Below are 59,718 nucleotides of genomic sequence, written 5' to 3'. Positions count from 1 at the left end.
TCCCGGTTCGCCCCGATTATGTTTCTAGGTTTGTCAGCACCATACCCGTGCTCGTGGGTTTCACCGAAGTGGTAAACGTCTGAGACCTGCATCACTTCGGGCTTTCCTCCCACATTAAGCTGGCACGCCATGATATAACTGGAATAATGTTAAAAGCGGCGTTAAACCCATCTCACTCACTCACAATTTGACACACAATATATGTAGATCAACAGGCTGTGTTCAAGGGAGGTAACTCTTCTTTCACTATGTTATTTTCAGGGGGAACTATTTTACCCTCCTTACCCCAAGTCGCTACTGAAGGTGATTGTTCAAGTCAAAGACAAATGACAACTGACACATGCTCATGTAAAATAGATTTTTATTTCTATTTAAATATAGACAGGCAACAACCATAGGAAACAGTCCTGCAGTACAGCAGTCAGTCATGTCAGACAATGTGTACATGGGGTGAGGATGTGGGGATGTGAAGACATGTACATGGCCACATTGTGAGGACATTCTCATTGGGAAGTGGTCATGAGGACGTGGATGTGAGGACAAGTACATGGGGACATGGAAATCAAATGTGGACATGGGGGATGACATGTATATGAGGCTGTCAACATCATCGTGTGGATGTTGAACAGGCTGTTCACATGGAAACTTCAATGGACAATAGATGTCCTAGACATTGGGACATTTACATGGGGCCATTAATGGACATGTGCATGACACTAGGATTTTGACATGGGGCCATTAATGGACATGTGCATGACACTAGGACTTTGACATGGGGCCATTAATGGACATGTGCATGACACTAGGACTTTGACATGGGGCCATTAATGGACATGTGCATGACACTAGGACTTTGACATGGGGCCATTAATGGACATGTGCATGACACTAGGACTTTGACATGGGGCCATTAATGGACATGTGCATGACACTAGGACTTTGACATGGGGCCATTAATGGACATGTGCATGACACTAGGACTTTGACATGGGGCCATTAATGGACATGTGCATGATACTAGGACTTTGACATGGGGCCATTAATGAACATGTGCATGACACTAGGACTTTGACATGGGGCCATTAATGGACATGTGCATGACACTAGGATGTTGACATGGGGACAGGTACACAAGGACCTTCACAAGAGGACACATCCATCGGACGTGTTCTCAACTTGATGTACCCTGGGAACCTGGAGGTGGCCTGTAAAAGTGGATCAATATGTACCGGTATACATAGGAGGCCATCAGCATAGGAATACAGCCGGGATTTGATGTTACCTACAACTCCTATGTCATTAAAGTTCAATGTACCAATATCTTACAATCAACAGCAACACAATAAGGTACAACACTTGACACATCCCAAAGAATATACAACCAGCTGTTAACTGAAACAAGTTCCTTGGCTTAGAAGTACAATTGCAGGACCACCTCGTAGGCATGTTCCGTGCTAAATATGTTGGGGCTCAAGGCATGATTTTTAGAAGATTTATATGTTATATGAACTATTATAGCTGAATTTACTAGACCAAACATAAATTTACTAGACTCGGGCTTCGGGCAAGTACTTAAGTTGCTGAATAATGTGTAAAAGCTATTAACACCCTGACCCATAGCTTCCTTTTGAGTATGATCCGAATAACACGCAATGAATAGCCTTCCAAACCTCCAAGTTCAGACAGTGGAGGACTTTTGTCACATCTTAATACACAGGAGCACATTCTTAATATTGGTGATCGATTTAAAACAATCTGAGAGATGTTCCAGACATGAGAGATGGAGATGACGGTGACACTACCCAAACAAATCAATGACAGCAAACAGGTCCAGGTTATTTATCAATATATAGAATGAAGGTATGATACACTGAAAAATCAAGGACGAGGTTGTAGGTGAACCAAAAAGGATCACAGTGTAAGTCCAACAAACAGAAGATCCTGGAAGCTAAGGGGACACAACTCCACACCTTTGGCTGTAACTGGTACTGACCATCCATCACCATGCAGGTTTTACTGGTTTGGCAGATGGGAAACAAAGATATTAAGCAAACAGCATGAACTATTTATCAAATACATTTTTATTGAATCCCCAAGGCACTGTGCAGTTTAGATACATCTACCAACGAATTATTTAAAGAGCACTAATATTTCAGGCGGTCTAGTCATGCAAGAATCAGTCATGTCTGTGAAGGTGCTACTGTTACGACCTCGCCATGGCAACCATCAAAACATGACAAGGCCCATACAAGAACATGACTGATTATTTGTTAGTGAGCCTTGTTTTGTCCCAATGGAGTAGCTGATGTTGTTTCATTTAACTGAAATGACAATTTCATCATAAAAATAAAATGTAATTAATTTTATTTGGTCCTTGTTTTGAATCTCAACATGGGACTCATTGTCTACCAACAGCCTCAGAATATTTTGACAATAAATGATTTAATGATAACACAGGTGATAACAGGTGAATATAATCTTCATGGGGATGCTTTGTCTTCAGCTAAACATAATCAAGCAAGAAGGTAACTACATCACTTACAAATAAATAATCAACTTGTCAGGCTTTGAGATACAGGTAAACATTAATAATACACATTTTTTTCAGTTCGGCAAAAATATTGAAGACTTGTCCATACAACAAACAAACACAATATAACACAAACACCATATCTGGTCTAGGCTTACATTAGAACTTCCATGCACCATATTTTGAACAGCTTCAATATTTCCAGCAAACACAACCTAGATTACCTGTTTGTATAAAAATCTTAAATATCAAACACAAATATCATAAACACATGCTGCAAAGTTTGAAAACATGCAAAGTAAATAATTAACAACCAATATTAACTGATATGACAATAATATGACAAATAATGTGTGAGATAAGGACATATATATCTGCTAACATTCAAGGAAGAAAGCATCGCACCACTTGTGGGAAACCATATTGTTGTTCCTGACAACATATTTTTGAATTTTTTAACACATTTTGTGAGAAATCTTTTCCTAATAACAGTTATTCCGTTTTATCTGTCAGCTCATCTTGGGTGCGTCTTCGATTATCCAGCATCCCCATTACAATGGAAAAATGGGATATAATAATAAGCTTGATAATTGAGGATGGTTGGGAAACATTATTTTCCCACATTTTCATGTGTAAGCTGTATACATGCTCTTGGGTCGAGTGAATGTTGTTTTAAGATTTCCCCACTCCTGCTGAGGCAGATTATTCCCCTTGATGCAATGATGTGGCCATCAGTGGTGTATGAATAATGGCTTCAGATCCTATTGCGGGCAGGGCGGTTGGGTAGCCTAGTGGTTAAAGCGTTTGCTCGTCACACCGAAGACACGAGTTTGAATCCTGACATGGGTACAATGTTTGAAGCCCATCTCTGGTGTCCCCCGCCGTGATATTGCTGGAATATTGCTAAAAGCAACGTAACACCAAACTCACTCACTCACTCACTCCTATTGCAGGCAGCGGAGATTACACCTCAAAATGCTTCACTGTTCACAAATTGCACATTCCATCCATATCCACATCAAACAAATCCGATAATCTATTGTAGGCTGCAACCAAGTAAACAAAATATGTTTCATATCAACTTTATGTTTACTAGTTGGGCAGAAGGAATTAACTGTATCATGTTCATATGTCCACAGATCTTATTAATTACAAGAAAAATTAACTTGGTTTCTTGAAAATAACAAAATAGCTTTTGGCACTAGGCTGTCTGAATTTTACCTACCCCGGTACGTTGTGATGTAAAACCCATAATTTCAGAACTGATATATAATCTATTTTGAATCATTGGGCAGCAGCAATTTGAGGTGAGCGAATCAAGACAGTTCCCTTATTTGGCCCTAAATAACTTGTGTGGAAGGATACCCTGTACTCAGCCGATGATGAGATTACAAACCATCTTCATCACTGATGTTTTTCACTTTGGACTGACGCTGATTTTATTGAGCCAGCACACTTAAGATACCATGCTACAAGTCAAGTCAAGTCTATTTCGTAATTCAGGCCACATGGCCCACAGTACAGTTGTAAGATAAATAAAATTTTAGGCTACAGTTTAACATGGATACCCGATTCAGATACACTATACCCTGAGCCAACCAGTCCTTGTATTATCCCCTAAATCCCAACAATAAGAACCATCTTTCAACGTCTTACGGTATGATGCAACTAATGAGACGCTCTATCCACTTCACAATGGAAGAAGTCTATTAATCATTAAAGGGGCAGTTCTAAAGTTGAATAACACTGTAACACATCTCTCAAGAATTAAATAATATCAGCACTGCATTATTATCCTCAGACATTTTACGATCAAGAAGCTTGCCCTGGGGGCATGGATACATAGTGATATAAATCTCCGTAGGTTTGCCATATTGGGTTTGCCTGCAACATCGATAAGTAAGTTTATAGGGTTCAGTCAGTGATCAATCTCATCATTATAAGATTTTTTAATTCTCGATTCGATCCCCCCTCTTGAAAATGAGTGAGTGGGTGAGTTGTTTTTCACTGTATAATGTCATAACACTGCATGTCAGTTTCATGTGGGAGGGGCGGTCGGGTAGCCTAGTGGTTGAAGCGTTTGCTCGTCGCGCCCAAGGCCCGAATTCAATTCCTCACATGGGTACAATGTGTGAAGCCCATTTCTGGTGTTGCTGGATTATTGCTAAAGGTGGCGTAAAATCATACTCACTCACTCATTGGGGGAGGAAAAGTCAGAAGAGTTGCAGGTCACAGACGTTTACTTGACAAACCAAAGACCAAGATCGGGCAAATATGGGATTCAAACCCCAGGTCAACAGACCCTGTACAATAGTTGAGGAAATTTAGACAACTGACCCCCATGAGCTGAATGATGTCACCAGTCCCGGGACCAGGAACAACAAACAATGTTGTTTGTTGCGATTATGTTTTTTGGTTTGTCAGCAACAAAGTCATTTTGTGGGTTTACCAAAGTGATTTCAGGATGTTTCCTACATCAAGCAGACACTCTGTGATCTTACTGAAAGTGTATTCACTGTAGCACTAAACTGAACACCTTGGCCAGAGACCATACACCGATATATGGTATCAGTCACTTGCATCTTGATAGTAAACTGCTATCCTGACAACTTGTTCTTGTCTTTAACTTAAAAGTTGTGTAATATTATATTAACATACTAAAGTGATTATTATAAATGTCGCAATTCACCGGTACTCTGGTGCATCATCAGCAAACGTTGCACGATACGATACCCCATACACTTAATTTGGCATCGATTCACATTTAACCCCATATTGATTGTCCATGCTGATCTCGCAATGATATCAATAACCGAGTACAAACTATTTATTAATTCCTCATAGCTTTCTTGGTCGTCTTTCGAATACGAAACTTGCCTGATAACAAGACTGACCAGCTTTTCCTTGCTGCCTATCATAATACAATGACTGTCCAATAACAAACTGTAGCACCATCTGTAGACAATACACAGGGCTACCGAGTCCAATAGCACAGTCTGTTCCTCCATCAATCGATCTTACACAGTACATTTGGGCTGTCACAAGCTAAACTTAGGGAGGTAGTAACCCCACTCCCCTAAATCTCAAGTACCATCTACATTTTCACCCCTGAATCCTGAAAACTACTTCACACAAATCTAAAAAGCATGTCAGAAAATGTATGTACACCAAAATGTTTTTTAAATTTTGAATCGGCGTACCAAAAACGATTTTATTTGTGTCCACTATACCCTCTATGTAGACCCCCCGCATACCAGAAGGGGGTTGGCAGCCTCCGTAGAAGGGTTAAAAGAAATTTTACAAGAGTTGAGTTTGGGACAGTCAGAAATTGTTGTATTGAAAACGTTTTGATTTAATGAATATTGAAATGTGAAGCTCTAGCATTTTGAAAACAACAAGGAAACTTGGAACTGTGGATTGTGCTGAGTGGGTGTTATATCACGACGGGGATGCAAGGAAGGGCTTCACACATTGCACACATGTGGAGATCTGAAACCCGACCTGTGTGACAAGCAAACGCTTTAACCACTAGCGCACTGTCACATCGCTTCTGATAGTTTTATGGACTTACAAGATTCATTTTGAGAGACAGGTAAATGATAAGTAAATCTTCCTAGAAGATATATCTATATATCACCCATTGTTATGTCTTGTATCAAAATACATGAGAGGTCAACTCCCCAGAAAAACTTCTTGAAGTCAAGTTATAGTTCTGATGATGTTATAGTATACACTACAGTGTAGGATGATAGACTTAATATGAGGTCAATACCTATTTATGGACCCATAAAAAGTAACATGGACCGAGGACAAATGTCAGTACATCACAAAGTCTGAGGTCGATATATTTTGGAGGGGTCCAAAAAAGCAGGTATTGACATGATGTAAAGTCTATAATTGTTTTATCATATAATATAGAGACAAAAGCAGGTCAACCTATCAAACTGTATTAGCTACAATAACATCAGGAGGTTCTAACAGACAGATACAGAATTGTCTCAGGTTTCGGCAATACCATTTCTGGGTAATTTTCAGTAACTCGAGTAAATGCCGTAAATTATCCATCCTTGAAAGGAGTCAACATGCATTTCTTTCTTCTAGGCCCCAAAACATGGCGGAAAGCTTTGCAGTATATAATAATACACATCAGTCCCCGCTGTATTCCACAGCCAAAAGAATATCAAAATTATGCAGACAATTTTTGTAAATTCTGCACAAAATTCTGGCAAATCTTTAGCTTAGTTTTTGTGAATTTGTTTTGCACCAGGTACTTTTGTGATACACTTATCCACAGCTAGTACAGCTTATTGAAGTGAATCTCGAGATCACTTGTATAAACATACAGACATACACTTTCGGTAGGCAATAACACAAAATTCAACTTCCCTTCAAAAAGAAAAAAATATCCGTTTACACATTTTAAAGCAGCTTTCCACTCACATGTTCAAATTCTGCAGTGTATTGAATTAATTCTGCAGCAGGTCAATGCAATATTCTGCACGAGTTTTGCAGAAAATTGTGATTTTCTGCAAAACAGATACATTTCTGCACAGAGTGCGCATTTCTGCAAAGTACTCAGCGACCTCGGAATCGCAGAATACAGAAGGGGGTGACATATTGCCATATTATATTGTTCTTAAGAATGTGTATTCTGACAATCCACTTTGAGAATTGCTAATATCAATGTGAAAATGTCACAAATATCATGCACTCCATATGGTAGCATTATTCATTTTATCAACTGTTTCAAGGAGACGGATTTGGGTTTGACCTGTTTTATGAAAACATAAAACATAAAACAAGCATGATCATCATGAAAATGAAAAGTTATCACATGGTATTCTGAGGTTTCAAATTGTCGCTGAATGTTAAACAATAACTTCATCATTAAGAAAATGAAAAGATCACATGTCCAAGTTTCATATGCGTTGTTTGACACTGACAATACCACATACACCGCATGGTGTCAAGAATACATCTTCAAGCTGAAGGTTTTATCGAATCGGAGTGGCAGGGCGCTGGAGAGTGCGGACACCTCCCAGTATAGGCTCCTGGAGAGGAAGAGTTTGTACAGGAGTGCCCCGGCCAGGGACTGGCTCAGCAACACCCCCATCAGCACCAGCTGCAACACAAGGGAGGAGTCATTTATAGACACACTGCCTTTTAGAAAGTGGTTAAGGCTTAAAAAAATAAAAGAGTTGGTTCTCTGGCAATAGTTTTTGAAAATAACGTGCGGGCTGGCGGTGTCTTTTTTAAATTTCTTTGGTTGTTCAAACTAGTATGTAACCAATAAAAAGTTGTGTAATCAATAAACAATTGTGTACAATCAACCTGGGAAAGGGCCTCCCTACATAAATGTATTCCTTGATGAGCAAAATCCTGGAATACAGTATTTGACTACCGTTGGACTTGGAATATTTAAGGATTAATTTTTTTTTATATAAAAAATGGAAATAAAAACAAAACATGCAGCGAACTTTATGATGATGCAGTCTGTGCCTGAGAACCAAGAGAATAATTTTTTTAGCCTACATGTAACATATGTAATATTTCAATTCTTAGTCATGTACAAATTCTGACGAAGGACCTTAAGTATTAATAACTTTAAGGTGGGGAGTATAAAAAATATTTCAAAACTCTGTTTTCAAAATAACAACAGGATTGCTGTATTCCTGGCGTAACAGGGTAGCAAGGAAAGTATTCATCTGTATAAACAATGTCAAGAGGTTTGTTTGTTTGTTTGTTGTTTAATGCCGCACTCAGCAATATTCCAGCTATATGACGGCGGTCTGTAAAATAATTGAGTCTGGACCAGACAATCCAGTAATTGACATCATGAGCATCGATCCACGAAATTGGGATCGATGACATGTATCAACCAAGTCAGTGAGCCTGACCACCCGATCCCATAAGTCACCTTTTACGACAAGCATAGTCGCCTTTTTACGGCAAGCATGGGTTGCTGAAGACCTATTCTACCCTGGAATTTTCACGGGTCATGTCAAGGGGTAATGATATCACTTCAAACTTACCTTTGAGCGGAGGTATTCAGGAAATATCCACGTTATAGTCACAGTGGCCGGATAGCACAGGAACCACAACATGCAAGCCTGAAGTAAACAGTGGGGTATACTGAGTGAACGAATGAGTTGAGTTTAATGTTACTTAACAGTATTCCAGTTATATCACAGCATGTCAGTTTAATGTGGGAGGAAAGCCCCAAGTTAAGCCGGTCTTACGTCGTTTACAACTAACACGGCTGTAGTGCTGACATACATAAAAACATTATCAGGGTAACCGGGATTTGAACTCATGATCATATGTTTCTGATATACCTAAGGGACACAACTCTGTATAGTAAAATGTAGCACCTAAGACAACTAGATTTTACAGGAAAAATATGGCAGCAATAGAACAGTGGCAGCTCTCTGTTCTCCATTATGTAATGACAGAGATCAACGATGTTATCGACAGGGATGATACTCAAAGTGATACATGAATGATACGATACGCATCACAACATGATAACATGAGAATAAGCAAGTGATTGGGTATGGTTTCGAATATATAGCAATATTCCAGCAATATCAGGTCACCAGCAATAGGCTTCCCTCATTGTACCTATGTGGGAAATCAAACCCAGGCCTTTGGCATGACAGCGAACACTTTAACCATAAGGCTACCCCACCGCCCATAAAGCTGATATTGAAACAGTAATATTGTTTAAGAGTTGGTGGAGATATACCAAAAATGATGACAAGCAGTACAGTCTGAAAAATTACACATGCACTGAAACTGTGTTTCTTGTAAACAATTGGAAGAAGATAAATTGTTTGATAGGCGTTACTTAGAAGTTGACAGATGACAAGGTAGACACAATTTTATGGATAACAACTCCTTTAATACTGTAAAAAGCGCCGTTTCAGAATAGATCCTTATACCATTGTCAAGCAAGACTGAATGAGGGTACTTACTTACTTACTTTGGAGATTTAACGTGCGCTTTCCGACTGATGCGTATTTTCGCACACAGGCCCGGCCAGGCCATCTAGTGTGTTTCCCAAAGGGGCGAAAGTGGTCTGTGCAACCCAAAAGGGGGGTTTAGGGGTTGCTTATATAGAATTTGGGAATTTTGAGATTTGGAATAGATGCCGATGGGGTTGGGGAGGAGAACTAAGGGAGCTGGGTATGGTGGATGTTTGTTTGTTTATGTAATTTTGATTTGGTAGGTTATTGTGTTTTTAGATGCGTTTTATTAGTTCCGTTTTTATTAAGAATACGCCTAAGGCCTTGAAGTTTTCTAGTTTATTTTGTGGGTTTAGTATTGCTTCTAGAGTGAGAGCCTTGTTTAGATTGAGGGTGGTTTGTAATGCGGTTCGATGTGTTAGGTAATGTGTGCAGTGGATGAGTGCGTGTTCTGGGGTTTCTAGTTGTTTGCAGTGTGGGCAGTTACCTGTAGTGTGTTTTTTTATTTTTTTTAGGTGGTTATTTAGGTTGGTGTGTCCTGTTTGGATGAATGAGGGACATAGTACAGAGTATATAGTAGTTGGAGTATTAACAGTAGAGGATTAGCAGTAACAACAATTGCATACATGAGTGGGATAACGTTGGTAGGTGTTGACAACAAAGGGATGATGCTGTCACAACACGATGGACAGAGAACACATAGGTGGAAGCCAATAGGGACATGAAGCCAATAAACAGGATAAGTGATTATTGCTTGATGAGTTCATAGTAGGCGGATGGGATATGAAATAGCCTTGAACTCTGTTGATTGATGGCTTGTGGTGGCGAATGTGGACTGCTTCTGTTAGTTTTATTTTAATGAAATCATGGAGGTTGTTGGAGAGGATTTGGACGTTGTCCCACTTGATGTTGTGATTAGGACAGTTGCTGATATAGTCCGAGATAGCTGCATGATTTACTGTCAGATTTACTGTTTACTCATGTATGGAACAAGACTTACTTTTGTAAAAGTACTATAAAATTCCCGCTTTAATGTGCTTCTTTCAGCTTTAATCGTTGTGTAGAGATTCCAGCCAAACAAGCCGGCCAGCAGGATCCGCAGCACCACCAGGGCAGTCCCGGCCCGGCTCCGGTGGGCGTGGTACGTCCGTGTGTAGCTGTCGTTGTACTGCTCCCACAGAAACAAGCTGCCCTGAAACAACATGGGCACTGTCATACACATGCTTCCATTTGTGATCCAGTGCTGGCCCACTAACAACACAGAACATGTCGTTGTGGATGACACAGCTGTAATCTATTCTGATAATTTCATAAATTACATCAAACTTTTGAAAATAAGGGCAGTTGGGGTTCTTGAACTTGAGTTTGTTCCTTGAGTATTTGAATGAAGGGAGCCCCACATCTTTCATCTTAACTTGATGGTTACAGTCTGCGCTGAGTCTATTTGCCTGAACTATCTCGTAGCATCTTTGTGTAACGTTTCAGTGTCATCATAATGACAAATATTATTAGCTGAGTTTACTATACCGAACAGAAGTTTACCAGACTCAGACTTTGGACTTGTGTCTAAAGTTACAGACTGGAGTAATGACAAAAGACTCCTTAATGTTCATGGTTACTTCCAATCACAGGACAGGATTTGGTCCAGTACATCAAGTCAGTGGCATGACCTCTCCCCAAATCTCACATGGACTCAAAAATCCCCTCCTCTCTCCATCAAGATCTATTAGACCCTCCACAGGATGTCGCGTCAGGTGAACCCTGAGCAAACTTTGACCAATCTTAATAACATTCTCTAAAATGATTTGGCTTCATTTCTTCATAGCCTTGATTCAGAAATTTGATCCTCACAAACGAAAATACACACAGAACAACAAATACACCCTCGATAGTACACCATTTTGAGTGTAGATGCCTTAGCGTTCAGCAACAGGGTGTAAAAATAATAAAAATATCCACAACAATGTCATTGTAGAGCCATTATCATATTCCATTTGGAACTGCCTATTCATGTTCCTTTTCGAGGTAACAAATTAGATATGCTGCTCTGAATGCTTTGCTCGCTATACCTAGAATTTAGAAGCCTCAACACTGATTGGCAGTGTGATTTCACCTGACATGACCTCCTGGAGAGTCTGTGAGAACTTCACACAAAGAGGTATCATATTGGGAGTATAAAATCTGATTTTAGCGAGACTGGGACTCGACCAACCTGCAGGACGGCCAGAACAGCGACGACCTTGGCAGCAGGTTTCCGACTGATGGCCTTGAGATGGGAGTAGCGGCAATGGGTGCTGGCAAGTGTCCATCCCAGGGACAAACTCAACAACATGTACAGCATGGCGAATTGAGACAGCACATCGAAAACTGAAAACAAACGTGTCATCAACGTTTCAGGTATACCCTGTCCTCCTGTTTACCATATATCATTATTTCCTCCATATTGTTATTCACTGGTTGAAGCTGCAGTTAATGAATCATTGCATCCTCATAAATCTGGTTTACAGAAACACGAGCACGGGTATGATGCTGACAAACCTGCAAAGTGCTCTAGTGGGGACAAAGTGCTATAGTGGGGACAAAGTGCTATAGTGGGGACAACTACTTTGAATAGCTGACAGTGAAGAGGACCCCATTTGAAACTCTGAAAGTGCAGTTGTGATTGCAGCCAAAATACAGAATTTATGGCAATGATGTAATAGAGGTAGAGTATTCGCATGATTATAGGTTTCTGGCTTGCCCAAGGGACGCAACTCTGCACAGCAAGTGGCTGCGCCTTAAGACAACTGGGCCACTCATGCCTCCTGTTTGTCCAATAGTATCCTGTAAGATTCTCGACCATTTCACTGGGTAAATTGGCAGTAAAGTAGCTCTTCATTTCCGATAAAAATTGATGTATTTCGGTAACATGTCCAGTTTCAACCTCGATTACAAAGTGTATTAGATATACATTTCCTGTGTTCTGGTATATTGGGCAAAGAAAATATTCCATTATTATTTGAATCATTTACCCTAAAATCTACACTGTGATTCATTCACAACTGATGTTTCCCTTCAAAACTGATTAACAAAACAGCAGAAATGTAGGAGTGATTTTTCTCTCATGTTATTATCTCCCCTGCATCCATGACTGAGTGACCATGTTGAGTAATACTTACTTTAGAACGCAGAAAATAGGATCTGCGTGTATGACAGTCAAACTATTCCACCAATATATCACAATATGTATCACAATACATATACGTATACCGCAATATATATATTGCAATTTATAAGATACCTACATATCTACGTGATAAATTGCAAAGAACAATGAAGATCGAAGCATGGTTTATTTCACGTTAAAACATTGTTCTATCACGACGTCATTTCTAGAGATTCAAACAAATGCTCGCAACTTGATGGCATAAATTGGATGAGGATGTGTGTCTAGTGGGTTGTTCCCCACAGATGTAGCTGGGCAACGCAGATAAATGTAATGGCCAAGTGATCGCATTCAAAAGTGGGAGAGATATGACGATCGGTATTGGGTGAAAAGATACAGATAATTGACCTGAAAATTGTGAGAATATCCGGGAAATACCAATGTACATAAAATGGACTTGTTTGACATTGCCGTGGTCGTATTGTATTGTTTTATTTAACGATAAACAACTCCCAACAACGTTTTGGTCAATACACAGCCCCAGGTATAACTATGGTGTTTTCATTGGTGTATTGCCATCAGTTGGGATATACTGATAGCTGGATCACCCTGATATTGAATGAAGGAACAAAATGAAATGGAACACAGATCCTCGTAAACTCACATTCAGACAGAAGCTCCTTGAATGGCGAGCCAGTCCCATCATGGTGATACCTGGCAACACACAGCAAACAACAACGGATTACCAAAACTACTTCTAAAGGAAACTACTTTCTCTTGATCTTGACAAAAGAAAACAAACACAGAACAAGATATTTCCTCAATAGAACTCCCTCTTGGGTACTGACAGCAAAGCATACAGAAAAAACAAGGCGTATAAAATATCCACCCCAACATTATTGTGCTGTCTTTATTATGTCCATTCGGAACTGCCCATTATGTTCAGTTTTGGAAGATGAATCTTTTTGAAGGTTCAATGCAGAGGTGACTTCTATTTCCCTGATAACAGGACCAATAAACAAAATGACAAAGATGAAAGGGTCTTTCACATGTTTAATGCTTAGTTTTACATTATTGCATTGAATACTATGTACAAATACCTCTGAATCTAATTTTTAAATAAATCCCAATTTTGAACAAATTAACGATTTTCCCAATTTTCCTGCAAAGAGCATGTAGTTTGCAATTCCAGATTGTCAGTGAGATACAGGTTATCTCAACAAAGCCATAAACTTAGCAATTGATAATATATATCAACATAATTGGGAAAATTTTAATTCCAATTTGCTGCAGACTTGGGGTCGAATATCGGCCTCTGAGCAGGGTCTAGATAAATCCCTGGATGGCTAAAAGTTCTAAGTGTAAAGTATTGTGAAAGAGAATTCATGAAAACATCAGTCCACTTCAGAAATTTGGCAGAATTAAATGTAAGCAGAAACGGCTACTGATTTAACCACTACATATATGCTTGAAAATTAAATGCAGCAAAGCTGATGACTTACTTGGAGAGATGCAGAGTCATGAGAAATGACCCGACCGTCTGAAGACATATAGACACTGTGAGTAGTTGTATGACTAGCTGCATCGGCCCACCTTTACTCAACGTGGACCACAGCCGGGGTGCAAAAATACAGGCCAGCACAAAGTATGCTAGGGTCAATAGCTGGTAAAACCGCAGCAAACCTGAACAGATAGAAGCTCAATAAACTACAACACTCAGAGCTCCGGATAAGCTGCATGTGTGCATAAATTACGTAAACAAACACAAATCAATGCAACCCAATTAAGTTTGAGCTGCATGCGAATAAATATGCATCAATTAAAAAAATTAATAGCTTCATGATGTGCTTAATTTCTCAATGTAGTTGTTCAGATTGCATATCAGTATGTATTTACAGATGGTTTTTCACTATCGATTGCAGGCATCTCGCATACATGAACTCTACTTCGGCAATCTCCTTAAAATCACTACCGCTAAACAAAGATCTGAGGACATCCCATTTGTGGGGTAACGTCAGAACAACTTTTCTGGAAATCGACATTAGCCAATCAGAAAGTAGCTTTCTCCAGCTTTGAGGCGCTTGTTTCAAACTGGCGACTTCCATTCCCGGCTACAGTTTGAAATATATTGATTCAACATTTGAAAACTTTGCCAAGACAATATCTGGAATGTGTCATTGATGGCAGTTCTTCCCACAGGCTATGGAAAGTCTGTAACTGTTGTTCAGAAGACACCGTGTTAACTTTTTCAAGATTGCATAAAAAGATAACATATTCCAACATGTTGCTTTCCCGATCTGATTGGTCGGATGAAATCCCGTTCTGACGTGACCCAAATGGGATGACCTCAGATCTTTGTTTAGCTGTAGCGAGAACTAAGATCTGATTTTAATGAGATTGTCTACTTCAGTGAATAATGCAAATAAGTGCCTTGTGTCGTTATTGTTACATATTTTTGTAACATAGACATCTATCGCTGTGGTGAGCTTATGCATTATATGACACTCATTGGGCTTCACATGGACAGATGCAATTAGAAGTCAACAGCTTGTTTCAAGTAGCATTATTTTATATGATTCACTCTTTGGTATAAAAATACCCAATAGAAAGGATGCAAGGAGTTTAAACATAGTGAATACCCAAAGAAACCTATCAATACCCAAAGGGAATGATAACATATGAGTGAATACATAAATGGCTCCAAACATTATCTGGAGCCCTTACTTTGACACATCAGGTACCTGAAGACAGGGTGACGTAACTGCTGGTCCTCTAGCCAGTGACCAGCAGAAATAACAGTGGGCTTGTTATGATTTGAGTGAGTGAGTGAGTGAGTGAGTGTATGGTTTTATGCCACATTTAGCAATATTCCAGCAATATCACAGAGGGGGCACAAAATATAGGCTTCACACATTGCACCCATGTGAGGAGTGGCAACTGGCCTTCGGCGTGAGCGAACACATTAACTACTAGGCTACCCCACTGTCTATTATCTATCATTCTTAGATTACCGTATTCGACGTAATAAGCGCCCCGCTCTAATAAGCAACCCCAGCGATATTTGCTAATATATTGGCTAGTGAACAATCCCAATTAGCACCCCTTCCGATTGATCAATGTACAAAAGACTTATTTATTCGCGTATGATACGCACTCGTGTGTTATGTGCACCCTTAATCATGGGCAATTAAATTCTGAAAAAATATATCTGTCGTACATGAACATATCTGGCTGTCAGCATAAATTAAAAGTGATTGATACTGGTAGTTCTGACACACCAGTACTCCTGCGGAACTACATCTAATACAACAAATATTTGTGATGATGGGTCTCAGAAACATGTTTTTTACGAGGGGATATTTTGGTGCTTTGACACTCACCCGTCTCCTCATCACCAAAGTGTTCTGTGGGGTTGCCGAGGGAGTCCGGATTCAGTAGCTGAATCTCAAACTGTATGAAGTTGGGCTGTTCCACAAGTGGGGTTGGGCGCCCGGGGTGGCACGTGTAGCTGTCGGCGTAGATGATGTGCCAGATGCGTGGACGGATGGAGTGGGCGACGGTGAAGTTGCCTGATGTTGTATTCAACTCATCTGAAATGAAACATGATGGAACGTGTGCGGAGGTGTAGAGAGGTGAAATGGGGTATAACATTGTGTTCAAGATTACTGCACTTATGTTGCGACATGCACATGGGCAGATACAGCTTTTTTGAAAAGGGGGGTGCACAATTAAGATCTATTTATTGTCTTTGGTGGTAATTTATACAGAAAGAAAGATTTTTTTCGAAATAAAAAGGGCAGGCAGGTAATAACAAATACCATCTTTAAACATATTTTGTTATGACATGGCTGGGGAATGAACCCCCGACCCTCCACACTCCAGGCAGAGGCCTCCCAAGGAAAGGATAGTCGCCTGTTCCGGCAAGTATGGGTTGTGGAAGACCAATTCTAACCCGGATCTTAACAGGTATATACAAATATAGTAGAATATAACCTTGAATGTGATTTTCCTTGATACATGAAGTCAATTTCCAAGAGAAAACAAATCAGAACATTTGTAGAAAGTATTTAAATGTCCATGTGAAAATGTGGAAGTCATACACTTCGTAGTCAGTTTCCAAAGAAAACCTATTTTAGGGCGTGCCCTGAAGCTACTGGTACAGTGGTGCGTGACAAGCGTTTTCATTGTCTGTTAAGTAGATAGGCTGCAGCATCCATGTAGTGATGCTTAGCTGCTGTGCATCTGTTATATTTTACGATGATTGTTGATGTTGTATGATAATAATGGTGAAATGTTGAGCCTGTGTGCTGCCAGAAAGTGTACCAAGTCTACATCTATTGGAACTCGTTATGTTATCTGTGATCAGTTTCAGTCAGATCTGTCGGTCAAGATTGTGTTGGTAAAATGACCCATCTGGTGACCAAAGACTTTTTTGAGATTATGTTCGACAACATACATTGTTGAGGGAGTGAAAAGACCTTTCATCCTGACACTGTGAATCATTAAAACAATGAGAAATGTCTTCTAATGCCTTTTTATGACTGACATCATGTTTGGGTACAATAAAACAATGCTGTCCTAAGAACCTGTTTTAACCCCAGTGGTGAATTTTTTACTTTGGTTGATGGCTTTTTTTAGCCTATCTGCTTTTTTCAAATTTGATTTTGGTCAAGCATTTGTGATTAAGCATGCCCTAATGATAAAAAATCCGCAAAGTCGCCATGTTCACCGTACTCGGCCTTTAGGTTCTCAACAGAACAGGGGGCCCAGTCATCAATGGCGCCACGATTCCCTGTGCAGTGCCTCATTCCTTGGGCACGTCACAAACCTATGATTGTGGGTTTGAATACTGGTTCATCCCGGTTGTGTTTCTAGGTTTGTCAGCACCATACCTTTGCTCGTGGGGTTCATCAAAGAGGTCAACATGTCAGACCTGCATCACTTGCCATGAAATAACTGAAATATTGGTCACAGTGGCGTCAAACCCAATTCACTCACTCAACAGTACAAAGCACTTGAAAGCTTAACAGCATCTATACTGAACTCACGCCAGATCCTAGCTTTGCCGAGTCTCCGTTCACAGTCAAGATCTTCCACAGCATCGTACCAGTCATCGCTGATGTACATGTACAGTGTGGGAGGTGCATTGCCGGTTGTGTTCGTCTGGAATGTGACCAGCGCATTCCCTGAAAAACACAACCAATCAATTTAGGACAGAAAATATTGATACAACTCAGCAAAACCATTAAAGTGTTGTTTGTTTGTTGTTTAACACTGCACTCAGCAATATTCCAGCTATATGACGGTAGTCTGTAAATAATCGAATCTGGACCAGACAATCCAGTGAGTGACATCATGAGCATCGATCCACGCAGTTGGGATACGATAACATGCATCAACCAAGTCAGCGAGCCTGACCACCTGATTTCATTAGTCGCCTCTTACGGCAAGCATGGGTTGCTGAAGACCTATTCTACCCTGGATCTTCACGAGACAAATTGTTGTGACTGAAACAAAGTATAGACTTTTTATGTAAACTGGTAAAAAGATAAACTTGCTTTCACTTTTTTTATTCTCACAATTATAATATATACCGTATACGACATAATAAGCGCCCAGGTGATAGAATTAGGGGGGACGAGTCAAACTTTACTACCCTGGTACCCAAACCCCTATTACACAACCCTACCCAGATACACACTGTAGATCTCAAGGGATAGATACAAAATGTCCAATTTTGAATTAATTGATCAAGCCCCAACAAAAAGTATTTTGATACACTATAAAACGATCTGGTCATGCAAATACTGTTCAAAGTTTTATCTGTATTCAAACACGTGAAAATCAGAAGAAATGTGTGAATTGTCAGAAAGAAAGTAAGATAAGTTCTATGATGAACAACTTCTTTCTTACTATTAGTGCGACGTTTCGGTGTAGATCCTAACACCTTTATCAAGCAAGTGATAAAGATGTTAGGATCTACACCAAAACGTCGCACTAATTGTAATAAAGAAGTTGTTCACCCATAGAACTTGTCTTACTTCATCACACCAACTTCTAAATGCCACTTAAAGAAGTTGTCAGAAAGAAATGCGAACATTATATAGTGACTTGTAGTGCAAACATGGAGTTCTAGAAACTTTCTGTCATTAATCAACATGTCATGTGACTAACCACGGGTGAGGGCAGTCCTGGGGGTACCTGGGTCCTACTCAGAACCCACCCAACGTGAGTTACCCGTCCCAGCCCAGATAGAATATAGAATAAACTTTTACTGAAAAGATGTGCATGATCACATATTACAAGTATCCATGGCAGGATCATTGACATACGTCTTTGACATGATCATGTCAACTGTTCTAATTAATTCCTTCTTATGTAGGAATCGAATCAATCACCAAAATGAGTCCATTGGCTCCTTGTTTCACAAAATGAAAGTTAGATCTACAGCAAACAATATTATTGGGGGAAGACTTCAGCACGTACACCCCCCCAAAAAAATATATAATTAAAATAATTAATAAATACATATATATATAACTTAAGGGCCGACTTTTCCACGAAATGAACGCAAATTAACGTTTACTCTTTTTTTCAGTTAAAACATGAATCTTGATATTTAAATTCATTCAACAAATCTGGAAGCCTTTTCAATATGTTTGCTTGAATCCCGAATGTTGATTAGTTGGATATCTAAAGGAGGATATTACCATGGAAACAGAATGTCGTAATGTATTGTCCAATTTCTGATTTGGCTACGAGGGTGCTGAAAACTCCGTTGACAGTTTTGGCAGTTAACACGTGAATCTTCACACATGTTAGAATCAAGAGGCATGAAACATAATCAAAGTTCATCATATAATTTGATTACGGCTCCGTGTTCCTGTTATCTTAGTTAATTCCACCAAAGTCAGGCTAAAACGTTTCATCTGTGACGTTTACTTCTTGAGTTCAAGTTTGATGTTGACATCTTGCATCTTACGTGTGAGATGTCGTAAATGACACGTGCATCGATTTTCTTAATTGAGGATTGTAAACGTCAGCCTTAACTATTCTAATGAATAAGTTAAGTTTCTATAATTTCTATACTCAGGGTAGTTACAAAGCTTCTTATTTGTTCAAAACCATATGTCACAAATATTGAAAACCGGTCGTAACAAAGCCCATATGCGGCAATACGAAGGGAAACAACTCTGTCCAATTTGTTTTGAGGCTTGTCAAAGGTTGTTTAAATAGGAAAATATTTGATTTATTAACAAAAGAGCAAAAAAAACCAGTCTGTATCAACATGTGATTTGCCGTTAAGGTAATTAGTAGATTTATCATATGTTAAAAAATCCAAGATGTGACACAAAAATTAGCAACAAAGCAAACATTTAGAATCAAGAGCTTCCGATCACAATATACACTGCACAAAGTCAATCCCTAATAGAGCCTCTTAAAAAACGAGCGTGAGAACTCTTCTTCCAGAGAGACGTAAAATTAACCTCTTCCGGTTGATAGATTTGCAGGGAAAGTCAACAGAGTGATATGGTTTTACATTAGTTTTAGCTATTTGTAACTCAAAAGACGTGTATAGAAGGTTTCCTTTTCACAAATGAACAATGGAAGACGCACTAGCTGTAGACTCTATAACTATGTCCCTTCCATGCGAGCTCCTGAGAGGATGTTTAAAGTCTCCAGGAGTGATGGAGGCATGGGAGGGACTTTCTACCGATGGAACGGACAATCTTTACATCAAAACAAACATGAGAACAGTAGACAACACAGTCACTTTTGTCATGAGTGGCGTGAGCGTGATCTACGCCAAGCGTTCCATCAGATTCGCCATTAGTGAAGCAAAAAAGGTGGAATGCTTTTTTGAAGGACAGGAGAAAAGAGAGGAAGGGAACAAAAAATGCACACAGTTGATAGAAGACTGTCATGAATTTGTTAATGATAAACTTGACAATGAGAATGTACTCAAACATGAAAATGTCTCATTTAAACAGGTCACGGATGACATGATGCATTCTCCAACTGAAAACATACATAATTTTCTTCCTTTGAGTTCAGACCATAACTGCAAGGTGCTTACCCCCGCAGACCTTCCAGAAACAGAAGCAGCAAAACCTAGGCCAAAGAAAAGAGGAAGGAAACCAAAGAAAAAGATTTCAGAATCAAATGAAGAAAGAGGGAGTTCCAGTATCCTACAAAGTCCTCAGCACACTCTTGAAACTCAGGAAGGAAAGAAAAGATACAGTTTAAGAGGTGTGAAACTTTCTTCTGCTGTTATGGAAGCTGTCCGTGGAAAGATAAATGTTGAAGATGAAGATGCTGATGATCTGGAAGAAGAGGACGATTCTGAAGACTACGTTGCCTTCAAGGGAGATGACTCAGAACCAACTGTTGTCATGGAAAATTTTGAGGGTGATTCTCTGGTCCATGCCAAAGAAAAGAGTAATGGGGAGTCCCAGACTGTTGATGATGGAACAGAACAGGCCTCGGATGTTGAAAATAGTAAACTGAAATGGCAAGCTTCGAGACCCAGTATCTACAGACAAAAGAAAAAGTCAAATCTTCGAGGGTCCTTGAAAATGCTGAAGAAATTCAAAGATTCCTGCTTAGCTAAAGAGAAAAGTGTTGAGAGAAAGAAAATCCTTGCTGCAATGGGAAATGTTTATTCTAAGGAACGCAGAAAAAGGAATGTGCAAAAAACAGCAGTGTGCAAGTACTGTGAGAAAAGATTTTGTGATTTCACTGGTGTCGATACTCATGTTAAAAAATTCCATATGAATGAAAAAGATATTGAGGAATATTTACAAGAACTGGTGCCACTGAAACAAGTTACTTGTTCTGCCTGCAACATGACATTTGCCAGTCGATCTCAGTTCCAGATTCACGAGGACAGGGAGCATTCTCAGACAATGTCGCGGTGCACAATTTGTGGTAAAGTATTTAAGAATCTCCAGTTTCTGCGGAACCACATCAGAATGATACACCTGAATGATGAAACTCATTTATGTCATCTGTGTTCATCTGTGTTCAAGCAAGCGATCACACTCAAACAGCACATTGAAGAAGTGCATGAACAAAAGCGTAACGTGACTTGTAAAGAATGTGGGAAAACGTTCTACCGGCAAGCACAGTTGAACCGACACTCGCGCATACATGATACTGATGGAAAGAAGATAGTTTGTCAAGTATGCGGGAGACAATTCAACTTCGAATGCAATTTTCAAAGACATGTTAGAGTAGTCCATGCCCCTAGGACTGAGAAATTCCACTGTTCCTATTGCGGGAAAGGATTTAATCAGAAAGGTACAATGCATGCACATGTGTTAAAGATACATTTCAATTTGTGTCCATTTACATGTTCAATATGCAAAGTGAAATTCATGCGTTCGAAGCAGATAGAAGAACACATGGCCCACGTACATAACGATGTCGATTTCAAGGTTGTAAATCCACGAGAGAAGTCTTGCAAATATAACAAGCAGAACGAGGAGTTATTCAGTTGCCCGTATTGTCAGGATGGTTTTTGTTACAAAGCTCAGCTTGTTGAGCATGTGCAGACATCTCATTCTAATATTTTTCCTTACCAGTGTGAATATTGCAAACATGGTTTCTTTGAGAAGGTATTTCTTGCTCGACATTTGGCAAAGGCACATGATATTGTTCCGGAAACGGGGGATCTGCAGCTTGTAGAAGTTCATTCGGCTGACAAGCACATGACAGTTATTCCTGTCAATCAAGCAGTTGACATGATTGATATTGACAAGAGTTCCGATATCAACAACGATTTACAGGATGCTGTTCTGACAGTTGTTCCATCGGAGCATGGTCACACTGAAATGGACGCCATGTCTCAAGAGGAAGACATTTCAACAGCTGCCTCAGTGCTGGTGGAGATTTCAAATGAAGACAACACAATACATTATGTGATTCAGGGCGGGGAGAACATGGACATGGAGTCATCCAACGCTGTCGTACACGACATTGCCAGTCTACTGTTGGCAGCTGAGCAGTCCTTGCAAGAAAACTCGGGCTCTGTTACTTTGACAACTGTTGATGGGTCTAATGCTGTTGCTATGGAAACAAGCGAAGTTATGGATGCGGAAACTCCGAGTGTTATTACCATCACAAACAGAGCCAGTGAGGAGATGGGATTGGATGCTGCAGAGCATGCTTCTAATCAAGTGGCAGTGGACAGCAATATGGAAGAAATTACTGTTATTATGAAGGAGTGAATGGAACCAATGGCGACTGTTGTCATGGCAACAGATTGCAACATTGTCAAGACTTGCATACCAACAGTGTTAGTTCATTTATGTAAAATGTTTCTACATTTCTGTTTATGCTAGAGTAGAAGTAGTATTTATTCTAAAGAGGTCACTAAGATTAAATTTAGTCTCAGGGTGTCAAGTCTAATAATATTTAAAACTATATGTGCATGACTATTTCTTAGTTCTATTCTGACTAGTTTACCATTCTGTATTGATTGGAAACACTGCTTAGTCACCATATTTAAATATTTAAAACTTTGTTCACCTGCATGGGATAATTCAGGAAACTTTGGAGTTGCTCAGATACCATGTTTATTAATGAGTCAGTTTGACTGCGTTTGACTGTGCAATACTATGGGGTGTTATCCTGAAGTATGAAGACTTATGCAACTTTATTTAACATTAAACATTAACAAATCACCAAACCTTTTGTGTTCATTTCTGATAGTTTCTCCTTACTGAACAGTTAACAAGTCTGCTCCAACACACTGAAACATTTTGAAATATTAATACCTGTATTGGTTAAACTTATGATTTATCATGTTTATGATAAACACAGTGCATTGCAATAATCCTGTACGAATCGAGTTGTTACCCCGTGCCTGCTTACTGTTTTAACTGTTGAACCCGTACGTCAGTATTGGCAAGGGTACAGACCATTTGGGATGTAACCAACTGGCATATAACTGTTACATGGTGTAACCAACTGGCATATAACTGTTACATTGTGTAACCAACTGGCATATAACTGTTACATGTTGTAACCAACTGGTATATAACTGTCACAGTGTAACCAACTGGGATATAACTGTTACATGGTGTAACTGACTGGCATATAACTGTCACATGGTGTAACCAACTGGCATATAACTGTTACATTGTGTAACCAACTGGTATATAACTGTTACATGGTGTAACCAACTGGCATATAACTGTTACATTGTGTAACCAACTGGTAAATAACTGTTTCATTGTGTAACCAACTGGTATATAACTGTTACATGGTGTAACTGACTGGTATATAACTGTTACAGTGTAACCAACTGGGATATAACTGTTACATTGTGTAACCAACTGGCATATAACTGTTACATGTTGTAACCAACTGGTATATAACTGTCACAGTGTAACCAACTGGGATATAACTGTTACATGGTGTAACTGACTGGTATATAACTGTTACATGGTGTAACTGACTGGTCTATAACTGTTACATGGTGTAACCGACTGGTATATAACTGTTACATGATGTAACCAACTGGCATATAACTGTTACACGATTAACCAACTGGCATATAACTGTCACATGGTGTAACCAACTGGTATATAACTGTTACATGGTGTAACCAACTGGTATTTAACTGTTACATGGTGTAACCAAAAGGTATATAATTGTAACATGGTTAACCAACTGGCATATAACTGTTACATGGTGTAACCAACTGGTATATAACTGTTACATGGTGTAACCAACTGGCCTAAACTGTTACATTGTGTAACCAACTGGCATATAACTGTTACATGGTGTAACCAACTGGTATTTAACTGTTACATGGTGTAACCAACTGGTATATAATTGTAACATGGTTAACCAACTGGCATATAACTGTTACATGGTGTAACCAACTGGTATATAACTGTTACATGGTGTAACCAACTGGCATATAACTGTTACATTGTGTAACCAACTGGCATATAACTGTTACATGGTGTAACCAACTGGCATATAACTGTAACATGGTGTAACCAACTGGTATATTACTGTTACATGGTGTAACCAACTGGCATATAACTGTTACATGGTGTAACTAACTGGTATACAGGTCATTATCAATATTTGTACCCCTTTTGGTCCAGTTGAATAAACAAAAATAATGCTTGAAAATTCAAACTTTTTGTGATTTAACATGAAACATTTAAACTTAACAAATAGTTGGGTAAATTATGCCAACACAAAGAAACATAGTTTTGAAATATTTCAAATATACTGGAGAAACAGTGGAAATCTATTGTCCTTGGTGTAACCATTATAGTTACCGATCCTTTGCAGAAATAAAAAATGAATACAATATTTCTTTCGGTGTATTATTGTAAATATTGTAATATTTTACCTCTGCCTAGAAAAGAAAAAGTATCTCACTTTAATATCACCACATTTTAAAACGTGGATTATCATTCTTTGTGAGAAATAAAATGAAAAATTGATCATTTACTCTTCTCTGTGTCCCACACATTACCAAAATGATTAATATAATTTCAATGTTCTATTTTTGGTGAACATGTTCTTTGTACTCAATGAGAAGCATGCTATGCAGTGGGTGTTTACCTGAATCATTTTCAGAATTTCCAAAGACAAGGCAGTAAAACCAAAGACATTACCATTACTCATGATGATTTTTCTTTCACATCACAACAATCTATCAGAAGGAATTGATGCACTATAGTTGGTGTTGCATATTTGCAATGGCATCAGACACTTTTGTTTCACAATGTTTTCTTTGAAGTTATTACTGCTGACTTGTGGTAACACCAAGGACATAATAAGGTACACCAAGGACATATTAAGTTACACCAAGGACATATTAAGTTACACACCAAGGACATATTAAGTTACACCAAGGACATATTAAGTTACACCAAGGACATATTAAGTTACACACCAAGGACATATTAAGTTACACCAAGGACATATTAAGTTACACCAAGGACATTTTGTCATGATCCAAGTTACACCAAGGACATATTAAGTTACACCAAGGACATATTAAGTTACACCAAGGACATTTTGTCATGATCCAAGTTACACCAAGGACATATTAAGTTACACCAAGGACATATTAAGTTACACCAAGGACATTTTGTCATGATCCAAGTTACACCAAGGACATATTAAGTTACACCAAGGACATATTAAGTTACACCAAGGACATATTAAAGGGCAAGTTCACACGGAAATGAACCAATTTTTCTTGTACTTTTTCCACATTAAAAGTGTTAACATAGAAGTGTCATAGACAAAAATATAAAAACATCATATTTAATTAACATATTTTTTGCATTAAAACGATTTATATTTTTCACATTTACCAAGTGTTCTATTTCCATAACAAAAACACCATGGCTTATGCCCCTTGCAATATGACGTCATTGGTGCCAATTGATAAACATTATGACGTCATCATGCTTTGTTAGAGCCGCTTCACGTGGTGTAGGTACAGTTTTGTGATTCTAGCGTCTCAGATGCCAGCCAGAATTGTGTTATGCTGAGTCACTACTGCGCCGGAGTGTGTCATAGGCCATGTTGTTTTACCGAAAACTTGTACTTGATATCTTTTGCGTTCAGAATAAACAGGGACCCAGTTGAATTGGCACCAATTACGTCATAATCTAAGGGGGATAACTCAGGCCTGTTTAGCTCGAAAAACGAAGGCCTCATAACGGCATATCATTTTCACACTATTGTGAGCTTCCTACTTTCACTGTGAAAAAAATGAGTTTACATTTTCAAACACAGATATTAACTAATTCTAAAATTGCGTTTTGTTTAGAAAAAGAAAGAAAGTGATTTTTGCGTGTACACTTCCCCTTTAAGTTACACCAAGGACATTTTGTCATGATCCAGGTTACACCAAGGACAGATACAACAAAGACATATTTACATTCAACATGAAATAAAAATACAAGGGACTGCTCCCTGTACAGAAGCCAACAACAATCATTACCAGTGCAACTCTTCCATTATGCATGTAAGGATGTTTTGTAAATCAAATCGTTTTCTTCATAACAACGTTACACCAAGGACATAGAACTTTCATATGATGATGCTTGGTGTTACCTTTTTCCAGTTTGATTAACTTTTTCTTCAGTTGACTAAAAACATTTTTGTCCATGGAAGTCAGGAATTGATATGATAAGTGAGCATTAATTTACCTTCTTTCTACATAAAGATGGATTACTCTTACACCTAAGTAACAAATGGTTACACCAAGGACAGGGACCTTTTATACAGGCATGCTTTGCTTATTTTTCATTATTCAAAGATAGAAACACAGAGGAAACTGATGTTTCTTTTAAAGATTTTAATCTTATAAGTAAAATAACAACATCAAAACTCATGTGTATGACATAAAATCTGAAATATGTTCACTGAAAAGTGCATTTGGTGTCTATTGACTGATATTTCAACAATTTCAGACTATACCACTCCACCACAAGAAACTAAAGCACTGACAAGGCAAATGTTCGATGATATATGTTGATTTGGTTCCACACTGAAATATTAAGGATGAAAGTTAAGGGCTATCTCAAACTTTCTCAAAGATAGAGATCACTGACATAAAAAGGATACATATTTTGACACATGGTGTAACCAACTTGTATATAACACACATGGTGTAAAAACTGGGATATAACACATGGTGTAACCAACTTGGATTTAACAGACATCTCACCAACTTGGATATAACTCATACAGTATAACCAACTTGGATATAACTCACATGATATAACAAGCTTGGATATAACTTACATGGTGTAACCAACAGGGATATAACACACATGGTGTAACCAACTTGTATATAACACACATGGTGTAAAAAACTGGGATATAACACATGGTGTAACCAACTTGGATATAACAGACAGTCTCACCAACTTGGATATAACTCATACAGTATAACAAACTTGGATATAACTATCATACAGTGTTACCAACTGGGATATAACTCACATGGTGTAACCAACTTTGATATAACACATATGGTGTAACCCACTTGGATATAACAGACAGTCTCACCAACTTGGATATAACACACGTGGTGTAACAAACTTGGATATAACTGTCATACAGTGTAACCAACTTGGATATAACTCACACGAAGTATGCCCAGCTTGGATATAAATGTCAAATGGTGTAACCAACTAGGATATAACTGTAACACATTGTATAAGTTTGTCAACAGTTCGAATTCGCACTGATAATAATTCATATTTGCACCAGACCCGTGATCATACAGAACGTCGACGTGTGCCACTTGGGGATTTCTACCACATTTAGCTGATACTCTGTGTGAAAAAGGCTGAAAACCAAACTCACGTTCATTAACCCTCATACCATTACCATTTCATGCTTGGCTATGATACTGACATGTTATACCACCTCCGTGGTCAAGTGGATAGAGCGTCTGCCGGAGAGCGGAAGGTCGGTGGCTCTATCTCGTGGCCGCGTCATACCAAAAGACGTTACAAGATGGTACTTGTTGTTACCCTGTTGCGCTCGGCATTAAGTGGATAAAACAAGGACTGGTCGGCTCGCAGTCAGAGCGCACACACACACACGCACACACACATACACACACACACACCATTTCACCTCACCTTCTCATAATATGGCATATATATCTATTCACGTACATGCATGCCGTGTTACCATGGATACCAGAGTGATGACTTGCTGGAGGAGGACTGTTTAATTAAGAAAACAGCCTTGAGGCAGAGCTCAAACACGGAAATGAATATCATAAACGTTGATTAAGCCGTATATTAATAATTATGTTTATGCTACGTCGGCAATAAACCTCGCCCTGATCTTGTCTCATAGCTATAGAAGATGAGCAGGCAGTTTTGATGCCATAAAACTGTTGAACGGGGTATCATAAATATCGTCTCTGTCATCAATGTGGTGTTACTTGTGAGCCTAGTTTGCCGTTTCTTATTTCATAATTCACATGACTTTTTTCCACACAGACCCCCATGACGTATGTCATGTAGATATCAAATGAGGATCTTTTAATTTTAACCAAACATTTTATTATTCACCAAGAGTTGTTGAACACTGACGGAAGATCACATAAGGTGTTAAAAAAAATCCTCGTTAATTATAACATAGTTGGTTATAAGAAATGTACCTGAAAGAGTGAGTGAGTGAGTGAGTTTGATTTTACGGCGCCTTTAGCAATATTCCAGCAATATCACGATCATGATCGCCGCCAAACAGCTACAATACATTGCTGAGTGCGGCGTCAAAAAACAAACAAACAAAAAACTTTTATCGAGTCAAGTATATTTTATACACTTCTTACACCTGCCCGACCCCAAAATTCCCCCCGCTGCTATTTTTTAGATACCATTAAACACACTTTATATAAATTTATTTTTATTCATTCATTCATTCATTCATTCATCTATTATAAAAGACGAGAGAAGACAGAATAATATTTAAAACGCTGCATTGCATCTCATTCCGTGAGACTATCACTGAGTGATACAGTGGTATCCTAGCCTCTGGGCACTGTAAGGGATTTTGCCTTTATGAAACAGTTCCCAGTATTGCGATCATCGCAATAGATAACGACCTGTTACTGCATGTACGAACTGTTGAAAGAACCATGGTGCTCAGCGCTTCAGGGTACCAGTGGACAGGGTTGTGTGGTTGTGATCTCTAGAGCCGTTATCATACAATCATAGGAAAGGAAATTAATATTTCAGGATTGTGTAGATTTTGATCAAATGCAGTCTGTGTCTCCATCTCTGCTGCCCTTCCCTCCTATATATATAAACCCTGGTCTGTCTGACGACGTCAATCACTCGGCGCCACCATTACCATTACGTTCTTGTGAGTTACCGTCTTCAATCTCCACCCGTTACACCAACATGAAGGTCTTGTTGACGACGTTGCTGACGTTGGGAAGTGTCGTTGCTGTGGTGGAACTGGCCAGGATGGGGACGCCGCAAGACGAGGAGCTCAAGAATCTGATGAACCAACTGTCTGCTCTGAGACTACAACTTGCTCTGTGTTTAGGAGGGGAGAGAGCGGGACCCACGGTTGAACACACGAAGGAAGGGGCTATGTTGGAAGGCAGGAAGGGAAATATGCAAGATGGTGGTATGGTGGACATGAGGAAGCTGATACTTCTAGCTGGTATTGAGAAGTTAACAGAGGCCGTGGAAGAATGCGAAGACACAGCCACAACTGAAGGGGTCACGGAAGCTGCCCCAGCGAGAAGAGAAGTAGGCGATGAAGACGATGACGATGACGATGATGATGCCGGCGACGATGATGCAAAAAGAGACTCCGATGATAATGATGATGATGATGAAGAAGACGACGACGATGATGATGCTAAAAGAGACTCCGATGATAATGATGATGATGATGAAGAAGACGACAACGATGATGATGCTAAAAGAGACACCGATGATAATGATGATGATGATGAAGAAGACGACGACGATGATGCAAAAAGAGACACCGATGATAATGATGATGATGATGAAGAAGACGACGACGATGATTATGCTAAAAGAGACACCGATGATAATGATGATGTTGATGAAGAAGACGACGACGACGATGATGATGCTAAAAGAGACACCGATGATGATGATGATGATGATGATGATGATGACGACGACGATGATGACGAAGATGATGCTTAAACTGATGATGTCATGTAACCTTTAGTATTTGTTTATGTAGTTTTCTTATCATTAGTTGGATTGTGACACTTTCCTAATTGATAATTGTGTTCCGAAAGGTTACGTTACCACACCTTAGATAATATATTTTAAAGGAGCAGTAGTGCTAACAGGCGGTAGTTGCACTCAGTCAACGAATTCTTATTATCAATCTCTAGAATAACATGCATACAAAAAAATACCAGCACCGAGCTACATAGTTTCGAATCACGTTAGGCCCCTTGACATATAGAAAACTATCGTTAAAAGGTTTAAAGAAGTCTTACAAATGATAAAGTTAGTTGTAAAAAAACAACGTGGAATTAAAACCAACACAGTATAGCCTGTTGTGATGAGGTGAGCTTTCGTACCCGTAGTACTGCAGTAATGCTGAGGTTGTGAGGTGCGTGACGCGGTGTTCTGTCAGCAACAAAACATCACCATGTGTCACTATCTTATTGTTTGTATTGACAAATAACACTAAGTGCAAACACTTGTTACATTAATGTTTTAATTTGCATTTCAGGTGCATGACAAGGAACACATGGCTTGTAGTCAATAAAATGTTTATCTATCATTTAATGCTCTTTCTTATGATGGGACGAAATACAATATATTCAATATTGTTATAAGGTTAAAAATGCATCTCAAAAACATTAGAAAATTGTTACCGTTATAGCTGCAGTGAGGAGTTGCATTAGATATAGTTTGTGACAGAATTTTTAGTTTGAAAGGAATCAATAGATAAAAGACATTTCACATTTATCACAAGTGTATTCTGGACATTTCATAATTATCATTGGATTGGTTCCTGGCTATCGTCCATTAGTTAATGAAACAAATAGAGAGTTTCAAGGTATATTTCATTTGGAGCTTCCGGATGCGAGTCACAAAATCAATAGAGAGATGAGCAATCTGGCACGTAGGCTTCTGTATTTTTTCCGATTACGACACATGAGTCCATGGTCAGATCTAACTTTTAACGAATCAAAATGAGGTTTTGTGACATGTGACAACGACAGGCCAGGTCCGAACACTGTAAAATGATACCTTCAACATTAGGAGAGGAGAGCGCGGTTTGCAATCGATCGAGTCGAATCCCGATCGTTCTAAGTTTCCCCAGTTAGTGACGAATCTGGCCGGTTTGATCCTGTCCTGTATTGATAGATGGGCTGAGAGTAAGTAAAACAATGTGAGTATAAAACTGGTGTTGCGTTTCTTTATTATGCGTGTGTGAATGCTGATAGAGACAACTTGGAGTAAGTGTCGTTAGACCAATCCCTCCTTGACGGAGCCGAGCCGCGGCGGACAAGGCGAGTGGAAATGTCTTGGCGTAATTGATTTACACGAGGACCAGGAACGGCAATACATTTAGTAGCTGTATTAGGGTCGCTCTTGACGCCCGAAAGCATTTACGACAATACTTACCCTGACAATTGGACACAGTGTCTTCCGATACAAACATCCAGTGACGTCATCCTATTGTTCTCACGTTGGGTTAAATCTCATAAACAGGGACGTAATATCTCGGGGAATTTATTAATACAACTTCGTTTATGTTTAAACATATGAATGTTTCTCGCAAAAAGTTTATTTTGCATTTTAACACAATGTAATGAAATGTAAAATCAAATGTCAAATGTTTTCTTTATTTATCCATGTTCCAACTCTAAACCTTCGTATCTGCAGCCCAGGCAAAACGCATTTTGACATTGACGCCTAGACGTCTATGGCGCCGCAATTCGCTATGCAGAGTTGTGTCTATTGGGTACGCCAGAAACCTATGATGGTGGGTTCAGCACCAAACCTTTGCTCGTTGGTTTCACCAAAGTGATAAATGTCTAAGACTGCATCACTTTGGGCTTTCCTCCAACATTAAGCTGACGCGCCGTGATATAACTGGAATACTGTTCAAGGCAGCGTTAACAAACACTCTCGCACGTTTGGAGATCAAGAGAAAGCCAACCGCATGTTAGCTTGTGTCCTCATGTCGTCACGAAAGCCTCTCAAGCTACGTTTACGCAACACACCATCTTACATGCTGTCTCCTGACGTATACCAGATACTTGTGGAAGTAAGTATGTATGAGGTGAGGTGAATTGGGGTTTAACGTCGCGTTCAAGATTAGTGGACTTATATTACGACGTGCATGCACGTGTGTCATTCGTCACCGCTCGCCCCTTTCCGTAACCTGCAATAAGACTCGTCCCCCTATCGATGAATGTTATTTGCGAAAATACGACAAACCAATCAGAATGCGCGTATGATTTCAAGTTCATCAAAGAATCCCTCAGAAATAATTTTTGACTTTACATATGTCTTGCATCTAAAAATATACCCAAGACACAGTTAAGTGTGTTCAAGGACACTGTATAATTCCGCACGTCACGGTGTGCTTTAAACTGCATCTGAAATATATATAATATATGGGGAAATATAAGTGAACCATTACGCAACGAGTTGACAATTGTTTTAGGTATGCCCGTTTGCGCTAAGACGGAACCCGGTCGCACAAAATGGCCACGAGAGGGGCACGAGTCGCTATTCGGTTTGTCCCGGAATAACACGAGTTGGTCATGAATGGCACGTGTGTGTGGCTGATTGTACTAGTCCGTACTAATGCCGATAATATAGTGCTAGCCCACTGAGATGCCGCAGTTTAACATAGATACCCCACTCAGACACAGTATACTGACTCCGAGCCGACCAGTCCTTTTTTAGCCCCTTCATGCCGATCGCCAGGCAGGGTAGCAACAGGTACCATCTTTTGTCGTCTTTTGGTAGGACGCAACCGGGAATCGAACCCCGGAACTTCCGCTCTCTGGGCGGGCGTTTAGTATTAATGATTTGTTTTGTTAAAATAGGTCTTCAGCAACCCATGCTTGCTGTAAAATGCGACTATGCTTGTCGTAAGAGGCGACTAGCGGATCGGGTGGTCAGGCTCGCTGACTTGGTTGATGCATGTCATCGTATTCCAATTGTGTGGAACGGTGCTCATGTTGTCAATCACTGGATTGTGTCGTCCAGACTCGATTATTTACGGACCGCCGTCATATAGCTGTAATATTGCTGAGTGCGGCGTTAAACAACAACCGAACAAGCAAGAAACAATTTGTCGAGTCCAGTATATTTTAAGCTTGTTGAAATACACTTATTATAACATGCCCGACCCCAAAATTACTCCCGCAGCTAATTTTTTTATATTGTCAAACACTGTTAATAAATTGTCAATGCAAGAGTGAGTGAGTGAGTGAGTATGGTTTTACGCCGCTTTTAGCAATATTCCAGCAATATCAAGGCGGGGGACACCAGAAATGGGCTTCACACATTGTACCCATGTCGGGAATCGAACCCGGGTCTTCGGCGTGACGAGCGAACGCTTTAACCACTAGGCTACCCGACCGCCCCGTCAATGCAAGAGAATGGCCAACCCAGATTTTCTGCTGAAATAGATTCCACATTGGATTATAGAGCAAATAGCTGTGGCAATTATAGGAATGGACCACTGAAAATCAGTGATGTTCGCGAAAAGGGTAAGCATGTCCTGCCCTACCGGTAGCACCCACCATTTACACAATTTGCATAAAAAGTAAGTATTCTTTGCCTGGGTATTTTTTACACCTTGTTCTGACATGTACGCTCACGCCATGCAATTCATAGCTTCGTCCCAATTCCTTCACACCCGCCAGGCCAGAATTGAGTGAGTTAGGTTTAACGCCTCAGTATTCCAGTTATATCACGGCATGTCAGCTTCTTAGGTCTCAGACGTTTACCGCTTCGGTTAGACCCACGAGCAGGGGTATGGTGCTGACAATCTAGAAACATAATCGGGGCGAACCGGGATTCGAACCCACAATCATAGGTTTCCGGCGTGCCCAAGGGACGCAACTCTGCACAGCGAATCGCGGTGCCTTAGACGCCTGGGCCACCCGTGGCCCCACTAGGCCAGAAGAACGCGTGGTACACTAGAAACAAGTGTACTTAAACATCGTAATGGACTGAATACACAAAATAAACTCCTCTCCCCTACCCGACAGTTTTGAGTTTTGTATGTAACTGGCGTTAGGGATGGGTGTGTAATGGTCGTATTCCACATCCAGCTGTTCTAGTCGCCGATATCAGTGTATCCACTTTCAGGTGTTCCACTTGAGCGACCTATTGAAGACTGGTGATCCGAGATTATCAGCGAGGCTGGGAATGTACTTTCCTCCTCAACACCGCTGATCGCCATGTTGTACTGTCTGTTATTATCACAGCAGGGTCCTGCTTGCTGCTTGAAGAACGACATACCTACAACATTGTACAAAGGCAAGCGTGCTGGGTCAAACATTATAGGAAGTGATCTACGAATTAATATCAATGTTAAGAATTTATAACCAATACCGCGACCAAACGTGACACTCCTGTAAATGAAAATCATACATACTGGATATAGCTGACAATAAAGACTATTCCTGGAAAACCAATGACAGGTCGTTGTCACGTGATCCAACAAGGAAGTATGAGATATGTAGGTCACATGTAATGACGAATCATCTCGACAAAATTTAACGTTTATTAGGGAGCCATGGCAACTCCTCCTGATGGGAAAGGTAAGTTTATGATCATAATTGATTTTTGAACATTGTCTTTGAAGCCCTCGCAATCACACTGACCGTCCACCTGGAGGAATGCGGGTCACATACCCGCATGACATGATGGTCGGTTAGTCAAGTAATATTCGCACGTTTACCGTCTCATGTAGACGTTCTATTTGTGGCTTGATCACAAAACGTACAGGTGTGACCTTTTACAAGTATCAAGGATGTATTTTTTTGTGAAAGTCATCTGAACTTTAGTTACAATCAAGATCCCAACTGCGCTTTGAAATCGCCACTGATAATCAACATTGTTCAAAATATTGTCGACATGAACAGTGACTGTACATAGGGAGGGAAGTGACTATACCGCAATATGAACGGTTAATGCTAGGTCCGGGAGACGTGGTAATTGCGTTGTGAGCCTACCATTATTACAGAATATGTCTTATTCATTGTATAATGTGATAATACTTAGTTAAATCCATCTAATGATACATACAGCCACACATATAGCCCCCCCCCCCCCCCCCCCTTCTTTCGAAAGACTCAAGTAGTCATCCATGATTCAAACACTCATATCCAAATAGGTTTTATCTCATCTGGAGAATATCGTATTTTATGAATCTAAACTCTAAGGAATACAATTTTTAAGTTTGACAGACGGTATTTCGGTGGATAATTGAGACTGGTTATTCTCCGGCTTTGACGTCTCATATTTACTTTATATATTTGATGGGAAGTTTTCCCTGTATAAATGTATGGTGAGGAATTGTTTTTTAAGTGGCTTTTTCCCTTCAACCAGTACTGAAGATGTGCATGATACATAAAGAATGCATCCACACTGGTACATCTGTATCTACTATAACTGTAGAGGTGCACTTGGTAATATTCCTTGAACCTGAACATATATATTAAGATAACTAAACTTAGATTATTACACCAATGTGACAATGATCTTCCTAAACCTATATATTTTTTCAATGAAAGCTGGCGGAAAGAGGGACACCTCATATTGCATCTATACACACTTTATATTACATCTATACACACTTCATATTGCATCTAAACACACCTTATATTACATCTATACACACCTCATATCACATCCGTACACACCTCATGTTACATACACACCTTATATTGCATCTATACACACCTTATATTGCAACAATAAACACCTCATATTGCAACTATAAACACCTCATATTGCATCTATACACACCTTATATTGCATCTATACACACCTTATATTGCATCTATACACACCTTATATTACATCCATACACATCTTATATTGCATCTATACACACCTCATATTGCATCTATACACACCTTATATAACATCCATACACACCTTATATAACATCCATACACACCTTATATTACATCCATACACACCTTATATTGCATGTATACACACCTTATATTGCATCTATACACACCTTATACTGCATCTATACACACCTTATACTGCATCTATACACACCTTATACTGCATCTATACACACCTTATACTGCATCTATACACACTTTATATTACATCCATACACACCTTATACTGTATCTATACACACCTTATATTGCATGTATACACACCTTATATTCCATCTATACACACCTTATATTGCATGTATACACACCTTATACTGCATCTATACACACCTTATATTGCATCTATACACACCTTATATTGCATCTATACACACCTTATACTGCATCTATACACACCTTATACTGCATCTATACACACCTTATATTACATCCATACACACCTTATACTGCATCTATACACACCTTAAAATGCATGTATACACACCTTATACTGCATCTATACACACCTTATATTGCATGTATACACACCTTATATTGCAACTATACACACCTTATACTGCATCTATACACACCTTATACTGCATCTATACACACTTTATATTACATCCATACACACCTTATATTACATTCATACACACCTTATATTACATCCATACACACCTTATATTACATCCATACACACCTTATATTACATCCATACACACCTCATATTACATCTATACACACCTTATATTACATCCATACACACGTCATATTACATCCATACACACGTCATATTACGTCCATACACACCTCATATTACGTCCATACATACCTTATATTACATCCATACACACCTCATATTACATCTATAGATACCTTATATTACATCTATACACACCTTATATTGCATCTATACACACCTTATATTCATTCCATACACACATCGTATTACATCCCTACACACCTCATATCAAATCCGTACAAACCTAATATAGCATCAACACACACCTCATCTTACATCCATATACACCTCATATTACATCCATACACACCTTATATTACATCCATACACACCTCATATTACATCTATACACACCTTATATTACATCCATACACACGTCATATTACATCCATACACACGTCATATTACGTCCATACACACCTCATATTACGTCCATACATACCTTATATTACATCCATACACACCTCATATTACATCTATAGATACCTTATATTACATCTATACACACCTTATATTGCATCTATACACACCTTATATTCATTCCATACACACATCGTATTACATCCCTACACACCTCATATCAAATCCGTACAAACCTAATATAGCATCAACACACACCTCATCTTACATCCATATACACCTCATATTACATCCATACACACCTCATATTACATCCACACACACCTCATATAACATCCATACACATCCCATATTAAATACATACACACCTTATATTACATCCATACACACATTATATTACATACATACACACCTCATATTGTATCTATACACGCCTCATATTGCCTCTATACACACCTTGTATTGCATCTATACACACCTCATATTACATCTATACACAACTCATATTGCATCTATACACGCCTTATATTGCATCTATACACACCTTATATTGCATCCATACACACCTCATATTACATCTATACACAGCTTATATTGCATCTATACACACCTCATATTACATCTATACACACCTCATATTGTATCTATACACGCCTCATATTGCATCTATACACGCCTTATATTGCATCTATACACACCTTATATTGCATCCATACACACCTGATATTACATTTATACACAGCTTATATTGCATCCATACACACCTCATATTACATCTATACACACCTCATATTGCATCTATAAACACCTTATATTACATCCATACACACCTTATATTACATCCATACACACCTCATATTACATCCATACACACCTCATATTACATCCATACACACCTTATATTGCATCTATACACACCTTATATTGCATCTATACACGCCTTATATTGCATCTATACACACCTTATATTGCATCTATACACACCTTATATTGCATCTATACACACCTTATATTACATCCATACACACCTTATATTACATCCTTACACACCTTATGTTGCAACTATACACACCTTATATTACATCAATACACACCTTATAGTACATCCATACACACCTTATATTACATTCATACACCCCTTAAATTACATCCATACACACTTAATATTACATCCATACACACCTTATATGACATCCATACAAACCTCATATTACATCTATACACACTTTATATTACATCCATACACACGGCATATTACATCCATACACACCTCATATTACGTCCATACACACCTCATATTACGTCCATACATACCTTATATTACATCCATACACACCTCATATTACATCTATACATACCTTATATTACATCTATACACACCTTATATTAAATCCATACACACCTTATATTACATCCATACACACATCGTATTACATCCATACACACCTCATATTAAATCCGTACACACCTCATATTAAATCCACACACAACTTATATTACATCAATACACACCTCATATCACATCCATACACAACTTATATTACATCCATACACACCTTATATTACATCCATACACACCTCATATTACATCCATACACACATCATATTACGTCCATACATACCTTATATTACATCCATACACACCTCATATTACATCTATTCACACCTTATATTACATCCATACACACCTCATATTACATCCATACAATGTCATATTGCATCCATACATACCTTATATTACATCCATACACACCTCATATAACATCTATACATACCTTATATTACATCTATCACACCTTATATTAAATCCATACACACCTTATATTACATCCATACACACATCGTATTACATCCATACACACCTCATATTAAATCCGTACACACCTCATATTACATCTATTCACACCTTATATTACATCCATACACACCTCATATTACATCCATACAATGTCATATTGCATCCATACATACCTTATATTACATCCATACACACCTCATATAACATCTATACATACCTTATATTACATCTATCACACCTTATATTAAATCCATACACACCTTATATTACATCCATACACACATCGTATTACATCCATACACACCTCATATTAAATCCGTACACACCTCATATTAAATCCACACACAACTTATATTACATCAATACACACCTCATATCACATCCATACACACCTCATATTGCATCTATACACACTTTATATTACGTCCATACTCACCTCATATTAAATCCACACACACCTTATATTACATCTATACACACCTTATATTATATCTATTCACACCTTATATTACATCCATACACACCTCATATAACATCCATACAATGTCATATTGCATCCATACACACCTCATATTACGTCCATACATACCTTATATTACATCGATACACACCTTATATTAAATCCAAACAGACCTCATATTAAATCCATACACGCCTCATATTAAATCCACATACACGTCATATTACATCCACACACACCTCATATCAAATCCATGCACACCTTATATTACATCCATACACACCTTATATATTACATCCATACACATCTCATATTAAATCAACACACACCTTATTTAACGACCATACACACCTTATATTACGTCCATACACATCTCATATTACATCAATAAACACCTCATTATCACATCCATACACACCTCACATTACATCCAGACACACCTCATATCACATCCGTACACACCTCATATTACATCTATACACACCTTGTATTACATCCATACACACCTCATTATACATTCATACACACCTCATATTACATCCATACATACCTTATATTACATCCATACACACCTCATATTACATCTATACATACCTAATTTTACATCTATACACACATTATATTATATTAAATCCAAACACACCTTATATTAAATCCATACACACATCGTATTACATCCCTACACACCTCATATTAAATCTGTACACACCTCATATTAAGTCCACACACACCTTATATTACATCCATACACACCTCATATAACATCCACACACACTTCATCTTACATCCATACACACCTCATATTACATCCATACACACCTCATCTTACATCCACACACACCTGATATTACATCCACTCACACCTCATGTTGGAGGTATACACACCTTATATTACATCCATACATACCTTATATTACATCCATACACACCTTTTATTACATCCATACACACCTCATATTACATCTATACACAACTTATATTACATCTATTCACAACTTATATTACATCCATACACACCTCATATTACATCCATTGACACCTCATATTACATCCATACACGCCTTATATTGCATCTATACATACCTTATATTGCATCTATACACACCTTATATTACATCCATACACACCTTATATTACATCCCTACACACCTTATATTACATCCATACACGCCTTACATTACATCCATACACACCTCATATTACATCCAAACACACCTTATATTACATCCATACACACCTTATATTACATCCATACACACCTTATATTAAATCCATACACACATCGTATTACATCCATACACACATCATATTAAATCCATACACACCTCATATTACATCCACTCACACCTCATATTAAATCCACACACACCTCAAATCAAATCCATACACACCTTATATTACGTCCATACACATCTCATATTAAATCAACACACACCTTATTTAACGACCATACACACCTTATATTACGTCCATACACATCTCATATTACATCAATAAACACCTCATTATCACATCCATACACACCTCACATTACATCCAGACACACCTCATATCACATCCGTACACACCTCATATTACATCTATACACACCTTGTATTACATCCATACACACCTCATTATACATTCATACACACCTCATATTACGTCCATACATACCTTATATTACATCCATACACACCTTATATTACATCCATACACACCTTATATTAAATCCATACACACATCGTATTACATCCATACACACATCATATTAAATCCATACACACCTCATTTTACATCCACTCACACCTCATATTAAATCCACACACACCTCAAATCAAATCCATACACACCTTATATTACGTCCATACACAACTCATATTACATCCACACATATCTCATATTACATCCATTCACACCTCATATTAAATCCACACACACCTCATATTAAATCCACACACACCTCAAATCAAATCCATACACACCTTATATTACGTCCATACACAACTCATATTACATCCACACCTCCTATTACATCAATACACACCTCATATTACATAAATACACACCTTATATTACATCCACACACACCTCATATTAAATACATACACACCTCATATTACATCCATACACACATATCTCATATTACATTAATACACACCTCATATAACATCCACACACCCTATATTACATCCATACACACCTCATATTACATCCATACACACCTTATATAACATCCATACACACCTCATATTACATCCATACACACCTCATATCACATCCATACACACCTCATATTACATCTATACACACCTTATATAACATCCATACACACCTCCTATTTCATCCATACACACCTCATATCACATCCATACACACCTCATATTACATCCACACACACCTCATATCACATCTGTACACACCTTATATTACATCCATACATACCTCCTATTACATCAATACACACCTCATATCACATCCGTACACACCTCATGTTACATCCACACACACCTCATATCACATCCATACACACCTCATATTACATCCATACACACCTTATATAACATCCATGCGCATCTCATATTACATCCACACACACCTCATATTACATCCACACACACCTCATATCACATCCGTACACACTTCATGTTACATCCACATTCATCTCATATTACATCCACACACACCTCATATAACATCCACACACACCTCATATTAAATACATACACACCTCATATTACATCCATACACAACTCATATTACATCCATACACACCTCGTATTACATCCATACACACCTCATCTTACATACACACACACCTCATATAACATCCATACAAATCTCAAATTACATCCATACACACCTCATATTAAATACATACACACCTTATATTACATCCATACACAACTCATATTACATCCATACACACCTCGTATTACATCCATACACACCTCATCTTACATCCACACACACCTCATATAACATCCATACAAATCTCAAATTACATCCATACACACCTCATATTAAATACATACACACCTTATATTACATCCATACACACATTATATTACATACATACACACCTCATATTACATCCATACACACCTCATATTACATCCACACACACCTCATATAACATACCTTTTTCTGGGCGGTCGGGTAGCCTAGTAGTTAAAGCGTTCGCTCGTCACGCCGAAGACCCGGGTTCGATTCCCGACCATGGTACAATGTGTGAATATTGCTGGAATATTGCTAAAAGCGGCGTCAAACCATACTCACTCACTCACTACATACCTTTTACGCTCCTTGTTTCCCGGTTCACACAGACACTGCAGTGTAACCTCCGCGTGTTACCACTACGTGCAGTATAAACGCACTCCAATCGTCCACCCCGCTATACACCCACCCATCGGCGACATCATTGCGTAACACGACACGCGAATAATGTTGATGACGGGACACCGACTTCATAGTCCAGTGGGTTTCTTCAATAGCTTTAACGTCACAACATTCAACAGGCTATCATGATTGAGATCCCCGTTAGCATTTGTCCCCGGCAACCAACGTAGGTTGTAAGAGGTGATATAATATAATTTAAGTACCTCCAAATATGTCATTGATTTAGCCAACAGAGAACATCGTAGTATATTTGCTAAATTTAGATGTGGTACCCTCCCTCTTGAAATTGAACTCGGTCGTTTCTTGAAACCAAAAATCCCCTTACATAATCGTATTTGTAAACACTGTAATACAAACAGTATCGAAGACGAGGTTCATTTCTTAACAACGTGTAATCTTTATGCAGATCAACGAGGATATGTTTGGGGGTATGCCTCGTCTCTTTGCCCAAATTTTTGTCTCATGACCCCTATAGATCAAACCACATTCCTTATGAAGTGCGATAATTTATCCTATTCTGTAGCTGCAGTAATTAAATCCATGTACAAACGTAGGTTATATAACAACGTGTCATAAACCCATTCCAGTATTGTATGCCTCTGTATATTTTATATTTTATAAAACATGTCATTGTATGGCAATGCTTGTCATAAATGTACGAGCATTATACTTTTATCTCGTATTTTGTGCACCATTAACAAATAAACTACAGTCCAATATAACTATTTTAGCACTTGCAGTGCTTTTAAGAACATTAGTGTCTAATAGGCCCACGCTGGCCGGGCGATGTATATCTTTTAATATATTTTACCTCTTGTATAAATTGATGTAATTTTATGTATACACCGCTGGACACTTAAATAAACTGTTTTTCTTCTTCTTCTTCTTCTATAATGGATCGGGTGATCCGGCTCGGTGACTTGGTTTATGCCAGAAAGACCGAGAATGCGTGGATTCGGCCAGTATGGGTTCCTCTCAGTGCGTGGAGATAATGATCTTGAAATTTCAAGATAATAAGTTGAAATTTCAAGTTAATATCTCGAAATTTAACATCAAGTTATTATTATGAAAATTCAAGATCATTGTCTTGAAATTTCAACTTAGTATGTTTCTTGAAATTTCAACTTAGTATCTTAAAATTTCAAGAAAAAATATTAAAAAACAAATGGCCGTAAAAGGCTTCCGTAGCATATTGCTGACAAACCGAGAAACATCATTAGCTAAATCTGGGAATCGAACCAACGAACATAGGTTTCTGCATAGCGAATCGCGGGGTCTTACAGGACACGACATGGCCACCCCTGCCCCCGATCTTCATGTGAGCGAAACAACGTCCAGTATGGGTTCCTCTCAGTGCTAACCGATATAACAAATGAATTTATGCTGTTTGAACGACAGGTGCACCCAAATTCAAATATTGTGTATGCAGGTGCACTAACCCCGTGGTCATTCCGTGTTAGGTGAGGTGAGGTGAAATAGTGTTTAACGTCGCGTCCAAGATTATTGCACTTATATAGCGACTGCATGTGCGTGTGTGTGTTTGTGTGGCTGCTTGTACTAGTCCGGACTGATGCCGATTTATAGTGCTAGCTCAATTAGATACAATGCCGCAGTTAAACATGAATACCCCACTCAGACACAGTATACTGACACCGAGCCGACCAGTCCTTGTTTTAGCCCCTTAATGCCGAACGCCAGACAGGGTAACAACAAGTACCATCTTTTAACGGCTCTTGGTATGACGCGGCCGGGGATCGAACCCCGGACCTTCCGCTCTCCGGGCGGACGGTTTACCACTAGACCACGGAGGCGGTCTCTTGTTATTGTGGGGAGAAGGGGGAATTTGTTATCTTCTGAAGCCTCTTGTTATCAGTCCGCCGTCGTAGAATTAGAATATTACTGAGTGAGCGTTAAACAAGACACAAAATAGCTTGGCAATGTATCAGTTGGTATTCTAGGCCAGTATTAATTAGCTGAGAAACCAAGCTAATCCGTTCCCAATGAAATATTCAGTATATATATATATATATATATATATATATATATATATATATGTATGTAAAGCCCTTTTAGCTATGAATCTACTTACGGGATCGGGTGGTCAGGCTCGCTGACTTGGTTGATGCATGTCATCGATCCCAAATGCGTGGATCGAAGATCATGGTGTCAATCCCGGGATTGTCTGGTCCAAGCGCGATTATTTACAGACCGCCGTCATATACCTGGAATATTGCTGAGTGCGGCGTTAACGAACAAACAAACAAACAAACAAATCTATAAATTTATGTTCACAAAAGGCCCGTAAGGTGGGATGTCTGGATAAACGGGGTTTCACTGTTCATGTTGTGGCCCAACACTACTACTTCTACGACTGGACCCACGTTAACAAAGCGACTATCTAAACATATATTACACGTGTTGTACCTATACGATTGTTTTGTACATCTTTGGTACTTTGTTGTATGAATCCTGAATACAAGTGACAGAAATAGACTTTACCCTACGTTACAAGGGTAAACATTCATTGTCCCGATTCCATTGTGTACCTGGCAAACAAACTGGTTTCTGAGTGACCCCCCGTAGTCAGAGTCGTGTGACATAATCTACACAATATACGCGAGTAATCAAGCTGCAGTACTCAAACATCGTATAGAGGAAAGTGATCTGCAAGAGAAACAAGGGTCGAGTCATCACAATGGCAAGCGCCTCAAGGAATGAGGATGGTGTGTTGGGCGTTAACTTTACCATCCCTGAAGCACATGTAACACATATAGTGTCTTCTTAGGGAAGTGACTTTGTTCAAATATGCCTCTGTTGACTTGTGAATGGATACCCAGTCGGATGAGACGGGAATGTCACTGTTAACCCCTCACATGAAGCTTGGGGTGTGTATTCCCCATATAGCCAAATATGAAAATCGAGTGAGGTGAGGTGAAATGGGTTTAACGTCGCGTCAAAGATTATTGCACTTATATAGCGACGTGCATGCACGATGTATGTGTGTGGTTGCTTGTACTAGTCCGGACTGATGCCGATTTATAGTGCTAGCTCACTGAGATACCATGCCGCAGTTTAACACGAATACTCCACTCAGACACAGTATACTGACTCCGAGCCGACGAGTCCTGGTATCTAATGCCGAGCACCAGACAGGGTAACAAAAAGTACCATCTTTTAACGTCTTTTGGTATGAAGCGATCGGGCGGACGCTCTACCATTAGACAAAGGAGGCGGTAAAATCGAGTGAACGCTAATCAGTTGAGGTAATAATGTAGCTCTTTGAGTATGCTTTAGGGTGTAGATTTGGCGCATAATAAATATGCACATTACAGTACACATACTACTCAAATACATCAGGCGTGCATCTCTTTTCTTGTTCCTTTAGAGTATGATCTGACCCCTGAAGATCCGGTATAGACTAAGTCTTCAGCAACCCATGCTTGCCGTTTAAGGCGACTAAGGGGATCGGGTGCTCTGACTCGCTGACTTGGTTGATGCATGTGGTCGCATCCTAATTGCGTGGATCGATGCTCATGATGTCATTCACTGGATTGTCTGGTCCAGACTCGATTATTTAAAGACCGCCGTCATATAGCTGGAAAAATCGCTGAGTGCGGCGTTAAACAACAAACATCATCACATCCTTTTAAGGAAGATTGATGAGCTGTCAATATACTGTGAACAAATCATTCATCGCTATTTCGTTGAAGTATTTTCTTAACGACAAAAGCACTTGTTTTAACAAGGAAGGAAAAAAAAAAGGAAATTATCGACAGCAGATTTTCAAATATTTCCGCACGTTTAATGTGACAGAGTAAAACCTGTAGAGAAAATTGAAATGTTTATTTGTCTTCATTCAAAACTACTTTATTTTTACCTTTTTCATTTATGATGTGTTCAGTTTAAACACTGAACGTCCTGAATGAACCGATGACCCAACTATAGCCACATGTTTACCTCCCTGGTTGAGCCGTTTATGTTTATTTGTTGTTAAACGCCGCATTCAGCTATATTCCAGCTATATGAGGCGGTCAGTAAATAATCGATTTTAGACCAGACAATCCAGTGATTGATATCATGAGCATCTATCAATGCAATGGGTACGATGACATGCATCAACAAAGTCAACGAGCCTGACCACCCGATCCAGTTTGTCGCCTCTTACGACAAGCAGAATCGTCTCTTATGACAAGCAGGGGTTGCTGAAGACCTATTCTCACCCGACTATTCACGGGTCTCCCGGTTAAGCCAATGTTCGTACAGACTTGGTACATGGACATGACTGCGAGTTGTGTACATTGCACTCAGATTTGTAGGGGTAGGGGATCAGGGTGGTGAAGGGGGGTCGCGGCTGGGGTTAGGGTAGGGTGGCTATGACAGTGAGCGAGTGACAGGGTAAGGTGGGTTTAACGACAACTTCAGTTCTATACTGAGGCACTGTGGAAACGGATATTCGAGTTTTTGTGGTCACACAAATTAAGTTGTTCTGGGTATTTAGACATGAGATAATCAAGCACAACGATGTCGACTCACGGGTTCGAATCTCATTCGATGTGTTTGTAGATGGACTTGAGCCAAAAAACAACAACATAATTTTTAATTTCAATTAAAGTTAATTTTGCGTTTTCACAGGGATTTCCCTGGGTACGACCAATGTCCGAGCTAAACGTTACTCTCAGAGTCATTATGACCGCACCCCTAAGTGTAACACTTACCTAAGAATTTTCTTAGCGAGTTAAGAGTACAGTAACCTACGTTTATAACGAACTCACTTATAACGAACTGACGGATATAACGAACTTACTTTTTTGTCCCGACTATTTTCTGTAGTTATGCTGTATATATGCTTTTAACGAACAACGGTTATAACGAACTAAAATTAGTGGCCTCTTTGAGTTCGTTATAACCGTAGTTTACTGTATTCTTAAGAATATTCTAATAATGTTTAGGAATACCGCCCCTGCTATCTACATTACTGTGGGAGGAAATCCCGAGCGATGCAGGTCTCAGACGTCTACCGCTATGGTAAACCCCGGGAAGGGGCACAGGCATGGTACTGACAAGAAGTGTAGTGCTTGGTCGAACTAGCGATGCATTGCAACTGCCCATGGTCTAATGGCAATACATTAATGTCAAAAGTCAACTTTGGCCCATTTGGTAATCAGCGGTAGAGGAGGGTACAGGAACATTTCCAACTAATGCTGTATTTATACATATATCTCAATAGTATCGCGTTACTCATTTTAGTATGGCGTTGTCTTACTCATACACCTATATGTTTAATGTTTAGGAGCTTCATTAGTCATTCCTTAATTAGCAGGCGCTCAATTGTTTTGTTTTTAATAAATAATAATAAGGAAGTGTAATATTTAATTGACACATTATCCCAACCCATGACACACAATTCGAGGAATATGTATTTTTCCAGTGCACGTGGGCTTCATGATGAGCGAGTTAAAATTTAACGTTGCATCGGCATTATTTCAGTCATATTGCGACGAGTGGTTCGATTTGAAAATAAATGTTGAAAATCAAATGGTTGCTCTCACAGGTTCTACTTCGGGATAGACCCGTGAAGATCCTGGGTAGAATAGGTCTTCAGCAACCCAAGCTTGCCGTTAAAAGGCGACTATGCTTGTCGTAAAAGACGACTAACGGGATCGGGTGGTCAGACTCGATGACATGGTTGATGCATGTCATCGATCCCAATTGCGTTGATCGATGCTAATGATGTCATTCACTGGATTGTCTGGCCCAGACTCGATTATTTACAGACCGCCGTCAAAAAGCTGGAATACTGCTGAGTGCGGCGTTAAACAACAAACAATCAATCAATGATGATGTCAATCACTGGATTGTCTAGTCCAGACTTGATTATTTAAAGACCTCCAGGGGCGGTCGGGTAGCCCAGTGGTTAAAGCGTTCGCTCGTCACGCCGAAGACCCGGATCGATTCCCGACATGGGTACAATGTTTGAAACCCATTTCTGGTGTCCCCCGCCGTGATATTGCTGGAATATTGCTAAAAGCGGCGTAAAACCATACTAATTCAATTAATTACAGACCTCCGTCATATAGCTGGAATATTGTTGAGTGCGGCGTTAAACAACAAACAAACATACAAACAAACAAACTTCGGGATATATTCTGGACATGGGGAACACACGAAAACAAACATTATCAGTACTTCATCCTCCATCACCCATAAATACACACGGCAACGGGGGCACAATCGTCTAATCGCGATTGCTGTGTGGAGTTGCTTCCCTTGAACACGCCAGAAACCTGTGATCGTAGGTTTGTCAGTACAATACCCCTACTCGTGGGTTTCACCAAAGTTGTAAATGTCGGAGACCTGCATCACTTCGGACTTTCCTCTCACATTGAGCTGCCTCAAATCGGCGTTAAACCCAACTCTCTCACTCACTCACAAATGGCGGCGTTTGGCGTAAACGTATTCCGTGTCTGTTAAGTGTACTGGTGCAATGGGACCATTCATATATCAAAGGGGTCAAATGAGCACGTGCAAACTCTACCATAGCCGGAAAACGACGCAATAACTGCGACAGATGCCCAGTATAGCACATCTTACATGAAAATATTATCGCTCATTGATCTGAGGACAGGGGGCCAGGTGGCCCAGTCGTCTAAAAGCGCCGCGATTCGGTGTGCAGAGTTGCGTCCCTTGGGCACGCCAGAAACCTATGATTGTGGATTCGAATCTCGGTTCGCCCCGATTATGTTTCTAGGTATGTCAGCACCATACCCGGGCTCGTGGGTTTCACCGAAGTGGTAAACGTCTGTGACCTGCATCACCTCGGGCTTTCCTCCCACATTAAGCTGACACGCCGTGATATAACTGGAATACTGTTAAAAGCGGCGTTAAACCCAACTTACTAGCTCTGAAGACATCTGATCTGGTTTCCTCCTGGCTTGAATCAGTCCTGATTCGCTGGTTTAAAATAGCGACCCAAACACGTATCGGTCGAATGTCTTCACGGGCGATGTTGGAACGTGGTGAAAACAACCCGTGAAATACGTACAGAAAAGAAACAGTTATTTCATTGTTAACCTGCAATCAACTTTTCATTACAGATCCGCCTCGAATCACGGCTCTCCGTTTTTCCACAACGCACGGGCAGAATGTTGAACTCGAACAGCACGGGAAAAGTGCGCAATGGAACCTCAGCTGTCACTGTGGCACGTGCTGCACGAGCCGCTCCCTCCAGAAAGGCGAGAAATTGACCTTCAAACTCTCAGGCAGTGGACATGTCCTTCTGGGCCTCCTGTCTTTCAAACCCGACGCTGCTAATTTTCAGAATATGGAAATAACAAAGGTCGAAAGAAACGCCCACTGGACCCAATTCCGTTTCAAGAAGGAAACGACTGGAATTACCCTGTCTCGCTCAAAGACGCGAGAGGTCACGTTTTCTCGCGAGATAAAGGACAAGACGGAAACACATACCTGCGGCGTTGCCGGACAGGATCTGTTTGTTTTCTTCGCAATAGAGTTCGGTGACATTGTTATTGATATGACATCAGGTAAGGAATTTTTTAAAATAACACTATATATTTTCAGGCCAAGCTTCTTCAGGACATCTAGCATGCCCAGGAACATTTTTGTGGAGTAAAACATGAGGCAACATGATTTTTACAGTATTTTCTGAAACAAATGCATTTTTTCAAAACAATCCCTGCGCACCTATTCTAACCCATCCTCCCGAGGCAAGAGAGTTAACTGACTTTAAAAGTTTCAACCCTTGCCGAACTAGGCTGGAATTCCTGGGCACGATCGTAGCGCCACCAGTGGCTATTTAGAGGATAACCCACGAGATACGGGTGATTACGGAAAATATGGCCCGAGTGAAATTAACGTTCTCAGTTCCGAGCTTTAGCGAGGAACTGAGAACGTTAATTTCACGAGGGCCATATTTTCCGTAATCACCCGTATCGAGTGGGTTATTCTAATTATTACCCATACTCAATTTTGATCATTTACGTTGTTAAAATGTGCTGCATCGTGTTGCTATTTAAGCGAGCTCCACCCGGCCATCTCCAATGTATTCATCCGCAGGAAAACAAGCGGCTTTTTACTGCTAGCCGCTTCACTCTTACCAAGTCAAATTCAAACGATATGCTATGTAGTACCAGAAAAAAATGGAGAATTCTCATTAAAAACTGCAAACTCACGACTTTGTTTAACAACAATTTATAACAATTGATAATACATGTTACTGATTAAACTTTTAGTTATCAGACACAAATAAATTTACAAAACAGTCAAAGCTAGGTCAGACCGTTGCAAACAGTCCCGGAAGCAAGAGGTGCCGAGAAATGTACCGATGCTGTTACCGACGAATTTCGCTCAATATGTCAGTATTTTAAACTGTCATCTTCAACAACAATGAAAACTGGCTAAACAAAGTCGCAAAGTCAATAGTTAAAGAACATGTGTGTCACGAAAACAGATGGGAATGTCATACAAGAAGAATCAAGTCAGTCGCAGTGCGAGATGTTTGACCTAGATCTCGACCGAAGTTTCAAAGCGCGCATGGCTGAACTGGGAGCAGGATGTTTACATCTATCATCGATTCTATGCAGAATCTGTCTGGATGTATGATAACCTGGGACTAATCGGAATCAGAATCGGAATGAATGACGTTAATTCTTCGTCGTTTTGGACTTGGTTGTCTGACGGTAGCCCCAGTGTCGTTTGGGGAAATTGTAATGTTAAATACCCCACCATAGATCGGCCCAGCGAAAAGTGTGTGAACTGCTTCACATTTCGTGTCATGTGAAACTCGGTTCTGTTGTGATGTACTTAGTGACACATGGTGGGCTTGTGGCATGTCGTGAGATCTATCAACATGTGATTCAAGAACTTGGGAATTTCGCATGGCTACAGTGGAGTTTGAGGTGCTGGAATGTGCAAGGATGTTGTTAATATTGTGATGCTGGTGCTCATTTATTTTGGAGTAATGATTGATGGACTGGATGTTTTTGTGACCAGACACCTGCATGATCTGATGTGCGGGAACGCCATTGTCAGAGAGAGTTTGAATCATCCTTTTCCTTGCACTGTGATTTGTTAAACGTTTGTCAGCTGACAACCCTGCCCTGACGGCCATCCTTTTCATTATGGAACCCAGCTTATTACGACCAACAGGCTGGCGTTTAAACCATGTGTCTCCAGATTTGACCCCAAATTGTGTGTTGGTTGCAAGGTAAAAGGGGTGATCATCATCACAGTAATTTGCGGGTCGCAGGTCACGGTACCGTTTATAGACAGCTACCGGACAGCACAAATCACCAGGTTGTGCCCATGCCTTAGGGGCAACGTCACGTGCCCCCTCAGCCTGACGTGTTTTCGATTGTCTCTCAATATACTGCAGATACTCATTGTTTTCAGTATCTTTATTGAGAATGACATCGCCCCATTGCATGCGCCTGTGAGGGGTGGCAGAACGCAGACCAAAGTAGATGGTGTTGTTCCACCATAACGTGTTTAAGATTGCATCAGGTGTACTTGTGCCAAGTTGTCCAGGTTCACGGAGTTTATTTAGTTCAATATCTGAAACGGGATCGGCCCGCTGGGGTAAGTTGCCTTTACCTTGCTTTTTCAGGGATTTTTGTTTAGATTTTAAAACTTCTCGAAGTTTAATGAAATGCACGGAGTCTGACAACGAGTGTTTATAGTCATATCTCTTCAGATAACGCTCAACACTGGCCTTTATCCCTTTTATTGTCGATGGTTCGTATTCTGTTCCATCCGACTTTTTGGCGGATATGAAAAACCTGCACAAGAGAATATTGAGTTCACTGGGTGGGATTTCTTCAACTTTCCTTGTTTCTTGAAAACTTTGCTCTAAAAAACTGTGAACAAACTTCAGGTCAAGTTTTGTTTTCTTCATGGTATTTTCATTTTCATTACTTGCCAAAAAGTCATCAATATCAATTTCCTTTATTGCAAAGTTTGTAGAATTGTTTTGTGTGGGGGGATCGAAAAAGTCATCACTCATTAAGTCATCCACGACTGCTTGGGGTAGGCCAAAGGACGGACTAGACGGACGTGACGGTGGTGCATTTGACACAGTTTCGGGTAGTAATCTCAATCGGAATCGGGGAACTTGCATTTCGCCAAACAGAGTCTTCACCACATAGACATTGAAGGTATTAAGTGGTTGAACTATCTGTATTACACGTCCAGTGAGATCGCCATCAATTTTGACCAGGTCACTAACCTTTATCGGTGTCAAGTGGGCAGCCATGTTTGTTTACAAACAAAGCAGACGTATCAAAGTTGTGCATGGAAATTTGATCGATTGTTAAATGATTGTGCATTAAAGAGATGTTACAGTAATACAATATTGGTACTTTGTTTTTATTTGGAAAAAGATACTGTATATTGTTCTAGTCAAAGTCACGCATTTGCGAGAACGACGACAGCATATAATTCATGAATGAAAGAACGTGTGGTTTGTGAATGAAATGTGAAAGCTCAAAAGTAGATCCGGCAATCAGTGTCAGCCAATGAAATAGCGTAGACATTTAACCAGCCAATGAACACCGAGAATCACCAAAATGCACATGTGCAAATATCCAAAAGTTATTACACGAGTTCTTCTTGCCCGTATGGGTAATAATACGAGTTATGTACCTTCCTTGCCTCTCCTATAGACCAATCAGATTCCGCATCTCGTATCACTTGCATTTGCCTCAAACAAAATGGCCGCGCCCGGTCAAGACGATCTAATCGATAATGAAGATCTATATTGTAATGAAACGGGTCTTACATCGCGAAGTGCATCACGCGAGCATCTTGATTTAAAACATGAAAAGATTTGGAAAATATCTGTTGACAAACACATGCTTTGCAAATGCTGCAATCGACCGATATCTGCATGGCAGTTTAAAAATCGGAATTAGATTTCGTTGCGCGAATGTGATTGGACTATGCATATAGACTCGTTAGTCCAGCCCAAAGTAATTCCATAATACCAGCCTAGTTCAGCAAGGGTGGAAACTGGACTTGTATAGTCAGTTAACTCATTTGCTTCGGGAAGATAAATCTAACCCGGTATCAACAACCGGTTGTTTGTCCAATAGCAGCTGACTATGAGTAGTTTGTTTGTTTGTCTGTTTGTTGTGTAACGCCGCACTCAGCAACATTCCAACTATAAGACGGCGGTCTGTAAACAATCGAGTCTGGACCAGACAATCCAGTGATTGACATCATGAGCATCGATCCATGAAACTTAGATACGATGACATGCATCAACCAAGTCAGCGAGCCTGACCACCCGATCGCGTTAGTCGCATCTTGCGGCAAGCATTCTTCACGGATAGAATATAAGTAGTACGTGAGTGGTTGACGACCTGGACATTTCGACTCACAGATGCCACATGGCTGATTTGGAGTAACATCATACATCGGGTTGATGCTTACGCAGTCGACCACTGGATACTGTTACCATGTTTCACTAGCTGGCGCTGCAACAGTATATGCACGTTATATCATTACTGTGATGAACCAATTTGTTTACTAACTCATGCTATTCAGAGACCCACCGCCCCAACTCCACAGGATCAGTCACTCTTCAACCAACCCATCCACTCATTCTCACAAACAGAATCACTCTCACCCACTGATTGGATCTTCGTTCAAACCATGGGACCGCCTCCGTGGTCTAGTGGTAGAGCGTCCGCCCGGAGAGCGGAAGGTCCAGGATTCGATACCCGGGCGCGTCATACCAAAAGACGCTAAAAGATGGTACTTGTTGTTACCCTGTCTGGCGCTCGGCTTAAGGGGTTAAAACAATGACTGGTCGGCTCGGAGTCCGTATACTGTGTCTCAATCTCATTTAAATCAGATCTTAGTTCTCGCTATCGCTTAACAAAGATCTGAGGACATCCCATTACGGGTCAGAACGACCTTTCACCTGCCCCATCAAAGCGTCGCTTACCAGATCATGAAAGAGACTGTCGAAATGTGTTTTCTAATCATGCAGCCTCCAAAACGTTAACACGGGGTATTCCGAACGACAGTTACGGATCGTACGACTGATTCCGTCAAAATTATCTCTCATTTCCGTGGGATAAACGTTTGAACGGAGGAGGCGTTGCACAGTTGGTGGGAAGCACTGTCATACAATCTCAACCATATATTAGACATTCCGGAATGTTCGTTTGTTCAGTTTTCAAAATTTATATCGAGAACTGTGTCAACATATTTTTCAAGCGTAATCTGAAATGGAAGTCGGCAGGTTGAAACGAGTGCCATAACGCTTGAGAAATCTGCTTTTCAATTGGCTGATGTCGACTTCTTGTTTGTCATTTCAGTGGTCGGTCAACGTTCGCGAAAGGTCGTTCTGACGTGACCCGTAATGAGTTCTCCTCAGATCTTTGTTTTGATCTGATTTTAATGAGATTGACTGTGTCTGAGTGGGGTATTCATGTTAAACTGCGGCATGGTATCTGAGTGAGCTAGCACTATAAATCGGCATCAGTCCGGACTAGTACAAGCAGCCACACACACACGTGCATGCACCTCGCTATATAAGCACAATAATCTTTGACGCGACGTTAAACCCAATTTTCCCTCACCCCACAAACCATGGGATACACAAAACTCCGGACTAAGTGCTACTGCAACCCAACCATTTTGATTAATGCGGTTACCCTGTAACGTGTTCACTGCGCATAACCAATTTATTTTAAAACTAGAAATCAGGAAACCGTGGCTGTCTGAAATTTAGCTTTTCGACTCCTGCCAATATTTTTTATACCGTTTGTAAACTAAACTGATACACACATATTGAGGTCCAGTATTCTATATCTTTATATTTTAATATGAAGGTCCAATGGATCTGGCACATAACTCAAGCATGTGAAATCATAACGAAATGTATGGCTTGCTTGGGATCACAAAATTACTTCTGAATTATATTTTGCAGATAGCAAAAAGAAAACGATCTGTTTTGACAAGGCATGCGGTTCGAACATGATTCTCGAAGAACAAGGGAAGCGTGCAAGTCTGAAGCAAAGTAACCTCAGCGCACGCTGCTGCACAGATAGAGCGTTGGCTCCAGGGGAGGTAATCGACCTTCACATTTCTCCCAAAGATAACGCGAGCTGGACCTATGTCAAACTTTTCGTGTCTAACCTGAATGGAACCCAGCTACAGCTCCAAAAATTAGAAGTCAGTCCCGATTCGTCCCTCTACCCTCCAGAAGGAATAAAAGTGGACAAAAAGGGTACTATACAGATTCGACTTAGCGAGGCAGGGGAGATTGTCTACTCGGTGCAGACGAAGGAAACAAGGCAAGCCATAAGTGACCCTGGCCTTGACCTTAATCGACCCCTGTATCTCTACGTGGAACTCTTTCGTGTGAAGGTCGTAATTGAATCAACACTTCCAGAAGAAGGTGACTAATCTTGCCATTACGGATTGAGACTTGGTTGTAATGCAAAACTGATTGAGAACAATTTTTTAAAACAACTACTCTAAGGAATTAGTCCAAGAGTTAATATTGCCAAACGTACTATAAAACAATACGTAGCATATATACACCTGGAAATTAGGTTTGCACCTCTACATTATAATTCCATTTTCAATCGTATCATTGAATCGATTATTTTGTAACCGTTCCACGGCTACAGTTATTCGACTACCATTTCAATTGCTTCCCCATCTTCTGAAGGCAAGAGAGTTTCCAAATGGACTTTTTCAGTCAGTTAACTCCTTTGCCCCGGGAAGATGTTACCTCCACTGCAACTTGGCATCATAACCCAATCTTTGTGACCGTCCGGAGAAACGCAGTGTTCCTACACAAAATTTCCATCACGTATCGGAGGTAATCGGAGGCATTAACGGTCAATATGTTGATAGTTCAAACAATGCATGGAAGCACGGAATATGTGACAATGAAGGAGTGGTGCTCAGTATGTTTCCAGGTGTATTAAAGGCTAATGTGTTGGTGTGTTATACACGTGATTATTCCCAGTACGTCATTCTGTTCGTCAGAGGCATTATAACGAAATATTGGGTGGCGAGAACTGAGAAGTAATTATTTTTTGTAAAACAGAATAATTATCACAAATCAACCACTCATGATGCCTCGCAGTTGACGCTAGATATTTGGTTGTCATTGGTTGTTTAAGACCCAAATCCTTGACTGTCATTTCAGATGATACCTACCTCACTGCCTTGCGCCTGACAGAAGATAACCCATACCTGCAGCCTATTCCTGACCCCAGTGATACTCCACCCTGCACAGCAGGCGCAAGAGGATTTCCTAAAGTGCCATCCCTTATCAAAACTGATTTACCTGAACGGGAATACATTGAGATTCCTGACGTTACTGTGGACGCAAGACTACCAGACATCTTTCCCGACCCATCTCTGACGTTGCCAAAGCGCCACGATATAGTTGGAAACAGCAGGGTAGACCCTACACCCAACGCAAAAAATCAGCAACATGTGCAGAAACAAGGAGACAGTTTAGATAAACGGCCGCCCATCCCAGTCCCAAGGAAGGACCAGGGACAGTTTGGTGGAGGGGACACTGAAGCGAGTGGTCCAACCGCTGGTCATTGTTGTCCTCAAGGCCAACCAACAGGTGGCTCCTCTGGTCCTGAGAGCTGCGAACCTCCTCCTTCACCCATTCCTCAAGATGCTATGTCGTTTCAACTGATTGACAATCTCACGTCACATCTTGCACGAATTGGAGGACTGGGGCCAATAGATAACCAGAATGAACCCATTGGAGGTCCCGTCCCAGTTTCCTCGTTTGCCGAGAAGATCCGCACGAACTATGTTCAACTACTAGACAGACTTGAACCCGATCCAATTGCTGATCATTTGTTTCAGGGTGGAAATATATCAGACGCGGAACAATGTTCCTTCCATGAGATGAACAAGAAAGCAAAGAGTCGTTTTGTGTTACAGGTTCTTAAGACTCGGCCTAGCACAAAGGACAACTTTATCACCGCTTTGCGGCAGTCTGCTCAAAGAGATATCGTAGATTTACTTGGACTTGAGTAGTTGAGGGCCATCGTATTCTTTGCAATTTCATTGTCAAGAGGGCTGTTTCAATAAGTAGAGGTGTGGTGGCCTCGTGGTTAAAGCGTCCGTTCGTCACGCCTCAAATCCTGGTTTGATTCTGTGAAGCCCATTCTTAGGTGCCACATGGCGTGATATTGGAATATTCCTTGTGTCGGAAGACCTCTCCCTTATTTCCCACACAGCGCAAAAACATTATACAAAGTTGCATTTGCGACATACTTCAATCAAGATGACTCGATGAATATACTTAAAATGGATATAATAGCTTCATAATTGTCTGCAGGAGTACAACAGTGCGACGTTCTGTCTGTAAATTGCGGAATCACTGCAGAAATCCAATCATATCCCTTTTCACCACTATTCTGCCTTGTACGCCCAAAGGAATCGGCAATCGAGATTTTATATTTATCTTGTAGTGTCATCTTAACACTCACAGTCCCTTCCCATTGCAGTTAGACACCAGAACTAACCACATCATTGATCAGTATTAATAATCAATACCATATGTGATTCCTGTGTTATATATGGGACACGAATATTTTTTACATTTTATTTCTTGCGTATTTTTATTGCTGGCCTTTCAGCCAGGGAGGATCGAAATAAAAACCAAATACATTAGCGTATCTTAATAGTAAAATGATCAATTTGCTTTGCATTATATTAACCGCTTGTATGGACAGTTCATTGCCTATGGACGTATTCACCTTTAGAGACAGACATATGCAGTGGCAAGATACCTCAGTTGTGATTATTCAGTATTTGATATTAAAAACTAATTTCCTGACATCGGTTTCTCTATGTCTTATTTTCGTCCATCCAAAAGTTTGTTCCCAGGCTAATATTCAGTATAAATTTATTTAATTTTATTTTTGTCAGTGCCACAGCTCTGGTGTAAGGAGGAGCATTCCAAGTTGTGACGATAGTCTTGCCATTTTTGTTCCACGAAATGAATACCGAAACGTACTGGAATGTATGTTGAAAACTACAACCCAGATTCAGAGTGTTAAAATTTGTACTCAGACAGGAAAAGGATATATTTCGGTGCCTTGAGTATTGGTTCAGGCGAATTCTTTCGTGATAAGAACATGCCACTTTGTACGAAACAATTATTAAACAATTACGTTATGAATACAGATACCTCGCAACTTTACAAAAGTTATAACTCATGAATGCTTCTTAACTCATTATTTACGTTTATCGCATTCTGTCACAAACCCCAGAATCCTTGCCATGGTTTTACTGTTTTATAATGAGTAGGCGATTCTGTCACAACCCCGGAATAATTGCCACGGTTTTACTGTTTTATTATGTGTAGGCGATTCAGTCACAACCCCGGAAAAGTTGCCACGGTTTTACTGTTTTATTATGTGAAGGCGATTCTGTCACAACCCCGGAATAGTTGCCATGGTTTTGCTGTTTTATTATGTGTAGGCGATTCAGTCACAGCCTCGGAATAGTTGCCATGGGTTAATCGGCTCCTCTGTGTAGGTAATTCTGTCACTCATGCAGTGTGCACTGTCCTTTGAACGGAATAACCTACCGGGCAAAAGAAAGTATACACCAATGTAAGTAATCGAGTCTGGACCAGACAATCTAGTGACTGATATCATGAGCATCGATCTACGCAATTGGGATCGATCACATGCATCAACTACGTCAGCGA

The 59,718-nt window shown here is 39.7% G+C and overlaps 4 protein-coding genes across 4 annotated transcripts; 3 read left to right on the top strand and 1 right to left on the bottom strand.

Moving 5' to 3' along the window:
• Positions 1–344: 344 nt before the first annotated feature.
• Positions 345–19,637, bottom strand: LOC124113595 (integral membrane protein GPR180-like). The gene is made up of 9 exons (XM_046474029.2): positions 19,351–19,637; positions 17,689–17,826; positions 16,021–16,230; positions 14,143–14,323; positions 13,305–13,354; positions 11,708–11,862; positions 10,496–10,687; positions 8,563–8,640; positions 345–7,652 (listed from the first exon to the last, which is right to left on the bottom strand). Exons 1-9 carry the CDS (start codon positions 19,496–19,498, stop codon positions 7,497–7,499), a joined length of 1,308 nt encoding a protein of 435 aa, XP_046329985.1. The 5' UTR covers positions 19,499–19,637; the 3' UTR covers positions 345–7,496.
• Positions 19,638–20,114: 477 nt separating this feature from the next.
• Positions 20,115–23,325, top strand: LOC124113594 (zinc finger and BTB domain-containing protein 41-like). Its single transcript, XM_046474028.2, has one exon. The coding sequence runs from the start codon at positions 20,245–20,247 to the stop codon at positions 22,867–22,869; it is 2,625 nt and encodes an 874-aa protein (XP_046329984.2). The 5' UTR covers positions 20,115–20,244; the 3' UTR covers positions 22,870–23,325.
• Positions 23,326–29,556: 6,231 nt separating this feature from the next.
• On the top strand, positions 29,557–30,922 carry LOC125377361 (phosphopantothenoylcysteine decarboxylase subunit VHS3-like). The gene is made up of 2 exons (XM_048390414.1): positions 29,557–30,231; positions 30,887–30,922. The coding sequence occupies exons 1-2, from the start codon at positions 29,557–29,559 to the stop codon at positions 30,920–30,922; spliced, it is 711 nt and encodes a 236-aa protein (XP_048246371.1).
• A 3,905-nt stretch (positions 30,923–34,827) lies between these two features.
• Positions 34,828–58,839, top strand: LOC124113593. The gene is made up of 4 exons (XM_046474027.2): positions 34,828–34,952; positions 50,087–50,533; positions 55,945–56,415; positions 57,178–58,839. The coding sequence occupies exons 1-4, from the start codon at positions 34,928–34,930 to the stop codon at positions 58,032–58,034; spliced, it is 1,800 nt and encodes a 599-aa protein (XP_046329983.2). The 5' UTR covers positions 34,828–34,927; the 3' UTR covers positions 58,035–58,839.
• Positions 58,840–59,718: the final 879 nt, after the last annotated feature.

Source organism: Haliotis rufescens, unplaced genomic scaffold (assembly GCF_023055435.1).
Source record: "Haliotis rufescens isolate VD_foot unplaced genomic scaffold, xgHalRufe1.0.p SCAF_9, whole genome shotgun sequence".
Classification (NCBI taxonomy): Eukaryota; Metazoa; Mollusca; class Gastropoda; order Lepetellida; family Haliotidae; genus Haliotis; species Haliotis rufescens.
The sequence above is the reverse complement of the archived record's forward strand: the minus strand, read 5'-3'. Positions and strand labels throughout refer to the sequence as shown.

Coding starts and splice junctions, on each gene's coding strand:
- LOC124113595 (XM_046474029.2), bottom strand. CDS start 19,498: ATGATGAACTTTGATTATGTTTCATGCCTCTTGATTCTAACATGTGTG. Junction 13,355..14,142: donor ATGACTCTGCATCTCTCCAA/GTAAGTCATCAG, acceptor GTGTGTTGCCAG/GTATCACCATGATGGGACTG. Junction 8,641..10,495: donor TTTATAGTACTTTTACAAAA/GTAAGTCTTGTT, acceptor TGTTTACTTCAG/GCTTGCATGTTGTGGTTCCT.
- LOC124113594 (XM_046474028.2), top strand. CDS start 20,245: ATGGAAGACGCACTAGCTGTAGACTCTATAACTATGTCCCTTCCATGC.
- LOC125377361 (XM_048390414.1), top strand. CDS start 29,557: ATGAAGGTCTTGTTGACGACGTTGCTGACGTTGGGAAGTGTCGTTGCT. Junction 30,232..30,886: donor ACACCGATGATAATGATGAT/GTTGATGAAGAA, acceptor TTTGCATTTCAG/GTGCATGACAAGGAACACAT.
- LOC124113593 (XM_046474027.2), top strand. CDS start 34,928: ATGGCAACTCCTCCTGATGGGAAAG. Junction 34,953..50,086: donor AACTCCTCCTGATGGGAAAG/GTAAGTTTATGA, acceptor TTTTCATTACAG/ATCCGCCTCGAATCACGGCT. Junction 56,416..57,177: donor ATCAACACTTCCAGAAGAAG/GTGACTAATCTT, acceptor CTGTCATTTCAG/ATGATACCTACCTCACTGCC.